Below are 72,089 nucleotides of genomic sequence, written 5' to 3'. Positions count from 1 at the left end.
ATGCCTTGCTGCCCATCAGTGAATGTCTACTTGGATCACACAGGGCCGGAAGCAGAGTGCTGCTGAACGGCAGACTGACAGCTGCTTTATTGTGTGAATACAAGGATGAAGTCCAGAACCAGCTGTTGCTCGTTGTTGCAGCATTTTATTTATTAGTTCGTATCTTTTGCACTATAATCTACCTGCATGATGATAATCATCTTAGATGTCTTTGTTACTTTTGATACTAATGGAATTTGTTGGCATTTTATTCATAATCATCACCCATACAATCATCAATGTACACTCTAAACAAAAATGGAGCTAAATAGCACCAAAAGTGGGTTATTGGCTTTTAATCATAGGAGAAACACTTTAAGTGTCTATCTTTAAAGGGGTGATGAATTGAGAAATCAACTTTCCCTTGAGCTTTTGATATATAAAAGGTCATGGTAATATAAGAATATCCTGTAAGTTTCAGAGCTGAAAACTTCCTTGATATTAAAAGAAACGCTTTTATTTACACCAGGCCCAGCAAACGATCGATTTCAGAATGTGCCCGGCTATTATGTGAGAGTGTAGTGAAGCACCGCCTCAACAGAAGACGAACAACGCCTGATTCTGTAACATGACAGCTAAGAGCAGCATAGAGCTAAACAGCATCGGATTTCTAAGCAGTAAACATACCACATAAGCTTTTTCGGATTCTGATTTTTAACAATTCGGATTTCCAATATTATGAATGCATGGATGAACTTTATTTTTAATGAATATCCAGCTCACGTGGGGAAGACATTGCACGTATGTTCATTTAACCACGGAGTCGTTTGTAAACAAGAGACTGGATTTGCAGAGAGGATGAGATTACGAACGAATGAAGCAAAACACTAATGTGAGTAAAATTTTTTTTTTTTTTTTAAATGTGATAGTATTGCATTGTTACAGATCGTTTGATATCTATGGATTATGTGTACGTGTCTAACAGAACATACCTTAGCACGCTGTCACAGGCTGGAGAATACTTTATTTGTGGTGTTCTTGGTTCATTACTTTCTTGATGTGCGTTGTTCACTGTCTTGACTCGATATTTGAAGGGCGTACGCGCGCGCGCACGTGTGTGTGTGTACGGTTCGCGGTTATATTCATCGATCGGGCGGGCCAAGTAACGTTAATAAAAAAATATCATTCCAATCAATCGCGGGTGGATGAGGGAGGAATCATTGTGTTTGTTTGATAAAGACATTTTTGCGAGCCCTGGCTGTGAGCTGGGTGATTCATACCAGTTGCCGTTTGCCACACACTGTCATTGACAGGGGGAGCAGAAGCTCATTAAACATGCAAATCTTACCCAATCCAAGCCGTGGGCGTTTACTTCCAAGTGTTCAGTGCGGCATGCCCATCAAAACTGAGCGTGTCTTGAGAGAGCCTCAAAACCAGGTCAGAAAATAGCCTATTACTTATGATGTTTTTGAATGTAAAAACCATGCGAACGCAATAAGTTGACCTCAGTCAACAGTATACATTTAAAAAAAAAAAAAAAGCCAGTTCATGATCCCTTTAAAGGTGTCATGAACTGGCTTTTTTTTTATTGTTTTATACTGTTGTCTGAGGTCAACTTATGACGTTTGTGTGTTTTTTACATTCAAAAACATCATAATGAATAAGTAATAGGCTATTTTCTGCCATGGTTTTGAGGCTCTCTGAAGAAACGATCGGTTTTGATGGGCGTGCCACACTGAACACTTGGAAGTAAACGCCCACGGCTAGGATTGGATAAGATTTGCATATTTAATGAGCTTCAGCTACCCTCAGTCCCAGGAATCGTCTGGGGGAAATGCTCAGAGGACTCGCAAAATTTCAACAAACACAATGATTAAATCACACACACACACACACACACACACACACACACTCGCGGACACACACTCACTCACTCACTTGCGCGGACACACACACACACACTCACTCACTCGCGTCGCGTGGACACAGCCTCACTCACTCACTCGCGTCGCGCGGACACACACACTCGCGCGGATGCAGAGACACACACACTCGCGCCTGGCCCATTACCTTACAAGTCCGATCACAAGTGAGCCAATTCAATAACACCTTCTCCACCCTGTGACATTGTGCTAAGGTATGTAATCAATATATTTGCAAAACTAACACATAAAAAAAACATGTTTTAGCCTACTCACATGTGTTCAAAAAGAAGCTTATGCAGGGACGATCCTTAGCTCACGAGTCGGTGGGCGGGGCTACAGGAGCATATTTATCTGCTTGGTCTTATTACGCATTGATCCGCTTATTCTGAGAGCTCTAGTTTTCTGGGCCTGGTGTCAATAAAAGCTTTTCTTTGACTAACAAGGACGTTTTCAGCTCTGAAACTTACAGAATATTCTTATATTACCATGACCTTTTATATATCAAAAGCTCAAGGGAAGGTTGATTTCTCAGTTCATCACCCATTTAAAGGTGCTATACAGCACCTGTCAAATGGCGCTATATATAACCATAAGAGGTGCCATAGCACTTTATTGCTTCAATAAAAATGGTGCTCAACAGTACCCAACAGTGGTTCTTTGGATCATAATCATAGGGGAACCTCTTTTGGTACCGTATGGCAGTACAATTATTAGTACATATTAGAATGCAGTGCTCAGCAGGAAGGCAGAGGCAAAAAGGTTGAGAACCATGTTATCTTCAGGAAATACACTGTATTTCAATGCTGTTTTTAATCCTTTCCCCAAATAAATGTTACTATCCAGGGTACTCTTCTTTAAAAGAATATTTTTTTATTGAATTGTTAAAAATGTAATTATAATTTGTTTTTAAAAAACAATATGTCATCTCTATTATCTCATCTAGATAGCTAGGTAAATGTGTGAGTAAATTAATCCAATTTGATCCTCCTTTACTTTTTATTTAATTCGCACTCTTCGCCGCTTCACACCTCTACATGTGTATATTGTATTGTATATTTTATAATAAATACTGTATGTATATAATATATTGTATGTAATGCTATATCAAGAATAATTGAATGATATGACATGATTTTTCTAATACAACCCACTGGGGTGGGTAAAACCCTTAACCATAAGTACTGAAAAGACTGATGACCTTTTGTAATTCCTGCTCCTCAAAGCGGTATAAAAATGCAACATATAATAGAATACTTGAAAAAAAAATGCTAATGATAATTTGCCTGATGAGGTAGCAAGTCTTTCTCGCAGTCATTAAATAAGCAAGTGATCGTAAAATGCTAAGTCATGCCGAAGCCCTCGTCAAGTCAATCAGCCAGGATCTCGTCATTAGCTTTACTGCTCTCATAAAAAAAAAACCTCATAACTACTGAAGTACTATCCTCCCACTGCTTTAAGCCCTCGGTGAGAGAGTAATCCATTCTAAGTACACTTACACACACACAAGGTGCTGATAACTCAATACATTCAACAAGAACAAGTCTTTCATCTGCATTTTGTGCACTGCCTTACGGGGGATTATTCACAGCCACCTCTGACATAATGTGACCCAGTATCTTCAGAGAAGAAGCCCAACTCCATAATGTGACATAACAGCAACTGAAGTGAACATCATCATGAACTAAAAAAAAAATCGGATTTTTCCCAGTAAAAATAAAAATGAACAAAATGTAAAAAGATGGCTCTTTAAAGATTTTTTACACATAGTTATAGCTATATTTAGAGCAATATTGCAGTGAAGAATCACACTGTTTTATGTCCCATTTTAGCTTTTTAACAGAACATGCAAGTGTGACTAGCTCTCAGTTAAGGATACTTCTTCGCTAAGCAAGAAAAGTGACAGGGAAATTAAATTTATGATCCATTTTTTTTTATAGTTTTCAATTATTACATTGTGAAGAGCTCACATATTCACCAAGGCTGCTTTTGACCTTCTTAAATAAAGGGAAGAGACACAATGTAACTGTAAACCTGTGTATTTCTATCCAGACAGATGATGTCACACCCCACTACCTCATCATCTGCAGACACTGCCACTCAATTACATCACAATACACTCATAATAATGGAAGTAAAGACATCAGAGGATTGTAAAGATATTTCAATACCTATAATAGACACGACTTGCTGTCATATTTTTTTTAAAACCCCAGTAGAGGCTGTGAGGTATTATAAAACCAGCCAGATAAGGTTAAAAAAAATATTAATAAATAATATAAAAAATAAATTGTACAAAAAAAAAGCTTCATAACACCATTAAGGTTCTGTATAGTACTTTCAAAGCATGGTTCTTCATCAAAAAAATTTTTTTTTTTTAAATAATAAAAAATGTATAAAGTCAGCATAAAACAGAAGTTGCAATAGTCTTTTCTTCTCTTTAGTGACATATCCAAGTGAAACGGCTTGAACAAGAAAAAAGTATGGTGGGATTTGATTTCCATCAGGATTTGACTGGATACACTGCAAAAAAAAAAAGCTTTTCTTCAGTGTTTTTGACTTGTTTCCAGTCCAAATATCTAAAAAATCTTAAATCAAGATGATTTTACTAGACAAGTAAAATGACATAAGATATATTTTCTTGTTTTCTTGAGGCAAATCCAAATGAAGTGAGTTTTTGCTAAAAACAAGCAAAATTATCGGCCAATGTGGCATGATACTGAAATATTTCATTAAACATAAGAATAGTCAATTCGATTTCATGGTGACTTAAACACATTTTTAGGAAACTGATATTAATTAACTAACTTGCGTAAAACATTTGTAAGGCTCATCTGTTGATCCTTTCATGTGAGATCTAGAGTATAGGACAGCGTGACAGTGTTTTCATCAGCCCAGCTCAGCATTACTGGAATAAGCCATTTCCTGATAAACTTCTTTTTTCATGGAAAGGTGAGTAGTGTATAGTGTATAGACATAACAGTGGTTTATTACTCTTTAGCAGCTTCAAGCTGCCAGCTGTCATTTTTTGTGCGATTCAAGTTGGTTCACTCACTTGGAAAATACATATGTCCATACACAAATTCAAGTTACCAATAGCATTGTCATTTATAATTATAAACTATGCTGGTGTAATTGATTGTCATCTTTCTCAATAAGAAAGAACAAGTTCGAATACTGTAAAAAGCTATTTGACTTCCAAAATATCGACCATTTTGAAACAAGGTCCATGTCAGAGCTTGGACATGTCACACGGTTGGTTGAATTGAATGATAAATGCAGGATCTAAACGCAAGCTGATTTATTTACACAGAACCCAGGAACGACACACAAGAACAGAATAACCACACTTAACACAAACAATACCAGATGCTGAAGTGAGCACTAAGAGGAACTTAGTGATGAGGAGTCAATGACAAACAGATGAGCTGTGAAATGAATAACCAGACAAACCGATAGAGTGGCAGGAAACTGAACAAAGGAACACATGTGACTGAAAATAACAAAATAAAAGTCCATGATAATGAACAGACAGAACATAAACGTGACTGGACACGCTCAGGACAAAAACTACTGGCTTACGGGGACCCGGATTCGAGTCTGACACCTCAGTCATATCCCAATGGGTCCTTTGGCCTCTTTCTCACCCTTACTTGCCACTTTTCTATAAAATAAAGCCACAAAGAAAAAAGAAAAAAATTCATAGGCTGAAGGGTTTTATGAGGTACAGTCAGTATAAGAGTTATGTAAGAGATATAAGAATTATGATATGTATGATAGCTCTTCTCTGCCAATTGCATTTGTCAGTGCAGACAATGAAATTATGTTTTCAATAGGAGACTGTGTAGGCCCCTGGAGAAGGAAATACACACTACTGGCAGAACATATAGTCAGTCCAGTTAGAATCATCTGATCATCTTGGGCTACCAAGTGAGTGTTAGACGTGAGAGACGTGCATGGTAAAGAGCTCAGCTTGGTTGAACAAATCTATCTATCTATCTATCTATCTATCTATCTATCTATCTATCTATCTATCTATCTATCTATCTATCTATCTATCTATCTATCTATCTATCTATCTATCTATCTATCTATCTATCTATCTATCATCTATTCACCTGTCTGTCTGTCTGTCTGTCTGTCTGTCTGTCTATCTGTCCGTCCGTCCGTCCGTCCGTCCGTCCGTCCGTCCGTCCGTCCGTCCGTCCATCCATCCATCCATCCATCCATCTATCTATCTATCTATCTATCTATCTATCTATCTATCTATCTATCTATCTATCTATCTATCTATCTATCTATCTATCTATCTATCTGTATGTCTATCTGTATGTCTATCTGTATGTCTATTTATTTATTTTGCATGGATTAAAAATCTTTTGCCTGTTGATTTCGCTCTTCCAGTCCATAAGTCATGTGCACCGAGCTAAAAAACTGGATTTGTCTGGCCTCCTGTCCACCTAAATCGACCGTATCTCCTCTTGCCAGCTCAATCTACATGACAGCTTTCTCCTTTAGGTCTGCCCTCGCCTGTCCGATCATCATCACTGTGTCAATCAACCTTTCTGATATACAATATCAGCCTGTGGGAACACAGCCGCATGATCTTCCCTCCTGCTCTTTCTGGAATCTTTTATTGTGTTGTCATGGGAAATAGTTGTCTCCGTTTTATCTTTTATTTAGTATATTTCTACATTTTTAAGTAATATACTTAATTTTTTATGTTCATTTATTTTTAAATTGTGTGATTACACTGCCTTATATTTATCAGCACAGCAGTTTTACTATTTTGAGGTATAAAACAGGCTACTGTTGCATTTGCTCTCCTATTGGTGTTTTAAAGTCACCACCTAGTGGACACTGCCTTGTATTGCAAGTTATTCATGAAATTATGTTATGTCCTCTGTTCTAAACAAGTAATTTTATTTACAGTTTTTCTCCATTGGTTTGGCTCATTTCTTGAAACAGAAATTACATTCTCAAAACTGTAAGATCATCAGGCAAAACAGCCTTACAGTTCAGCACAACACTAGCTCACTTGCAAAAGCTAATATCTCTCCCAAAACTGTTCACTCATGCTTCAGAACTAAATTCCTTTCCTATATAAATAGTCAGTGCCACGAAAATGGCAAAGATCCTTCTCAATTGTTTTGGCTCATTTCTTGAAACAGACTGGACGTTCTCAACACTCTTGGTGCTTTTGCCAAAGTAACGTGGATGGTTCGGCAGAACACCATGGTTCACCTGCAAAAGCTCATACCTCTCCCAAAACAGTTCACTCATGTGTCAAAACTAAATTTCCTTCTCATTTAAACATTCAGTGCCCCCAAAATGCTTCATCCCTTTGGCATTGTGTAAGCACTGCAAGTCAAAATGTTTAGATGTTTTGTCCCTATGGCAGAGGACCATTGAAATATCCCTCATGTCCACCTTTCAGTCTTAGCCCAGTCCTTCATTTTTGTCTAGCTAACAGAATACAATTGTGTATAAAACTGAAAGAAAAAAAAAAGAAATAGAATTTTAGGGTAAGAGTAGCCTCCAAGGTTTGACATCACACATTGCACTCATACTGCCAAGGAAATTGTAACCATTATCATTCACACACATAAAGTAACTTCCATACATCAGAGTTAAAAAAAAATGTATACAGCATAATATACTGTAATATAACACACAAACAAAAAAACAATGAAAATTACCATCCTCACCCTCCTGGCCATCCACACGCTGCTGTTCTCAATCTTACTGTAAACACTTGTAATATTGTCAAATTTCTACTTTTCTAATGATATAATCTGGGTTTGATTTTTTTCAGAGATATTGTTAAAGTGTATGAATATATTGACCAAACAGTACACACAAGACCAGTACTGCATATTGATGAAAATATTTATTTCTCTCCACATTTGTAAAATCATTCGATTGATCAACAAGATCTATTCACTTGGAAATTGTGCTAAATGTAGGCTACCTGTACTTAATCATTTGCAAAGATGTACTGAGACATTGAGACATGTACATAGACATTTGCAATTTGATGAAATGAATGAGAAATGCTATTCTGTTGTGAACAATTGCCAAGTGGTTTGGAGATTTGTCCATGTTGTTTTGAGAATGTAATTTCTGTTTCAAGAAATGAGCCAAACCAATGGAGAAAAACTGTAATTCCTCTGAAATACATCATGGATTTGATTAGGGTGTTTTAGTCTGTATGAAACCTCTTTTACAGGATCAAATATTATCAGATATTTCTATAAGTCCAGCAAAATGTGCCGTTTCTTTTCATGGTATTGCAATAATAGAATTTTGATAACTGTAAATTAACTGTGCTTTTTATTGTGATTTTTTTTAAATCTGGAGTAAAATGTAATGTTATGCATCATTATTCACTTGATACTGAAATGCAATGTTCTTTATAATCATACTATTTCGTATGATTATATACTGTGTATACAAGTGATTTCCACTTTCCATCTCTGTTACTGGGAACAGCTGTGCACCTTAATTGACATGCTGATTTTTTTTTTAATTGCAAGATTTTCAAAGGGGAAATTAGAATATGAGTAGGTATGTTAATCATTAGTGGATACCTTCTGGTATGTAAAGTAGGCCTATGTCTGTTTAAGCTTCCGTGCCGTATAAAGTTAGTTTAACATTTGACCTACATTAGCCCTATAAATCAATTAAACAATTTAACTATATGACATTATGATATCAAACTAATAGTATGTTCAGAAAAATATCCCTTTAATTGCACAAGGACCTGTTTTTAGAATTAGCATTCAATAGGGGTAAATTCAGTGTGAAAGGGACACTTTTTGCCATTGAGATGAAAGTGTCCCAATCACCCTGAATCCACCCCTATGTTTTATAATAATTTTGGAACTTTAAATGTGCAATACTGTAAATCCATTAAACACAGTTTGGCCTAAAGGTATCAAACCAACTGTAAATTACTCAGAATATTATTCCCTATAATGCACAAGTCTTGTTTTTCAGATTAATAATCTGTCTGAAAGTTGTGAACACTGGTTTCATGATTCCTGCATGACTTCTCCTGGCCCTGATGAGCAATCTCCATGGTGTTGTGTCCGGTGTACTGAGATATGAAATAAACCATAGAAAAGGAATAGGCAAGAAAGGATTCAAATGTGTTAAAATAACATACCTATACTGATCAAAGATTTTTTTAACAGTTGGTTTGATAACGTTAGGCCAAACTATGTTACATTTTTTTGATTTAAATGGGTTCAGGATTGTATGTTAAAAATACCAGATTATTAATCTGAAAAACAGGCTTTATAAAAAATATCAGATTAAATGGGTTCAGTACTGTATATAAAACATACCAGACTAATAATTTGAAAAATAAACTTTATAAAAAATATTAGATTAATAATCTGAAAAACAAGCCTTGTGCATTATAGGAAATAATATTCGGAGTAATTTACATTTGGTTTGATACCTTTAGGCCAAAAGGTGTTGTAGATGTAATGGATTTACAGTATTGCATATATTTTATTATAAAAACATATGAAATGCTAATTCCAAAAACAGATCATTGTGCAGATCATTTTTCTGAGCATTTTGCTATTAGTTTGATATCAAAATGTCATATAGTTAAATTGTTTAATTGATTTATAGGGCTAATTAACATATATTTTATTTTTTGAAATTAAGCCTTGTACTATGCAAAGTGCATTTGTTTCTGTATATATATGAGTTGGTTTGGGCTGAAAACATGACATGCACAGGGAGTTTAATGGGTATGAAACTGAATGTCTAATGAATGTCAAATGTTAAAATAACTTTTCTTTTGACTTTTGAATTCTCCAGTGCTTTCGTGAAAACTACTTCTGCATTCATGTATCCTGACCACGGACAGTCGGATCGACAGAGGGTTAAAACTGTGACACTGTGTTCGTGGTCATACTAACACTGAGGTTTTTCAGGTTGACTGTCACGGTGTTCTCTCCTTTTTTACGATTCTTTGCAGCTGCACTGGATCCTTCATTGGAAACTGAAAACCAACTCCTGCTAAACGTTTACTCTTTGAATTCTTGCACCCGGGAACAATACAAATTGACTTAAAGTTTGCTAAGAATTATTTACTACTAAAGCAAGGCAATATTTGACTCTGGCAAGCATATCCATACCAGACTGGTGGGAGTGGCCTTGGACCGCAACATGCCCAGTGCATTATGGGTGTTGTAGTTCCATTTTGAGGGAACTCCAAGCTGCGTCTGATGACAATGCTATGGGAAATTCCTCAGCGTGATTGCACATGTGAGCACATGTGCAACTAACAACGTCACCCCGTGACGTGACAGAATCTATAAAGGATACCTGGAACAAAGCAGCACTAGCTTCTGTGTCTTTAGCAAGCGCTCTGTGTTACTGTTCATCAAGGCCGTAACCATGTCTTGAACATTGGGGTGGACCAATTTTTTTTATTTTTATAAAGCATAAAGAAACAGAACAGTGAACGAAATTCTAGGTCTAATTCTAGTTGGGAAATAATAATTTTTTATTATAGACTATTTGCTAATAATATTTGCATTAATTTGCATCAAATGTATCGTTAGTCTCGAGATTCTTCCCGTTAGTGGATAAATACAATAGATCCGCTATTAACATTTGAATTCCTTAGTGGTCTGGTGGTAGAATTTTTGTAAACTGTGTCGAAGGTTACAGGTTCTAATCCGCCCTCATATAGTTTTTTTTTCTTCATTATAAGATGTTCAATGATTGTATATTAAGAGCATGGACCTGTTTGTGTGCAATTTGTTTTGTGATTTCACCGGAAATAATAAGAGTCCCCGCAATGGCATTAAGCGATAGATTGACTCGCTTGTCTGTGTGAAGACTGAACGAGCCAAAAGAGAACGTAAACCCCGCCTACTTTGATTTTGATTGGCCATCTCAATCATTTTGACATTGATGAGCGTCGTTAGACCGAAGGCAGACCAGACTTTTAAAACTTTTGTAATTTTTAAACCTTTTTGTCATCCTAACATACAGAGTGCTGCGTAATGGGAGTACAGGGGAGCAGTGCAAGAATTTCAAATTTCAAATTCTTGGGGGGGAGGCTGACTGTGCTCATTGTGAGCACCTCCCCCTTAGAAAGCTCTGCTCCCGCCTGGCCCTCTTTGATGAAAGTGGCCAGGTTTGCATCCTTCGTGGTTCAGGTAGTTCAGATCATGGGGGCCGCAGATGGCGCTTGCAAAGGAGTTTAAGACGTGCCTAGCTTTTTCTCAGCACTCATCTGCCAGTTCCAATGCTTTCACTTGGGATCCGGAAGCCCGCTCTACGGCTTCTTCTCCTCCGAGTGAGAGCCTGATGTTAACATCATCCAGGTATGAGGAGGTAGATATTGTGAGCATCGTCTAGCTTGCTTTTACAACGTGCCTCCTGTTTCTCGGCCGGCAAATTGAATATTCAACTTGGCGACGACACAAGTGACAACCACCACCAGTTCCTCAAACTCCTCTCGTATATCCAGCCCCCATATCTCCAACTACACTACAATCAGGTTGATGAAGGAGCATGGCTATGCCCTCACGGCCCGACCCTGTCCACCAAAACCTGTGGAACCACATCATCTTTGGCAAGGGATATATGGCAGCAGGTCATAGGGACCTGGATGAAGGTGAGTGCGTCGAGCCACCAAGGAGACTGCTCACGCCATCAGCCGCTCCCATGCCAGATCTGATGGCTACGGAGAGACATCTATAGTTGAACCTTTCAGGGATTAAATAAAAAGATAAATCTTTTCTCCTGGATGCCCTGCTGTCTCCTCCTGGCCTCTTCAGTGACGCTGTCAGTTCGGCCATCGAGGGGTTTCAGGAGGCTAATTTACAGGCAGCGACAATCCAAAGGTTCATCCCAGGGAGTAGCTGAGGACCGTCATTCTGTCGAGGAAGGCTTCAGGAAAGAGGTCCTCTGAGAGATCTCACACACACACCACGCACACATTTTTGTGTGCCCGCTCCTCAGGAAATCTGCTAACCCCACCACCATTGCCGCAACATTTGGAATAGTTTCCCACATGCTTTAGACGCAATCACACTGAGGCGTTCCCCATAGTGTCATCAGATGTATTCCATTCTCAGGGAACCATGCATGGTTACAGGCGTAACCTGAGACATTTTTCTACCTATTTGGCAAAAGAGAAAACAGCAGCCTTTTTTTCTAGCCAGGTAGCAATTATTTAAAGGGTAACTTCAGTGATTTAGCATTAGGCTTTTTTATCAGTAGAAACCCGGTAGTATATTCAAATTATGGTACTTTCCCCCCTCATATCCCCCTGAGACGAGAGAATTATGCATTTTATTTCTGGAATTTTTTTTTTGAAAAATATTTTTGGCCAGAGGCTAAAGACTACAGCCACTAGAGGGAGCTGTTCCGCATGTTATCAACCCGCTCATAGGGGAGAGATCTCACGCACAGAATGTAAGACACAGACGGCCGTGCGGACAATCATAACGCAGCGCGGTGCAGAGTAAAGTGAGTGTTTCAACTTTTCAATGAATTCCTGGTATAGTTTAGCTTCCATATGCGATCTGAAAACGTGCCAGACTGGCGCTTAACGTTACCTCAGCTCTTCGTGATGAATGAAATCTGACACTACTGCGTCTGTGCCGTGACTTTCGTTCGGCTCACTCACACTTTATTGAAAAGACACGTTCAGTTCAGTTTTTAATTGTAGTGTTTATTCTCTAACTGAACGAGATGATTGTATTACTATGAAGATCAAAACGACGGTGTACGGAGTGGCCTCGTAGGGCAGCGAAGCAAGTGCATTCTGGGAGTTGTTGTCTTTCAGCCACATGAGACAAAAATACATTTTCTGTCTTTTCTCAGTCTAGAAGGCACCAAATTCAAAAATAATTTCACATTTCTACTACATAAAGGACCCAGTTTAAATACAAAGCTTAATGCTAAATCACTGAAGTAACCCTTTAATTTTTTTCGCCTTTCTACTGTAGCAAAGTTTTATTGAAAGCCTGTTTTGCCAGCAGTGAAATAACCTTTTAATTTCCCCATATTACAACCTGCTAACAAGTGTAGAATAACTCAGAACTTAACTGACATATTCAGTTTCCTATTTGCCAAGACACAGAGATTCTTGTTAGGCTATTTATTATATAGAAGCTGGAGACAGGTATTTGTTATTGCTATTAAATGGTTTCCATCCCCTAGTGGAGCAAAGTTGAAAAAAATATGTTGTGGCTTCCCTCAAAGAGCCCACAATCAGCATAAGTGCTGTCACACACAAGAGTCTTGAATTAATTAATTATGAATTAAATGACTCAGTGTTTGAATGTTGACCAATAGCAGTCCTGTTGCTAATTTGTGGCTGTTATTCGTGGCTCAACATGGCGGCACAATGGCTCAGTCGGTAGCACTTGTGCCTCACAGCAAGAAGGTCCTGAGCCAGGAGTCTGCACGTTCTCCCTGTGTTAGCGTGGGTTTCCCCCACAATCCAAAGACTTGCAGGTTAGGTGGATTGGATATGTCAAATTGGCCTGTGCCAATCGGTGTAAAACCTGTGCCAAATCCAATGTGCGGATTTGTGCGGATAATTCTGATGAAGCGGACCCATGGCTCGCCAGCTCTTCTCTTCTCTGATTCTGTGTTTACTAGCGAGAGGGCGGGACAACCTGTCACTCACATGAGAGCAGCAATAGCAAACCACAACCATCTAATCAATTCCTGATGGACAAAATCAAGTCCCGCCCTAAATTTTTCTTGCTCAAGAAGCCATTTAATTTGGATATTTGTCCCAATAGGGAAGAAAAGACTACCGCAACTTTTGTTTAATGCCGAATTTAAAACCATAATTTAACAATCAAAAGTTCATATTCTCAGAACTCTCAATTGAGCACGATGAAGCTCTAGTCAATGAAGTTTCTATAAAAAGTGAAACTGTTTTCAGATCTTCTCTTTTACCCTTTTTATGTATTGGTTGTCTCGATAAAATGGAATTATACAAAAATCTTACCTTAACAATGAGCTGGCATTTCCCCCTGAGAGATGGTGATAAGATCACACAGTTTCCCCAGACTTTACTCAATTAGTGCTGTTAATGGGGCCCTACAGTGTTGCTTAGCAACACATGTAGCTGCTGAAGATTTGGTCCTTTAAGCTTTTTCCAAAATTTTCTCTGAACTGTTTCTCAATTCTATTTCATTCTGAAGTAAATACATATTTTCTTTGGACAGCAAGAGAGACTGTGGGGGAAGAAAAACCCAGACTTTAGCACTAGGTATAGTAGTTTGTACTTTCAATGTGGATTTCAATTGCAAACATACCTTTTGTTTTTCCAGCTCTTATATGCAGTAGAGACGAATGTCAATAGCTTGCTGCCCTTGTTAATAATGTCATAGCATGTCAATAGGAGATTGGAGACTCCCTGAAAAAATTATAAGTTACATGAACAATTCAGCATTTAATTTTTCACAGTTTACATTTATGGTGCTTTAGTCTTTTGACAATATCTGCCATTTATTCCTAATTTGTTCCTCACATACCTTCAAAACGTTGCTCTCTGAAGACCTGAAATCCTGCTTCTCTGATTGGCTAGAAATGTGCTGGTCAGGATGTGGTTGGATAGTTTGGATTTCTGTAGACACCTATTTTATATAACACTTTACAATAAAGTCCCATTAGTTAATGCATTAACCAACAATATACATACATTCACAATTTGTATTAATCTGTTGACGTTAGTTAACAAAATAAACATTTTCAGTATGTTCATGTTAGCTCAGGTTAGTTAAACAATATTAAGAGATACAACTTCTGATAATAATGCCTTAGTCAAAACTCTTCAACCTTGCTATGGAAGGCAGCAGCAGCAGGGGATCAATATTTATTAGCCCCTGCTGGTAGATGCCATAACTGCATGGTTAAATGGGCAAAAAGCCCATTTAAATGAGTATTATGACTATTTTTTGCAAGCCACATATAAATAGCAAAAAATCATTAGGCTATAGTAATGTCATTGGTGTTTAGTATCTGCATGCTTTCGTGTGCTAGTGTTTTGATACTCTTTGTTGAGTCATTCTTAGAAAATTGTCACATCCACGCCTGTCCCGGACTCCAGTTCCCATGATCCTCCCTGTCTCACACCTGAACTCACTTCCTCATCGTCTCTCCCGCTCTCCCTGGATCCCCTGCACCTGTGCGTCATCATCTAGCACTCCTTTATATTGTACTCACTCCCTGCACTCCTTGTCCGTTGTTAAATGCTATACTAGCGTGTGTGTGTGTTCTGTATTTGTAATAAATCCGTCTTTTGTGGAAGCCCTGGATCCTCGTCTCTGCTGCACCACACCACCCGTAACATCAATAGGATGCATTTGCAGGTTTTGTTTAAATTGATTGTAGGTAAATATTCACTTAATCCAGCACTATTCTTAAAGGGTTAATTCACCCAAAAATGACAATTCTGTCATTTAATTACTTACCCTCATGTCGTTCAACACCCGTAAGACCTCCGTTCATCTTCGGAACACAAATGAAGATATTTTAGTTGAAATCTGATGGCTCTGAAAGGCCTCCATTGGCACAATGCACTTTACACTCTCAAGACCCATAAAAGATACTAAAGACGTCGTTACAAAGTCCATCTCACTACAGTGGTTCTACAATAACTTTATGAAGCGACATGAATACAGTCCTTCCAGAAAAATGCGGCTTTTTTTTGTGATTGTTGCGGGCAAAAATCCTTGATTATGCGGCACGTTTTCTTAAAAAATGCGATGAAAAATGCGGGATATTTATGCAATTTTATGCGATAAAATTGCGGGAACTTGCAAAAACTGCGGTTTGATGAGAAAGAGAAAAAAAGCACTACATCACAGAAAGTGCTGGAATATTTAAGTTCTCATCTTGTTTTATTGAAGACCTTAATAATGGCTCAAATTTACAAAACATTTAGTCAATCAAGTTCTGTAGCTTTACAAAAGGAATATGCTACAACTTCTGAAAAAAATAATAAATAACTTCCTGTTTTACAGATGTCGCTATACAAAACAGACATTTGAGTGCTTCCAGAAAATTCTGTCATTAATGACTTCCCTTTATGTTGTTGGACACAAATTAAGATATTTTAGTTGAATTCCGATGGCTCAGAAAGGCCTCCATTGGCACAATGTACACTCTCAAGACCCATAAAAGGTAGCCTACTAAAGACGTCGTTACAAAGTCCATCTCACTACAGTGGTTCTACAATAACTTTATGAAGCGACGATAATAGTTATTTTGTGCAAAAAAAACGAAATAACGACTTATATAGTGATGACTGATTTCAAAACACAGCATCATGATGCTATGAATCATCGAGTCGATTCATGATTCGGATCGCGTGTCAAACTGCTGAAATACGTGACTTTGGCGATCCAACCCGCTGAATCGACTCATTGATTCATAACGCTTCAAACCGCTGAATCAACTCATTGATTCATAACGCTTCAAACCACTGAATCGACTCATTGATTCATAACGCTTCAAAGCTGTGTTTTGAAATCAGTCAGCACACAGGGAAACTGCTTTGCTCTTTTGCTGTTATTTTTGTTGGCCAATGGGAGTTTGTGCTTCATCATGGTTTCACCGGTATCTATGGTTTCTCCACGGGGTTTGAAGCTTTTCGATGACGTTCGCGTCGGGTAATCACGTCACTTCAAAACGTTCCCATGGCAATAGGCGGAAATGGCGGCTCTTGTGTGAAGTAAACGAAAATTTTTCAACTTTCTGCTAATATATATGACTTTTTTTGCAACGAAAATGCGGGGATTATGAAATCATGATAGCCCCGAATATTTTGCACGCGGAAATAGGCAATTTATGCGGCGAAAGTGCGGCGTATTTGAAAAAATGCGGCCCCCGCATGAATATGCAGACTTTGGCTGATTATGCGTTAAATCACGCGATCGCATAATCACGTTTTTCTGGAGGGACTGATGAATAGTTTTTGTGCGCAAAAAACCTAAATGATGACTTATATAGTGTTAGTTGACATAAGTACCCATTCACTGTAAATTGTCTTTACCTCTACAGCCGGTGGAAAAGAATACGACGGGACTCGGGCAGAAATCATATTAATAGATGAGCTAATGTATTAAAGATTTATTAACATTATGAAACAGGGTGGGGCTGAAAGCCGCTGGAGCGATTGCTAATGAGAGATAAGCGTGACACACAGCTTGAAGGTAGTGGAGCTTTTATTATGCCGCAGACGACCGCTTCCGCTTCTTCCAGTCATGCATATGTGGGGTAACGCAGCGCATCATGATAATTTTGCCATATTAGATACATTTGAGTGTGTTGAAAGTTATAATGCTACTCTGTGCGTTTGCTCAGCGGCTACTATGAGACCGTAAGCTAGATCGATATTAGGCCTGGTAAAACATGGTACTCAAGGTAAATCAAGAAAACGAGATTTAAAGAGCACCTATCATGGCATTTAAAATGTTCCAAATATTGTTTTAGAAGTCCCCAACAACAGTTTTGCATGCATGCAATGACAAAAAAGACTTTAGTTTTCTTATAATATGCATTTATTTTTACCTGTTTTGACAGTGATTCTCAAATGATTCCTTTAGTGATTCACTTTTCAAAACCCCGCCTTTACGTGACGCTAATCTGCGGTGATTGGTCCGATGACCCAGTCAGTTGTGATTGGTATAGTCTGTGCAGATATTTTCGGAAACGGAACGCCCATCAAAGTCTTATAGTGACAGTAATTTGTTAATATGTGTCAGGAGTTATGAATATGAAAACCGCGTCGGAACCGTTTGATTGTAATATGAGCCTCAGCTGATCTCATTCATAAAAAAACTCCTCTATTCTCCTCAGGAAGACTCTCGACAAATCAACATCCCTCAGGGCTTTTAGTTCAAAAGTGTGCAGATGAGGAGACATATTGATAGATTCTCATATGTCTGTGTCAAATTTCTAAACAGAGGAGTATTTTTTATTCAATACTTCCTCAAAATGCGCAGATATAGCCTAATCATGAGCGATGGAGTCTCTTATGTGTTGTTTTCAATTCATACTGGCAGCCGGAGGGCGCTCTGTGCACATGTAGTCCATATATGGTACAGACAGACGAAGAAGATACCATGTGCCATAATAAAAGTCCATAATAAAAGCTTCCTGAGATCGCGAAACCTGCAAATAGAGACATTTGACGATTAAATAAACACACAATCGCGACAATGTATGGTTTGTCTTCAAGCCACTTAGTCTTCAAATGCTCATCCTTAGGCAGATGAAAAAAGTTTGCTTTTGAGGTGCACTTCAGAACACCTCGTCTCGTGGCCATGATGTTTTCTAGTTTTCACTGGCGTCCTGGAGCACAATAAGTGGGCGTATCGTATTCAAATAACTTGACAAGTTGACGTCATCTAGTCAGAGAAAAAGCTTCGGTCTTCTAACGATTCTTAAAAATGACTCAGAGTCGACATAACTATATATACGGAGAAAATAACTATATATACGGTGTACTGTCATATTTCAAAACTTTGCAGGATGTTTTTGTTCACTTAGATCTATGTTACACACTACATGAAAGGTAAATTTCAAAATTCCATGATAGGTGCTCTTTAAACAATAAGAATAACTGTGTTGAGATAGCTATAACAATGATTCGCTTTCTGTCAATGAATGTATCCAAACAGTTGCTCACCAATAAAACACATAATATATTAAAGCGTCTTTGGTGTTTCCATGGTTTCTACAAATTAAAGCCAGGAATCGAGGGTAACGCGGGTATGATGTCATTGATAGGCGATGCACATCCTGGTTAAAGGGTTACTTCAGTAATTTAGCATTAAGCTTTGTATTTAAACTGGGTCATTTATGTAGAAGAAATGTGAAATTATTTTTGAATTTGGTGCCTTCTAGACTGAGAAAAGACAGAAAATTTATTTTTGTCTCATGTGGCTGAAAGACAACAACTCCCAGAATGCACTTGCTTCACTGGGGAGGCCACTCCGTATGTTTTGATCTTCATAGTAATACAATAATTTGGTTCAGTTAGAGAATAAACACTACAATTAAAAACTGAACGTGTCTTTTCACTAAAGTTTGAGTGAGCCAAACGAAAGTCACGTCACAGACGCAGCAGTTTCAGATTTCATTCATCACGAAGAGCTGAGCTGACTCAGCTGAGGTAACATTAAGCGCCAGTCTGGCACGTTTTCAGATCGCATATGGAAGCTAAACTATCATAGGAATTAATTGAAAAGTGGAAACACTCACTTTGCTCTGCATCGATCCGTTATGATTGTCCGTGCGGCTGTCTGTGTCTTACATTCTGTGTGTGAGATCTCTCCCCTATGGGCGGGTTGATAACATGCGGAACAGCTTCATCTAGTGGCTGTCTTTAGCCTCTGGCCAAAAAAATCCTTTTTTTTTTTTTGGCCAAAAAAATCCTCAGATGACGCAAAATGACAATATTTGCGTCATCGGAGGATTTTTTTTCCAGAAATAAAATGCATAATTATTAGCAGTGTCAACAATAATCGATTCAGCGATGCATCGCAATGCGGGGCATGCACGATTCAGCATCGATGCGGCAAAGTGCCATAATCGATTATGTCACCGTTTATTTTCTGGACTTGAGTTGGACAATAAAGTTGTGAAGTTTCAATTACTTCCAGGGTCATAACAACAACAATCAAGATAGCTGAGGCGGAGGGAGATGACCGCGATAGACGGGTAATTAAAAACGCACCCAAAGCTTGGAAAGCGGACATCTGGGCACATTTTGGATTCTGACGCCGGCTTCACACCGCACGCGGAGCGGTGGGTATGGAGAGCGGGAGCCCGCGCCCCCATTGTGGATTCACACTGGTAGCGTTTGTCTCGCGCAGATATTGCAAATACAGACAAATATTGTACATTATGTCACATTTTCCGGTCTTCTCCTCCGAGCCCCGTCTGTCTCGTGCTTTGATTTATGATGGGCAGCATATGCTGCAAATGCGACCGTGTTCCCCTCTGTCCCAAACACACATGCATATAACTTGTTGTATAAGTAGTTCACATGATAAATGTAAGTTAACATTAAAGTGAATAGGCCTATATGCTTCTAGTTTTAATCATTTAAACAGGCTTTTGAAGTTTGGGCAAAACCTTCTGGCAGTGTTGTGTTTTTAATTTTTTTAACAGCTCTGGATGTCATATGGTGATTGTGAAACACACGGGGCACTTCACTACATGATTTCATGGTGAAATTTGTTATTTTCCATGTTAAAGGTCCCGTTTTTCGTGTTTTTTTGAAGCTTTGATTGTGTTTACAGTGTGCAATATAACATGTGTTCATGTTTAGCGTGTAAAAAAACACAGTATTTTTCACACAATTTACTTATCTGTATACTGCTGTTTTCACTGTCCTCAAAACGGCTTGAAAGATTTCCCTGTTCTATGAAGTCCCTCCTTCAGAAATACGTAACGAGTTCTGATTGTGCCAGCGGTTCCCGTGTTGTGATTCGACAGCAGCTTAGCGCACGCAGAGCGCACGTTACCGGAAAGGTCACGCCTCTTACCATAACGGGGATGCATGCGCTCAATGATCTCTAAGTACAGCGTCCCTGGGAAAGCCAAACAAAGGTGACTTGACTCCGGGATGAAAATAACAGCGTCTCGACTACATGGCAACAAACAAACTATACGAACGCAAACGAACGCAACACTTCCTATTCTCCACGCGGGAGCAACAAGACCACGCCCCCTTTTTCGCGTGTTCTTGTGGGCGGAGGTTAGTCGACATACTGCTCTACTGACGTAATTAAAGCAGGAAATACCAGGATGTAGTCCTAACCAGCCGTTCGCTGTAGGCTTTGAAAGGGAACTTCTGTTAAATAAAATATCTCGCTTGGCATTGAACTTTGAGCTTTATAATTTTACAGGTATTATAAATGCTCTAACAGCAACATGTTAAAATATAATTTGAATATACTACCGGGTTTGTACTGATAGTGATACAATGCCTAATGCTAAATCACTGAAGTTACCCTTTAAATTTGCTTATTTCTCTGGATTTAAACATTCTTGGAAACATTTGGGATAATGTAGCCTAAGTCAAAAACATTTTGTGCCTTTAATTTGCACTATAAAGTAGCATATCCCGTTGGCGTTTCCCATAGGTGCTTCCTGAGAGAAACCGCTCAAAACGATTCAGTGCTTGAGTGAGTTGTTCGAATCTTTCAGACCCAAAAAGATTCATTGAAAAGAACCGATCCACAAGACAAGAGCGATCATTTGTAAAACGAGCATTGATCTAAATAGTGGATACAAATACGAGCACAGGGTGTAATTGCTGAAATAATAGCAGGATTTTTTTTTTCTTAAGTCGGTATATGATGATGTCACTCGTCAGACAAAGATTTATCAGATCAACTTAATTGGAGCTCGGGCGACGAAGAAGTTCGAAAAAAATATCGACTCATTCAGTGAAGGGTGTATTTTTTGGTAGCTCAAACCAATGACATTTTCTTTTAAAGCAGCTACTCAAATGCTTTTTGGTCGTGCTTCAGTCTGACACAAAACCAGACACAGTAGACAAAAATAAAAACGACTCCACTTTTTGTTTAAAATACCGATTCGTCTACAAACGAAACACCGCTTTATCGAGCAGCTGCCATTGAGATGAATATGAATTCGAACGGATAGCTCTAGGTTTATTATAGGTCCTTGATAAGGAGTTTGTCGTCTCCACCTCCTAGGAACCTCTCTGCCATGTCACGTGATCTCGCAGTAGAGCCTGCTGCTGGTCTGTGGAAGATTGAACCGCGTTGGCTTCATCCAGTCGAGTGTTGAGCGTCAGGGGAGTGAAGCGCGTGAGAGCTCAATACCGGAATCATGGCAACCACAACAGGAGGTGAGATTGAGAATATTCTGCTTTCATTTTTCCAAACACTTCTAAACCACAATGTCACGTTTTACTTTACTTATTCACATTTAATAATTAACTGTATTCCGTTCTTTCTTTCCTAGAAGCCGAAACCCGTCAGAAATTGCTGCGAAACGTGAAGAAGGAGGTGAGTGATAGTAAAAACAAATAAAGCCAAGTGAACATAAAGCTGAAACGCCCATTTAAAATGTGACTCATGTTTCAGACATGTCTATATAATGTGAGATGCATGTTAACCAAACACTGGTGCTATATCTAAAAGAAATATACCAAAGCAAAATAGGCATATCTTTATTCGATTTAATTGTTTGTATAGTTGTTGTACTGTGCAAAACCGGCGCTCCCAGTCTAGAGTACCTATATGATGAATTATTTATTTAAAATGTATTGTTTTTTTTACATGTCTATTTTTTTTCATGAAACATGCTACAGCTGTTTATCTTTCCCCCCCCATCCAGCACCTGTCAAACTTAATACCAGCTTTTATCTCACTATTTATTTCTTAGCAAAGCATACTCATGTCTGTATTAATAAAATAGAGAGTGTGAGTAGATTCGCAGGTTTATGTTATATTATTATAATAACACATTTCTTAATGGCTTCATGTGCATTTAATATACAGACATACGTTGTGTTCAGATGTACTATTTATTATCATCCACAGCTCCATTTAACAAACCAGAAGCATTCTATAAGCACTTTGTACATGTAAAAACTGCCCATCTCACTCCTCAGACTGACTGCTAGTCTTTAAAATACCTTTGTTTGTTCATAGATTCTCTTCTTTTGGCAATGTTAAATACATCTTAAGGCTCACAGCGTCTTTTGATTGATTTGTGCTATTGATTTGAGGCCAGTCATCATTTGGCACCACAAATTGTATTGTCTTTACCTTTCAGTCCTTTCATTTGATTAATAGGTTTCAATAATCCTTTTGGGTTAAGCAAGCAGCGCTCTCTCTGTGTGTATGTGTGTATGTTTAAGCATTTGCTTAATGGATGAGGTTTCGTATGAATTTGGGTGTGAATTTGTAGATGATTTACTAGTATTCGCACGTGCCCTATACTGATTCTAGTTTGATTTATGGTTCACTATTATGATTTGTGATTGCAGTCACTGATGTGCTTATTATCATTCCTGTGTGGCAGCGATTTACTCACTGGTACTGTGGTATATTACTATTTTTAAATGTAAAACTCACAGCTTTGTGCCAAATGACAGATTATGGTCCATGCACCAGCCTCGTTGGACCCTCTCTTGTCACAGTCATGTAATGCCCAAATTATGAGAAATTATAGTGCAGCAGTTATGTGAAAAAAATTGCTGTTACAAGAATGAGCATTTGCTGTTGCTCTATCAAAATGAATTTTACATCTGTAGTAGCTTTTTTTGCGAAGGTTGGGCATCTCAACTTGAGGTTCTTGGCACTCGGTGTATCCCAGTAGATGCATAAAAATGACATTTTGGCACTTGAAACACATTATTATGATGACTGAAACAGCTAATCAAGAAGAGTGGAGGGAGGTGAACTCTCACCTTGCGCTGTATGGTGCTCGTAATGACAATGTATTTTTGATCCACTCTGTGTTTACGGCATGGCTGCCTGGAACCTGTCACTTCTTGAGTCGTTTGGCATTTGCAGTGCATGTTTACCCTTTTGCAGCTGTTACCTAAAATTACGGCAGATCATTATTACGTATATTATATTGCTGTTATGATGTGCATAGACAAAGCAACAAAAAGGCTCATTCTGTGTCTTGTCGATTTCTAACTGTGATCTGTCTGTGATCTCTCTCTCTCTCTCTCTCTCTCTCTCTCTCTCTCTCTCTCTCTCTCTCTCGTCCACACCTGTGTTGACACAAGGAGAGGGTCATGCGCAGAAAACCTTTCCACGCTCTACCCAGCAGCCCACAATTTGTTTACCTTTCTCTCCCAGCTTCCTATAACGCAGCCAGTTTAATACATTGCTTATCAGTATGCTCAAAGAACCTCTTTATCCACCTTAAACTGAATTATGGCTATTTGTTCTACTTTAATATGTGCAAAGTTATTTTATTGCTATGATGACATTGCTATATTTTTTTTTAATAGAAACATTACATTGGTCAATTAGACTTAAAGCGTTAGTTCACCCAAAAAATAATTTGATCATTAATTACTCACCCTCATGTTGTTCCAAACCTGTAAGACCTTCGTTCATCTTCGGAACACAAATGATGATATTTCTGATGGAATCCGAGAGGTTTCCGTCCCTGTCCACCCATAGACTGCAAAGTTATTACCACTTTCAATGCCCAGAAAGTTAGTAAAGACATAATTCAAATAGTCCATGTGACTACAGTGATTCAATCGTAATGTTATAAAGCGACGAGAATATTTTTTTTGTGCAAAAAACAAAACAAAAATAAGGACTTTATCCGACAATCTTCTGTGTCAGTCTCCTATGCTGTTCAAGTTGTAAACACAGTGCAGCATGTCCGCGTTCTATGTCAGAAAATGAATTGTCACATGGACTATTTTAACAATGTCTTTACTACCTTTCTGGGCCTTGAAAGTGGTGATTACATTGCTGCCTATGGAGGGGTCAGAGAGCTCTCGGATTTCATCAAAATATCTTCATTTGTGCTCCAAAGATGAACGAAGGTCTTACGGTTTTGGAATGACATGAAGAGGAGTAATTAATGACAGGAAATTGTGAGAAGTTTTGATAGACCACGTTATTCTTTTCCTAGCAGACATAAAGACATGATATCTGCATTTTTTTGTGGCATTTTATGCACTGTTTTAGGAATTCTGTGGGATGTATGTACACATGGTAAATGTGTTGCTGAAAACTACTGGTTCCACTACAGTAAAGTAAAGATTTTGTATGTGTGATTAGCATTTCTAAGGCTTTCTCAATGTTCATGGCAGCACTGAAATGCTACACCGCGTCAATATTGTTTTTGTGCTTAATTAGCATTTATTAAACAATAGATTGAATAGCCCCAGAGTCTAAGTAATATTTTACTTTAACCATTTCCAATGTTTGAACAGAGAGTCTCAATTTTAAGGGGTTACAAAAGATTCATAATTAAATCAGGTAATGTGCCTCATTGTTTTTAGGAACCAAAACAGACAGTATCTCAGTTAAAACATAGTAAAGAAGATCAAATCATATTGCTTTTTCCCCCTGGTTATATATTTCTTCGGGGAAAAAAAAACATCTGTTAGAGTCAGCCAATTAATCACTGTTCTCGGAGCAGAGAGAGACCAGTCTGTGAATGTGTTGTTACAAAACAAGTCCGCAAGATGTTATTACAGTATGCGCAAGAAACACTTAAACCTCATGCCAAACTAAAAAAAAGCTTGTTAAAGCGTCGAGCCATTGAGAATCATTTATTCCTAATGAATTTGTAGGTGATTAAACAAAAGACATATTATGCTTATGTGGTTAAGAAGAACTATTTATCAATGTGCTGTATGTGGACTGTTTGTATTAAATCTTCCAGGTCTATCTTGGTATCTTTGTATACCAACTCCAGTTGAGTCAAACATCAGTTTACATATAGCCATATGCAATATTTTGTTTAAATTTTTTTTATTTTTTTTTATTTTATATGATAATAACTTAATAAGATTTTACCTTTTCTTTAGATTTAGAGACTCCCTTATTTATTATAGTTTATAATGCACTGTTGAAAAGGGCATACATGTTTATTGCTGATGGATCAGGCACAGGTGATGGCATAGAATTCAGGTCACCTGGTAAACATGAACTTCAGGAGATTAAATGTTTCTTCCAGATTCTCACTAATGAGTCATATGTCTGCAATGGGATCAGATCTGCCGTACATTCATTGCTTTTGAGATAATTTCAAGATAATATATATCATTCAGTGATGTTCAGAGCCATTATCGTGTGTGTGTGTGTGTGTGTTTTAACTAAAAGGAATTCCTTAGTAATTAGTTAGTCCCCATGAAATCAAAATCAAAGTTTTTTTTTTTTTTTTGCTTTTAGTATGAACATGTTAGCCTTAAAGGGTTAGTTCACCCAAAAATGAAAATTATGTCATTAATTACTTACCCTCATGTCGTTCGACACCCGTAAGACCTCCGTTCATCTTCGGAACACAAATGAAGATATTTTAGTTGAAATCCGATCGCTCAGAAAGGCCTCCATTGGCACAATGCACTTTACACTCTCAAGACCCATAAAAGGTACTAAAGACGTCGTTACAAAGTCCATCTCATTACAATGGTTCTACAATAACTTTATGAAGTGACGAGAATAGTTTTTGTGCACAAAAAAAACCCTAAATAACAACTTATATCATGATGACCGATTTCAAAACAAGGCATCATGAAGCTTCGAAGCGTTATGAATCAGTGAGTCGATTCAGCGGTTTGAATCGCCAAAGTCACGTGATTTCAGCAGTTTGGCGGTTTGACACGCGATCCGAATCATGATTCGACTCGCTGATTCATAACGCTTTGAAGCTTCATGATGCATTATTTTGAAATCGGTCATCACTATATAAGTCGTTATTTAGGTTTTTTTTTGCGCACAAAAACTATTCTCGTCGCTTCATAAAGTTATTGTAGAACCACTGTAGTGAGATGGACTTTGTAACGACGTCTTTAGTATCTTTTATGGGTCTTGAGAGTGTACCGTGCATTGTGCCAATGGAGGCCTTTTTGAGCGATCGGATTTCAACTAAAATATCTTCCTTTGTGTTCCGAAGATGAACAGAGGTCTTACGGGTGTCGAACAACATGAGGGTAAGTAATCTCTTTAATGACAGAATTTTCATTTTTGGGTGAACTAACCCTTTAAGGTTATCTATAAGATAGTGTGCTCCAAAACAATGACAGAATTCACATTTAAAAGATATAACCGTTCAAAACTTACAGCCAATATGAATCAATGATTTTGATGACATCACACTGCACTTCAGCTTCTCATCAGATTTTCAAATGACTCTGAAGCTGGGGCTGAAACCGGCCATTTTCTTTAACACAATTACTATTGTTTTTTATATGGTGAATGGCACATAATGCACTATATTGGGGATAGGGGAAGATTTTGACCGTGTAAATATGCTTTCCATTGGGGCGAATGAAGTCTGGTTTCACGTTAGTGTCACAGCAGCGCGCATACACAGTCTGCTCCGGTCCAGAGCCATGATAGCACAGATCCGATCATATGCACGAGTCGGCGAAAACCACATATCAAACTCAGACCCTTTTGAATTCTACTGAGAATGCTATATTTTAAAGCGACATGGAGGAGAAACGGTTGGACAGACTGATGAATAGAAGAGATAACACCGGTGCCATGCATTCATGCCCTAACATACACACTTTTCAAACTACACATCCTCAGCATGATTACGTTCACTGTTTTGCTTTAGTAATAAAGCACATGTGAAACACTATTGGATATTTTAAAAAGGGGGAGGAGCTGCTCGATATGTCCCGCCCTGTCTTCCTGTTTCAGTGGAAATTACGTCAACACAATGAATAATGCTGCATGTTTCAAGGCACTTCAGTGGACCTTTTAAATGAAAGCGGTTTATTATTTAAACATTACAAAATATATGTTATGCTATATTATTTTAGCATTATTATATTAATTTAGTATTTTTTTATTATTATTATTATTATTATTATAGTATTTTATATTATCAGAAAAACATTAAAGCCATAATGTAGAAAAGAATGCTTTTCTTTTTGGGTTGTTTGGGTATCATAAGAATGGCACTTACAGCATAGCTCTATTTTACCCCCACATGGAATAATATTTGCTGTGTCCGAAATCACATACTATATAGTAGGTACTACTTTGCGATTGTTAAAAAAGTATGTTCTATAGTATAGTGTATACTATGTATGTACTAGTATGAATGAAATTCGCATGTACTATATCCGCAATGTTGTCTTTGTCATGTGAATCTTCAGCATCAGTTGCGTCACTTCACTTCCATTCACAAATTCTCTCTCATGGAAAAGTGTCCATTGTATACACTCTTCAGAATCTCGCCAGAAGCAGTAGGTCATCCAGGTACTTTTCGCCCACTGTTTTATGAGTACTGTGAATTCGGACATACTACTCGGCTCGCATACTTTTTTTCGCCTACACGAAAATAATCATAGGGGAACAACTTTAAGTACTATATAGCACCTATTTTTAAAGGTGCTATACAGCACTTTTGTCAAATGGTGCTATGTAGAACCATAGAACCACCCCATTCTCCTCCTTAGATTTTAGATCTGTTACTCCACTCTCATATATGTTTGCTATGAATGGGAATTTACTACAATGGCAAAAGCTGTTTTGAATCACTTTTATGCTTTTTTGAGGTTAAAATGTCTTGTGTGGGGGCCCTGGAATATTTCCTTATAGGGGAGCCTTGAGGGCAAAATGTTAAGAAACCATGTTATCTTCAGGAAATACACGGTATTTTAATGTCGTTTTTTAATAATAATAATAATAATAATTTGTTACATTTAGCGCTTTTCTGGGTACTCACAGCGCTTTACATATAGAAGGTGGGAATCTCCTCAACCACCACCAAAGTGCAGCATCCACCTGGATGATGCGACGGCAGCCATATTGCGCAAGAAACGCCAACCACACACCAGCTGATTGGTGGAGAGGAGACAGAGTGATGAAGCCAATCAGGATAAGGGGATGATTATGAGGCCATAATGATGGACAGAGGCCAATGATCAAATTTGGCCAGGATGCCGTGGTTACACCCCTACTCTTTTTCCGAAGGACATCCTGGGATTTTTAATGACCACAGAGAGTCATTTTTAAACAAAACAAAGGGTATTTTACTAAACAAAGGGACTAAGAGAGAGTTAAAAACGTTAAAGAAATATATTGGGGATTATCAGGCATATATTATATTATATTAAATAGCACCTCAACCACCCCAAAGAACTGCTGAAGAACCAGATTTTTTTGGTGTGTATGAAAGTGGGCATATTTAAATGCAGCAATCGACTTGCTTCTTTTTCTTATAAACACAGGTGGCAATAAAGGAAGATTCTGAGCAGCTCTGCACCTGATCAGCGGCTCATTAGGGGTGAAGTCTAACTGAGCTCAGTGTGTCAGATAAGAAAAACATACAAGATGTTCAGTGCTGAGAAGTCCATTCAGGGCCAGGATCGAAAACAATTTTATGTGTGTGTGTGTGTATGGAGGAAGGAAAGGAGGGAATTTTGGTAAGGGGTAACTGATTTTTTTCTTAATAAACCCAGAAATATAACGACTGGCTGCGTTGAATTGATTTGTAAGAAGAAAGGAACCGCAGAATGCAACAGAGAAATGATACTAGCACAGCTTCATAGGAAATCAGGTTGCCTTGGACAACAGTCAATTATACAGGTTTGTGGTCATTATATATTTGGCTGCAGAATGTCTAAAATGACCTATCAGAGCTATATAAAAAGACATATTTACATAAAAGGGCATAGCTGTTTTTAGTGTAGCAGATAAAATGAATAAATCAGTGAAAATCATTTAATGTGTAGTGATGGAACTGTTCCATCAATAATCGTGTAGATCCGCTCTGACGGTCGAACAAAGTAGAGATAGCCCTGGTGTTCCTGTCCAGGAAGATTTGTCTGTAAGGGTAATGTTTATATGCACAGTTACCTGACAAATATTTTTTGAGTACTCCCTCCGGTGCGAGGAAGACCCGTTTAGATCTGCTCTGGCGGGTAAAACATCTAGAGAACGCCCTCAAGTTAGGCCAAGAAGATTTGTCTGTAAGGGTACTGTCTGAAAACACAGTTACCTGACAAATATTTTTAAAGTAAACCTGACTCTCCATTTTCTTCCACCCCAGATAGGGGATTTCATCTTTATTTTAATTTCCTTTTAATTTCCTTTTAATTCCTATTATAACTGTAATACTATATACATTTTTATTTTATTCAATTATAACTATTTTAACTTCATTTCTGTGTAAAGCACTTTGAATTGCCACTGTGTATGAAATGTGCTATACAAATAAACTTGCCTTGCCTTGCCTTGCCTTGCCAATAATCAGATTAGTCTCTAAAAGATGTACATAGATCCCCTTTTAGTAAAGTAGTCAGATTTTAGACCGTTGCTTCAAGATATGTGATGCTCCTGCTGTGCATCAACACCATGCATGTATGTGTCATGGGAAATGGGTTGCCCTAAGAAACATGAAACCTATTCTTGTAGAGCCATATGGACTGCACTGATTTCGATCAACACCACCCACAGAGCATCGCTATTGGTGTGAAACTATCTTCTATGTATAACATGCTAATGCAAACCTTTCATAATGCATTTCTTTTTTCAAAAGCTCACTTTGGTGTCATTTAAATGTTTTTTTTTTTCTCTCCTTTGTATACTATCAGCATAACTAATTAATTAGCAGCTATGTGATACGGTATAATGCATTTTGCTATGTATACAACATTTGCATGCTTAATATGATTTAATAACACCGCATATGGCAGTATTTTTTTAATGATGTTTTATTGCTCCCAAGAGGTTGTGGTGTTACAGCATCTAGACCTAGATAGCACATGATAATGAGCATGAATAAAAAAGGAAGTTTGGGTACTGGCACCAGGCGGGATGCTTTCCAAAGCGCTGGGACTCTTTCTAGGTCAGACTGAGGTTGAAATAGCAGTTTGTAGCATCAAGCACATTTACGTTGTAAGTCTAAATTGATGTTCGCACCAAGGACGATAATCATAATGATAAAAGATACAGTTCTAAGAATCAGCAGAACTGCAGCGTGTGCTTAGAATAAATGGAATTATTATCGTCTGCTGGTCTTGACTCTAATATAGTTATCGTTATATTTATTGTTCTTGGTGTGAGCAGGCCTTAATGGATTGCCCCTGATTTTAAAGTATTGCAATTTTGTGTTTTATAAACTGTGGCAGCAATGAATGTCAGATAATGCTAATATTAAGTAACACCAACTGAGAGTCCTGTGGATTTGTTTGGTTGTCTGTTGACCAGTATGAGTGTAACTGTAATTGCTTTCATTGTGTGAATTTGCCTGTTCTTTCTGAGTAGTGTAATAATCCACTCAACCTCTTAGCCTTTCAATTCACACGTTCGCTCTCTCGGTGCGATGAAGCGTGGTAATATGTGGCAAATCATTTTGGTGTGGGTAGCATAAATGGTGGCAAATGCCACTCCTATTCATAGTCGGAATTGTTCATCGGGGTATGCTCAGAGTTTAAGCAACAGTTCAATGTGGTGCTAACACATTTGGGAAGTAACTTGGCAACCCAAGCTGTGAGACTTTCCATGCTATCTCCATGGAAACCTTTGTCATGCTGCTGAGACATCAGGGACAGCTGAGCTCCAAATAGACCCCTACAGTCTCTGTCTCTCTCTCTCTCTCTCTCTCTCTCTCTCTCTCTCTCTCTCTCTCTCTCTCTCTCTCTCTCTCATACACACGCACACAGAGAGAGCATGACAGAATCTCTACAATGTACACTACACCCTAAATGAGGCTGATCAATAAGAGTTTAGAGACTATTAGTAAACATTTATTGATGAGTTTATTGGCTCTTATCGCATCAGTGATCTTTAATTCAGCCATGGCAGTGCACTCACAGTTATATATCTTTTTGTTTTCATGTGGTCTTTTTTGATATCCCTAAAATATTATCTCTGTTGAAGTAATTATCAAAAAGCTCCAGCCTCCAGAGAGAAGGGATGCTCCAAACAATAATTTATTTTCTTATACTGATTGCGGTAGCAGAAGTCTGAGTATTAGTCTAGTCTAGTCGAGGATCAGACCAATCTGATATCAGAACAGTTTTTTTTCTTGATTAATTTAGAATATTTATAGATCAGTTAGTTTACGTTTATAGCTATAGTTTGGGATTAGTAAGATTTATTGTTTTTAAAATAAGTTTCTTATACTCATTAAGACTGCATTTATTTGACTAAAATTCAGTAAATAAACATTAGTATTGTTATATATATATATATATATATATATATATATATATATATATATATATATATATATATATATATATATATATATATATATATATATATATGAAAATTGTATTTATTCCTGTGATGGAAAAGCAGAATGTTCTGCAGCCATCTATTATGATCCTTCAGAAATCATTCTAATATGCTGATTTGTTGGTGAATTTTTTTTTTTATTATTTGTTTATCATCATTATTATTATTATTAATGTTGAAAACAGATGTGCTGCTTAATATTCTGTGGAAACCATTATATTTTTTTCAGGATTCTTTGATTTAATAAAAAAAAAAAAACAGCACAAAAAAACTTGTGCACTATTCCTTTAAGAAAATGTAGAATAGTGTGCAAGTTGTATCTACTAATTTAATAATGTTTTTATGACTAACACACTATTTTGAATTGGTTACATTTGACTGATACTATCCATTTAAAAAGGTCAGTATCAGTGCCCATATCAGTTCAACTATCTGATTTGTGCATCCCTGTAATAGAGAGCTAAACATCTCATTTGTTTATCTGTGTATTGAGTCATCCACAAAGAGCTTTCATGAACTTCTAACCTCCTGAAAGATGCACTGAAGGGTTCATCAACAAGGCTGTCTGGTATGCTGTCCTTCAGCTCAACTCATCATCATAAAAATAAAATAAAAAACTCCTCTCTTTTTTGTGTATCCAGACTCCAATTGGCTGTATTGATTGAATATGCATGAAGCATGACCCTGTAGCATTCTTCCACCTCTACTGAAGCTGTACATTTTGTATTCAGGTCAATAGCACGTGGCAAGCACCACTATTGTTGAACGACTGAAATTTCTCTTTCAGATCGCTTTACAGTATTTTCGTCTTATAAGGGAGAGACAAATTCTATAGCCTAGTGCCCGGGACACTGAAGAGATGTTAGAGATGTTAAAATGTCAAACCAGCCTTAATAAACCGTTCAGTAAAATCTGTGCTTTGGCAGCATCATAATCTTCTTGATGTCACAAAACTAAAAATTATTCTAAAAATAACAGGCTTTTGTTTTGTAGAATTTCCTTTCTCCCTCTCTGGAGGTATGGATAGATGTGATTTTATAGTATGGAAGAGGAGAAACATTTACCTCTGGTGTTATTTATTCATTCAGGTGAGTCATTCATGGTGTTAAACTCTTGAGGTTAAGTTGATTGGAACTGAGTTAAGCTGCTATGTTTTGAATATGAAAAAAATCCATACACTGGATTAGATTTCTAATCTGTGTCAAGCAGAGTAGATGTAGAAAGTCTTTTTTTTTTTAATAAGGAAAGCACTTTAATAAATCTTAATCAGCATAGTCGACAGTAATCTCTTGGTTAGACAGGTGGTTTGAGATTAAGTGTTTTATTAAAATATATATTTTTACGTTTTTTAGTTTGATCTGGGATTTTTAAATGCCAGATTCTGGGAAATAAAAAGCCATACAGACCTTGACTCTTTCTCAGGGCAGTGGGGTCACACCAAATCAACAGGTTTTGCTCTGAAGAGCTTGTGTTGTCCTGCTGCATTAGTTATGAGAAAATGGAAGAGAAGGTCAGGGAGTAAATATCCGAATCAGAGTACACCCACAGACTGAATGCTAAAGCAGGATGCTATGAACGCAGTAATGGGCTTTTCATGCTCATTTTAACACTGTTCATGTATTACTTTACAATAGTAATTGATTCTGGGTCATCAGGTTTTAAGATTTCAAACTGCACATTTGTAAACCTTGAGCTATTGTTCTGATTTGCATACTTACGAGCTGAATTACTTTAATTTCACAAGCATAACATGTGATGAACAAAATTTGATCAATTTTAATAGCTGTTCCATAGAAAAATTGGATCTCTTTTATGTCTAGATTAGACCGCAATGCAAATGCCGACTTTTGCTTTATTCTCAGATTTATTTGCTTTGTTTTGAGATTAAAAATACAGGAAGAACATTAATACTCTGAAATATTATTACACTGTAAAGTAACATATAATAATATCATATTTTTTATTTAATTTATTCATGTGATGGCAATGCTGAATTTCTTTGTCACATTGTGCTTCAGAAATCATTATAATATGCTGATTTGCTGTTTAATATTTTTTTGTGAAAAATGTTTTTTCATGAACAGAAAGTTCAAAAGAACAGCATTTATTTCAAATATATTCTTTATATATCAATTTAATGAGTCTTTGTTGAATGAAATAATGAATTTCTTCTAAAAAGAATCAATCTGACCCCAATCCTTTGAATGGTAGTGAGAATATGCATGGGATTTCAGAAGAAACATCAGAGAAAAAGCTGAAAGTTAAATGAAATGTAACTGAGAAATCAATTGAAGTCTCCTGAGCTTAGAAAGGGCATCCTTTGAGCAATACATTTTTCCTTAGGGATTGAAATGTCACCACGTAAAGCAACCCTGGTTGTTAAAAACATAGAGGAGTATTTGTTTGGCACTTTTGACTCTTTCTTTTAGATGTTAACAGAGAGAAGTACATAAATATTTCATGAGGCAAGCCTTGAGGCGAAACAGGAGGGAACTAAACCCCTTTCAATATTACAAGTGTAAAACATTGTTTAACCCAGGGTTACTTTCACATCTCCTGCCCGCACTTTCATGTCATGTGCAATGTATCAACAGAGGAAACACACAACAGGAAATTTCCATTAGCCACTTCCTCAAGCCAATCAGCGGGCTAATTCTTTCTGCCAGACCCTTCCATACTTGAGATTAAAAAGCCTTTATATCGCTCATTGAAACCAGGCTAATATTACATTCTGAACACACAATTGCAGTTTACCTTCACTTAAAGTTACTTAAACACCCACAAAATCTGATGTGACCATCTGTTGAATGTGTATTTCTTTGTATATACACGCAGTCTAGTCAGGACATTATAAAAATAGTGACATTTTATTTGAATGGTTTCTACTGTAAATTCACCATCCACAGTCAGGATGCGAAAGTGCTTTATACATAAATCACACATGCCAACTCTCAATTTCTCCTTTTCCTCTTTATAGTCAGAGGAGATGAGTCATGGTCTGCATTCTTCCTACTCACCACGCAAACACACTCTCTTCTTCCTGTTATTTATTGCAGTTTTTTTTCTAGCTTTGAGTGTTTGATGGCACTAATGAGAGTACTTGTGAGCAAATATATTCATAAAAACTGCACCGTTCGACAGATTCACCAATCATGGGAACATCCACAATATGTAAAACAAGCTGTAGAATGTTTGCTATAATTCATCATGCTGTATCCATTCAGCCGACTCAATCAGCCTATGCTGTGTCTCCATGTCCAACACAGGTCAAGCAGATCATGGAGGAAGCAGTCACAAGGAAGTTTGTTCATGAAGACAGCAGCCATATTGTCTCATTCTGTGGTAAGTCAAAGAACATAGAAGCATTTAGCTGACACGTGTTAGTAGAAAGAATTTTCTTTCTTTCTTTCAAACCCCAAATACCAACTCGTGTATTTTGGTGTTCAAATTGCAGCCCAAAGAAAAATAAGTGTTGACAATGAAGTTTGCTTTTTCATTTTACAAACAATTACCTGGTGCAGATATTCTCGTTTAGAAAGAGTTGCTATCCACTGCCTTTTGTACACAGAATAAAAAGGTCTGAACAATACACAAAAGATTTAATCAAAAATAGCATTTGACAAGCTCTAAAATATATATATATTTTTTAATAAACCTATGTTTAAATGTAATTGGATAAAAAAAAGTAGTTTTCAAAGTAACATAGGGTTGACAGTGCTAAGTGTAAGTATAAACTAGGCTTTATTTATTGGTTCTTGGTTATTAGAAAACATAATGTCCATCTTTAGTTATGTTTAATATGACAACTTGGTATCTAATTAAATCTAAAAATAGAAATATATATTCTTTACCACCATTAAGAGTATAGAGCTATAATATTAATGTGGATAGCATAAGATAATTTGGTCCTTGAAGAAACTTTATGAGAAAGTTCATTGAAATGCATACACTACGGTTCAAATTTTGTTTTATGTTTTTGAAAGAAGTCTCTTATGCTCACCAAGGCTGCATTTATTTGAAATTCAAAAATACAGTAAAGACATTAATATTGTGAAAGATTATTACAATGTCAAGTAACTGTTTTCTACTTTAAAATATAATTTATGGTGCTTAAGAAACATTTATTATTGTCTTGAAAGTTTAAAAGAAAAGCATTTATTAGAAATATGTTTTTTGTTACATTATAAATGTTTTACTGTCACTTTTGATCAATTTCATGTTTGCTGAATGAAAGATTTTCTTTCAAAAAAAAAAAAAATCTTACTGGCCCCAAACTCTTGAATGGTAGTTATTTGCATTTTATTTAATTTTGTATAGTTCCATCCCCCACCCCCCTGCTATCTGTGAACCTGTGAAATATCTGTTTTTCTGTGTGTTTGCACTTTGCAAATATGAGCACAGTTTGTAACATTGTTGAGATGTTTTATGAGACTGAGATACATGTTAGATTACTGAGGTTTTTCTCCAAAAATGTCTATCCATTTGCTCTCTATTTAATCTTGCGTGTTTAAGCATTTCAAGGAGAAACAGTTCAAATCTTTTCAATCTTTTGACATGTAAGAGGTCATTGTACTATAAAAAAAACATCCTGTAAGTTTCAGGACTCAAACTCACCCTTGTTAGTCCGAAAGTGACTCGTATCGGATTGTCACATATCGTGATAGTGTGAAGAAAGACCGCCTTTGCAGAATCAGATCAACACCTACTTCTACATCATCATATATTTGGCCCCGCCCACTGGCACATGAGTGAGAGATGAGGAGAAAAAAAAGATACAGGATCGCAATTTCATGTATATAACCACGTTAATTCTAATGCATAATCTGTGATCAGTGATTTCTGATATGTCATGATTCATGTACACTGTACAGTCAGACATTCTTTGTCTCAAAATCGTTTATTGCTGATTATGCATCAGTAAATTAAGCCAGTGACTAAACAGCCAACTTCACATCGTTTCTCCTATGCCGAGTTCAGACTGCACAATTTTAGCCCCGATTTTGACTGACAGGTTCTGACAGGTTTTTCAAAATCGCCGACAAATGCCAGAAATCATAGGCAAATCGGTGCTCGTGCACGTGAGTGACAATCACGCAGTGTGAATTATCAAAGACGCAATCAGAGAGACTCGCCGATGAGTCGCCGACGCCCGTGAGATATTTGGTATGCTAAATATCTGGACCTGTCGGCGATTCAAACTCCTGCTGTGTGAAATGTGTTCTGACGGAAATTTACATCTGCGATGACCTACAGCCAATTAGAGAGCAAGATACAGGGCAGCGGGAGGTTCGGGGAGGAGTTATAGACCAGCATATCAGTATTTTAATAGATATATTTATAATTATATCAAACAGAAACAAAGCACATACATTTGCTTGACCAGCCGCAACAGCAGCACGGTGCAGAAGTATTTATTTACCTCAAACTCTCTTTGCAGAATACAACCCTTGCTCCCTGTGTCCCCCCAACCATTTCCTCCGCCATAATCTTTTTCTTTTTCTCCTTTTTGCTGCAAATCAGCGCACAGACGATTTGGATCGCAAGTTTCTGCACTGCAGTCTATATTTTTAATAACAATTCAAAGTCTCACGCCAGAACTCCAGTCTCACGCACCTGTGCTTCTCACTTCTCGTGTGTGTTTGGTTGTAGTTAAATGTAGTTTGCGGATGGGACAGAGCTGTCGGCGATTCTTCATCTTGTACAGTCATGCAGTGTGAAACCTCCTATCGCCGATCCATCGTGCAGCGTGAAAACAGCAGCGACTGAATGCTGGCCCATATAGTCATGCAGTGTGAATAGAGCAGTGATCCGTCGAGTTTGAAAATCGTGCAGTCTGACCTCGGCATTAGTAGCATGAAAATAATCTGTTATTTAAATTTTGATTAAATTATATACAGAAAGCGATCAAAGAACGTTCCCTTTATAATTGCTGGAGCTGTCAATCACACAGTGGGAGTTTATCAGTGACTGAGATCTGGACTCTCGCCAAAACTCCTGTTATGAATCTTTTATTTACATAAGTGTTTGCACTGTTATGATGAAAGTATTCAAGAGAGTGCAGAAATCGAGTTGCAATGATGAGATCACTGCATTCATGTGCTGTATTGGCTACAATGCTCATCTCTGATTTCATGCAACGGGAGTATCTAAATATATAATGCTGTAATCAACACTTTTCACAATTAGTTAATCTCGACAGCTGTAATTTAATAGTAAAAATGTAGTAAAAGATTTCGAGTGAGTTCCACATGTAATACTTATTTCATATGATGTTAGCCAATCATAGCAGTGGGCGTTTACATTGAAGTCTCACAGCAGACACGGCCCTTCCATCAAAGCATTCAAATCAGAGGGATAAAATCAGGGTAGAAAATGGCCTTTTATTTACTAAATTATGAACATTTTTGATGTGAAAATCATACTAACATTATAAGTGCACCTCATAACCAGTTCATGACCACTTTAAAGAGATCTCATTTTTCTTCTCCATGGGAGACTCTGGGGACCAGCTGTGTTTCAGTACCTGCCAAATGTTGGGTAGCATGATGGTTCGGCTAATTCCCAGGTAGAGCGAGGAGTAAAAGGAGAAGTGTCATGTTTATTCAGTGTAGATTAACATAGAGTGATAATTTTAACATATAGACCAGTAAGTGAATGTGTAATCGATCATGCTGCAGTAAGTGCTACCCACTGTTTGTCAGTAGTAAATCTGTCCACATAATAAAGTTATCGTTCTTCCACACACACCGACACACACTTTCTCCGTTGCTGTGCAAATTCACATCAAGGTACCATAACATGATGTTTAATGATCGAGCGGAGCGTAAACAGAATAAATGAGTATTCATTAATAATGCAGTTTCTGCCAGATCATATTCACCCTGTTGTGTGAAGGCTTTATTGTCCTGTCCAGCTTTATTCACATTTGCATTTTACAATTTCTAAACAGATTTTATTACTCAGGATGCTGGCAACCAGGGACGTGCACAGGGAGGTGGCTGCAGGGACCAAGCCACTGCCCTTTTTTTTCTCAAGCTTGAGGTGCCCCTCTTGCAGGCAGATGTATGAACGTAGAGGGGAGTCTGTGCTGAAGCATTCTGTAATCATTCTGCTGCACTAGATCCACCCCGGGGTTTCCATTTCTTACTCTCTCACCAGGCATCTAGTTAATCCGGGCTCTGAGTTGCCATAGTTCTAGCGTGTCAACATTCATTTTACATTCCAGTAAACTCCTCGGATTTTGTTTTGTTGGTAGTGTTTTAATCCTTTTCTGATTATTGAACTTATTGTCTGTGTCACAGAATTGACTAGCAGAGTGACCAGTGCTGGATAAATAATATTAATGCAGTCACAAGTCGCGATTTCTTCAGTTAAAGGAGTAGTTAACTTTAAAATGAAAATTACCCCATGATTTACTCACCCTCAAGCCATCCTAGGTGTATAAGACTTTCTTCTTTCTGATGAAAACAATCTGAGTTATATTAATAAATATCCTAATGCTTCCAAGCTTTATAATGGCAGTGACGGGGTCCATTGAGTTTAAAGCTCAAATAAGTGCATCCATCATAAACGTACCCCACACGGCACACAGGGGGGTTAATAAAGGCCTTTACAAAAATCAATGTTTTTTTTAAAGAAAAATATCCATATTTAAAAGTTTATAAAGTAAAATATCTGGAATTCAGTGAAGAACACAAATGTCTCTGTGATTTAAACTGATTTAAAGCCAGATGAAACAGTGCTGACAAACAGGAGGGTTAACCCTAACCCTAACACTGTGCGCAACAATACAGTTAGAAGGCTTTTCAATCTACAAATCACCATCATTTACCATGTAACTGCACCATGGAATTTTGGCTGATATGTGGGATATCGAATTTTATTATATTTTTTATGTAGATATGTATTAATGGAATATAATTACAATATTTTTTGTTATTAAGCTACAGCATTTTTGCATATGTATTTGTACTAAATGTGTTTAAGCTGCTGTTTTTCATACAAATACCATGGAAACCATATAGTTACATTTAACCACGGTAGTGAGGTGCTATATGCGTGGTTTTACCCATGGTTATTGTGATCCAAATATATAATACTATGGATGGATGGAAGGTTAATTTTAATAAAAGTTACACAAAGTTAATTTGGTTTTACAATTTTTATAGATTGTTACCGTTTTTGTTTTTGAACATACATAATCGCAACTCAAGCTACTGCTACTGTTAAATCAAGCTATTGTCAAATGTGCATTTCTAAGAGACAAAACATGTAATATATATTATTAATACTGCAGCCTGCTCTGCAAACTGTGCTGAAGATACATGCCATCAAAGTCAGGCAGCACAAACCTGTTTCATGATTTGAAACAATATCACCCCTTAGAATGTACAAACTAAAAAAAATATATATATATTTTTTTAGTGCTGGGAATCGATTGAAAAAATTAACTAATTAATCGCAGTTTTTTCTGTAATTAAAGCTACACTATGTAACTTTTCCGTCCACTAGAGGTCGCCTGTTCAAAACAAAGGCGTAGTTTGATGACGCCACGTTTGAGCGCAGAATCTCGGGACATGTGGTCTTCACCTCACAGCCGGTGGGAAACAGTCAGGATAGGACTCGGGCAGAAATCATATTCATGGATGCGATTATTAACATTACTGTAGTCTGAAGCAGAGCAGAAGCGAGTGTTGTGGAGCTGAGCAAGGCCGCAGGAGCGATTCAAGAGCGGGACTGTTATTATGGCATAGTCGCTGGCGGGACTTTTATTATGACACGGTTGCCGGCGGCACTTCCTCTTCTCCAGTGCTGAGTGTGAGGTAACCCAACTCTGTTTATCGTATTAGATATATCTGAGTGTGTTGAAAAGGAAGTTATGACGTTCGCTCGGTGGCTGCTATGACACTTGTTCACACTGCAGTGAAAGTAAAGTGTTTCACTGAATAAAACCGGAGACCGAGGGTGACGCAGATATGACGCAATCGACAGGCGACTCCCCCACACGCATAGCTCACACGTCCCGGCTCCTTGGTTAAAATAGCAATTTTCTCACGATTTACGAATAGTTGAAAACATTTGGGATATTCTAAGTACTCAACTGAACAAAATATATAACACTGGCCTAGTGGTTTCTGGATGTTTTACTGCAAAAATCCTACATAGTTCACCTTTAATCGCGATTAATCGCAAGTTTTTAATATTTTACGTTTTTAATATTTTCATATTGTAATAATTTCAGTTACTCTCCAAATTAATGTAGAAACAATTTAAAGACAGTGTATTTTACATATGTGTTGTAATGGCATCTTTTTATGAATGAAGGCCAGTATCACTGATGCCTCTATGAAACATTAATGACGTTACATTACAGTATAACTGAAAGCTCCCAATTTCAACATTTATTATTAGGCTTTAAAAAACAACTTTTAATTTAAGTGAACTTAAAACAATCTTTACATAAATCCAAAATAATAAATGTTATTTTTACCTGTGGTCTTCCCTGTTAGAAATGTAATAGTTATCAAACACCTTTCTTAACTGCATAAATAATAAATGAAATATAGATTAATCCTCATTAAAGCTACAATTTTCTCTGTTCCCGTTGCTCCTTGGTGAACATTAATGACAGGCATCACCAGTGCTCCTGTCACTTTAAAGGGTAACTAAACCCCTGCTCAGAGGCCACAGCCGAACATGACGCGGATCTCACGCGCTGTCCCACGCATCTCATTTTCTCACAACTCTTTAAGTTCATTTAAGACGTTATTTAACTAATTTAAAACTCCTAATATGAGAATACTCAAAATTCTCTGTTGTTGTTGTTATTGTTTGTTCAAGAGCAAAAGAGAACTCGATGTGAGCAGGAGACTGACGTCTGTCTGTGCGTCGAGTGTGTGTGTGTGTGTGTCAGAGTGTCCCTCGATTAGCTGACATGAGACGCAGCCACACAGACAGGACATTGACATACAGCGCATTCTCTTGTGTCTTGTCGCGCTTGGAAGCATTTACATGAATAGGAGCGTGATCATATAATGTAACACTAGGCAAAAATGAATATAAAAATGGACGCTGCGTTATTTGCGTTAAATATTTTTTATTAGTTTATTAAGACATTTATTTAGTGTAAAAAAGTGTAAAGAATTCAATGTTCTACGAAACAGTTTTTTCGAAATGTTCACCTGTTCTGATGATAAAACCACAATTAACAGTCTGGTTTCTACAACTTTCACTCAGGAGCAATGAACCTGCCTTTAAGTGAAATAAAGATTTGACATTTATCATAATAATTATTGATATTGACTGATATGAAAAAATTTATAATGATAATTTTTTGGCCATATTGGCCAGCCCTACTTGACACCCTCAATATGTAGCAAAGAATTATAGAATGTGTATGTGTACAGTTATGATGTATTGTGATTGGTGCCCTTTTTCTTGGTTTGTGCCACTGCCCCTCAAAATGTCTGTGCACGGCCCTGCCAGCCATACCACCTTCTCTGGAATTTAATCAGCACAATTCTGTGAGGGGTCAAATGCTGTTGTTTTGAAACGCTTATAAATTAGCCAGTTTTTCCTCTCACTGTATCCAGGCAATTATTGTTCTCAAAAGTGTCTTGTTGGGGTAGAAATACAACAACAAAACCTTGCAGTTAAAGCTAACAGAAACAGCTTGTGGAGCCACTTTCTTTAGCCACACTATGGTGTTTCTGAATAACACCAATCAAAGTAGCTTGAAAAATGCCTTTTGATTAATGGCCTTGTGAACTCGTTTTATTACGCGCCTGTAGCGGCAGTGGGTATGGGTAGATGACTGTAGGGCATGTGTGCATTGCTGGTTTCAGGTTTCAGCTGGTTGTTCCTGTAATTCACTGAGTTCTGATTCATCGTGACTCTTTTCTGCCCTGCTCTGTTTCCATCTCAAGTCCACTCAACTGTCTCCTGCCACATCACTGAACCTCTGCTGAACCTCATAGAAGAGGCAAGAATAGGAAAAACATCGGAAATGAGATCTTTTTAATATTACAACAGCTATTAGATTAAATGGATAGTCATTTGATGACTCCAAAAGACTCAAGTAGAAAGATTTCAAAATAAACTCAAACCTTTCTCATTAAAAAACAAACAAAAAAAACTTTCGGTGGGTCAACAATTGGCTAATTTATGTATTTTTATTTCTTCTAAGGAATCTGAGAGAAAATGTAATCATCTTTCACTTCTCATGTCCTTCCTGTATGCACCCCCCCCCCCCCTTTTTTTGTGAATTTTGTCCATACAATGAAAGTAAGTGGGGTCCAATGTTGTTTTGGATTCTGTTGGCTTTGATTGTATGGACAAAAAAACTGTTAAAATGTTCTTGAAAATATATATATTTTTTTTCTTCAAAAATTGTATTCCGCAGAAGAAAGCAAGCTTTGCAACAACATGAGGGTGAGTAAATGATGAAAGAACCATTATGAACTCCATTAAATCCCCTGAACTAAGAAAGAGCGACATCTGAGCAAATTTTCCTCTGGGCACTTTTAAACAAAATCAGAACAAAAGCAGGAATACTTGAAAAGAAAGAATGTCCAATCATTATGCCATAATGGATGAATTACATTACGAGTGTGTATGCTAATATTGGAATGATATAATAATACTGCTGCTTCTAGTGTGGCACTGGCAGATAATAGGAGATGAATGGAGGGTAGCCAGATTTTGCCGGCTGCCTATGGGGGAGTAATTAGCCACCGTGATTATAGTGATGTTTACACACTACAGATGGAAATGTCAACACTGACATTTCTCATCATCACAGATATAGGATACAATTATCAACTGTGCACAGTTCTGTGGGATTTTAAGACACCTCTTAATTTTATCTCTAGTCTACGTGTGGCTTTAAAAGCATGCTGTTTGTCACTCAGACGCTTTTACATCATTATGTTGCAGTGTAAATTGCTGGTCAGTGAGAGTGGAGGGGATCATATATATCCAGGTTTTACTCGGTTCACAATGTGACAGTGTGATTAGAAACCATTAGCGCAGGCGGTACGATTACATTTTTAATGAGCATTTGAGATCAGGGTCGGAGGTGGCCGCCTGCACCCTGTGTCATTTCCTATGACAGAATGAGTCTTGCTGCTTGATTGTTGCTGTGAATATTGCTTTGGAAACTTATTTGACTGGAAAATATTTTTCTTCCTCATCCAATCTCTCTCTGCATGTTCCCTTTCATTTTACTTTGGGATAAAGCTGCTTTCATTTCCCTTGCATACAGATTTGTCATTTCACTCTCACTGTAAAATGACTGAATTGAGAATCAGTCGGAAAAAAAAATTATTTAGGCCTACTTTGCATCCAGGCCATCATGCATCTAGAGTGAGCTTTAGTCTCAAATCATTCTGTAAAAGGCCAAACTAAATCCAACAAAGAAGAACGTAAATGAAAACGAGCTGAAGGAATGGTTCAGCTAAAAATTAAAATACTGTCATTTACTCATGTCACTCATGTCTTTCCAAACCCATTGGATTTTCTTTCATTGGGAACAAAAACCAAAAAACTCTTTTTTATAATTAGCTTGTACAACTTTTCTGAAGCTGTACAATAGCTTTATGAGAGGAATTGACTGAAATTTAAGTTATTTACTGAAAGTTTACACTTCATTTTGTAATATCATTTACACTTATGTTTGCATTGGGCTCAGTAAGATTATTAATATTATTATTATTTGGAAAATTCATACTTTTATTCAGCAAGGATGCATTAAATTCACCAAAAGTGACAGTTAAAGATTTTTACAATAAAGATTGTTACAAACAAATACAGGTTCAAATCAATTCTGTTCTTTTTAACTTTCTATTAATCAGAGAGTCCTAAAAAAAATGGTATCATGATTTCCACATAAAAAGAAGCATCACATCTGATGATAATAAGATACATTTCTTGAGCCAAAAAATCAGCATGATTTCTGAAGGATCATGTGACCCAAGACTGGATGAAATAAATACATTTTAAAATTGAAAACTGTAGTAAAATTGTAGTAATATTGTATAGGATTACTCTTTTACTGTGTTTTTGATCAAGTAAATGCAGCTTTGGTGAGCTTAAGACTTATTTCAAAAACATTAAAAACTTTAACCCACCCTAAACTTCCGAAGGACTAATTTTTTATGCTGTCAGTCACAAGACATATGAGATTTGAGGGGACGATTTTCAGTGATTACTTTATATTTTAGTTTGTTCCATAAACAAACCTATTGTATTGAGGCTTTAATGGAGCCTTTTTGGTAAATTGAGGATTCTGTAAACAACTTCTTTTAGTAGAAACAGTCATATATTTCTGAATGGCATGATGGTAAGTAAACCGAATATTCAGCTATTGTGATTTAACTAAAGATCCTGTCATTAGATAATGTGTCTGTAGCAGCAATATGAGACCTTTGAACCTGTTTGAAGGTCCCTGCGTCCACTGCGCTTTCATTTTACCTGCTCATTTTTATCTGTCTTCTCTCTTCGCCATGAATCCATTTAGTGTGGTCAAAGAGAAGCAAGTAATACAGCATCAGATGAAAGCAGCTACTGTGTTTGTATGGATGTGCGTCTTTCTGAATTAAGAGATTTTAACCCAATCTTTAGACTGGTTTTTATCATGTTTATCTCTCATGCATTTCAGTCTGCCACACCAGAGATTAGGACACGAATAATGGGCAAGAGGAGGAGATAAACAAGTGGCACTCTGATGCAAGCAGAGAAGGAGATTGCAGAGATTATAAACAGAGCAGAGGAGAAGAGTGTAATTCAGTGCCGGAGTCAGATGAGAAAGACTAAATATCGAGACTGTCACAAAGAACAGCTATAAAAGAGAACAAAAAGTGACACATTGAAGACAGGAGAAGATAGAAAAGGACAGGATGGGGAAAGAGGCAAAGAGATGAAACAGCTGATGTTGTTTCAGAGCCCTGCCCAGCTCTAACTGAGCACAAGTGCTCCATCAGTGAGGGTTTCCATGGCTACGCAGGCTTTCCCCCGACCCCATCCGAGCAGATCCACAAGATTAGTCCTGTGAGAGCCTCAGTATCAGCTCTGCAGGCACTGCCACGTAGTGCATTGTGTCTCAGTCTGTGCATCTCTGTCCACATATTTGTATTCCATCTCATTGTCCCTCTCTGTCTGGGTGTTATATATGTATATGTGAATGCTTTGTTATAACAAAAGTTTCTGTTTTTCCTGTATTGATTGGTCAGAATCATTCTGTGGTATAAATTTTCTTACATACTGAAATAATAACTGCTCAAATTAATATTTTATGTATTTTTATTTATTTATTTGGAAGTAGACGTATAAGAGTTATAATGTACAGTCAGCCAGCCATTATCGCAAAATAAACCCGTTTAGGGTGCTACAGAATCCCTTCATTTTACATCTGGATCTCTGGGATTGTTTTGTGATAATGACCAGCTGACTACATTGTCCATTACTTATACAGTGTTCCTTAATACAGTATGTACACTACCATTCAAAGGTTTGGGGTCGGTAAGATCTACAATGAAAAAATGTCTTTGAAAGTCTCCTATGCTCACCAAAGCTGATAAAAATGCAGTCATTATTTGAAAAAATGCAGTCATATTTTGAAATATTACAAATTAGAATAACTTTTCTAATTTAATATATTTTAAAATGTAATTTATTCCTGTGATGGCAAGGCTGAATTTTTTCACCATCGTTATACCAGTCTTCAGTGTCACATGATCCTTCAGAAATCATCCTAATATGATGATTTGGTGCTCAAGAAGCATTTCTTCTTGGAAAAAAAGTACTGCTTAATATTCATGCTCAAATCATGCTTAACTTTTTCAGGACTCTTTAATGAATAGAAAATTCAAAAGAACAGAATTAGTTTGAAATGGTAATCTTTTTGTAGCATTATAAATGTCTTTACTGTCGCTTTTGACTAATTTTATTTATTGCTGAATAAAAGTATTAATTTCTTTCAAAAAAAAATCACAGCATGCTTACTTTTTTCAAGATTTTGCAATCATATCCCTATTTTCTTGTGGCTCAGATACACAAAAAGCCCTTCATGGATTGGGGTAACATACTCTTTCTTCTTCATGAAAGATGATCCATTAATGTGCATTTTCTCTCTGTGTAAATGTGTGTGTGTGTGTGTGTGTGTGAGTAGCTGCTGTTGAAGCCTGTGTGCTTCATGGGTTGAAGCGGAGAGCTGCCGGTTTCCTACGAAGCAACAAAATAGCTGCACTATTCACCAAAGTGGGCAAAAACTTCCCTCCAGCTGAAGAGCTGTGCAGAAAAGCCCAGGAGCTGGAGCTAGTCTTTGAGAGCAAGTGAGAAAAGACTTTGATCTTCCCCAATACAACACACTACTGAGGCTCTCTCAAAATACAATACACACTGTATGTTGTGTAAGCAACCTAAAAACCTGCAATGTATATGCTTTCTGAAGCATGTTTTTAGATTTCTGCATCTCATAGATGTCACCAAAATATGTCCACTACAGGCAAAGTACCAGTAAATACCATTCTTGGAAAGAGTATATGATATGCTTAAGTTACCACCTCGTTGACAGAAACTCCTTTCAAAGCATAAGTATCTACATAGGAATTGATTTTGACATTTTTGACAAAACTTTTGACTTTTGCTGACATTGACTGTTCTTCCCTTCAGACGAAGTCAGTCTCTCTCATACAGCGAGAGCTCCCGTAAGATGCCCAAGATCCCAAACTTCTCGCCTCAGGCCGTCAGACACGTGTGGATCCACACCGCACTCATTGACAAAGTGCTGGACAAGATTGTACTGTACCTGGTGGAAAACAGCAGGTGAGAGAAGGGGGATAGTGATATTAAGAGAAGGCAAGCTTGACCAGTTTTGTTTTTCCAGGTACATTCAAACTTTCCCTATTGCATTGTTAAATTAAAGTTGCTTTTAATGTTGTTTCAGTAAGTTTTATGAGAAAGAAGCTATCCTAATGGACCCGGTGGACGGCCCTATCCTCGCCTCTTTGTTAGGTAAATCTTTCTTATTCTTAAAGTGCCCCTATTATGCTATTTTAAAGGTTCCTAATTTTGTTTTGGAGGTCTTCTACAATAGGTTTACATCAGGGGTGTCCAAAGTCGGTCCTGGAGGGCCACTGTCCTGCGGAGTTTAGCTCCAACTTGCCTCAACACCTGTCTGGAAGTTTCTAGTATGCCTAATAAGACCTTGATTAGCTGGTTCAGGTGTGTTTAACTGGGGTTGGAGCTGAACTCTGCAGGACAGTGGCCCTCCAGGAGCAGGATTGGACACCCCTGGTTTACATGCATCCTCGATAAAAAAACACCTTCATTTTCTCATAATATACATTGCAGCACCATCTCTTTTCTCATAGGGTCATAAACAGTTCGATTAAGTATTCAGTCTCTCTAAACCCCTCTTTTCCAAGACCCTACTCTGCTCCTATTGGTCAGAGGGCCTAGTCTGTGGTGATTGGCCTATCATTTATAGCACGTTTCGGAAACAAAACTTACATTAGCATATCATTATGCAAATTTGTTACAAGGTTCATGCAGGAAGTAACACTGGAATTACTGACGACTCGTTTCAGGCAGTTCAGAATCGGTTCTTTCTTTTGGGAGACAATAACATTTATTGTGCACTTTGAAACTTTTACATTCACAAACTAGTACACACTACATGAAATGCAATATCTGCAGGGTGCCTAAAGTGCTTGAAGTACACTATATTGCCAAAAGTATGGGGGCACCCCTCCAAATCATTGAATTCAGGTGTTCCAATCACTTCCATTGCCACAGGTGTACAAAACTGCACAAACTGCTTCTACAAACAATTGAGAAAGAATGGATCGCTCTCAGGAGCTTAGTGAATTCAAGTGCAGTACCGTGATAGGTTGACACCTGTGCAATAAGTCCATTTGTGAAATTTCCTCACTACTAAATATTCCAGGCAACTGTTAGTGGAATTATAACAAAGTGGAAGCAATTGGAAAAACAGCAACTCAGCCACGAAGTAGTAGGTCATATAAAATCACAGAGCTGGGTCAGCGAATGCTGAGGCACACAGTGCGCAGAAGTGGGCAACATTCTGCAGAGTCAATAGTTACAGAACTCCAAACTTCGTGTGGTCTTTAGATTAGCTCAAGAGCAGTGCGTAGAGAGCTTCATGGAATGGGTTTCTATTAGAGGTCGACGGATAGTGTATTTTACTGATACCGATAACTAGGTTGGGCCGCACTTACCGATAGTTTTTTAAATAGATACGGGATAAAAAAAATATAAGTAAAACAGTGCTGAACTTTATAACAAGAAATAAATAAAAAACAGTACTGATCCATGAAACTGTGCTAAATTAAAAACATATAAATATGAATATTAAAATGAGAATTTCTAAAAGAACATATTCTTCAGAAAATAATTTAAACATTAAAATATTACAGGTCAAATTTGTTTCTTTACCTATAACCTAGAAACATGCATCCACATTTCATGCACGTACAAGTCCCTGTGCAACAAGGATGTATCAGCTTACATGAACTATATGCATCATGCATACATTTTTACAGCATGTATTAATATGAGCAATACCTTGCAGTACCTTGACCATTCATGTTAGTTCATAGTGCATTAACCAAGATTAACAGATAAAAATAAAAATTCAAACTCAATTTCATGTTGAAATTAACATACTAACAATGAACAATACTTCCACAGCATTTATTAACCTTAGTTAATGTTACAAATGGAATCTTATTGTAGTGTTACCATTTTATACAAATCCAAACAGTCAAATCCAAAAATTACTTTATAATGATTTGGAAACAAGTACTCTAGTGTTCTGTATTCATACCGTTTCGCTGTTGTGTTTTAAACGCGCATCTGATGTGTCCGCACTCTCCGCTCAGCGCCGCGTGCAGCTTCACGTGTGAATGTAAACACAAAGCGTCAGTGAGTTTTTATTTGGCCTCTAGAGGCCGCTCTCGTGCTATATAATGCCAGCAGAGCAGACCCTTCTCATAGCTCTTGTACTGTGTGATGACAGTGCACCCGTCTCAGCCGCTCCAGCAACGGACGCAACACGGAAAAACTATCGGTGTGGATTTTTGTAGATAACCGATTGTTCCACAAATCAACTATCGGTGCCGATTAATCTGCAAAACCGATGAATCGGTCGACCTCTAGTTTCTATGGCTGAGCAGCTGCATCCAAGCCTTACATCACCAAGTGCAATGCAAAGCGTCGGATGCAGTGGTGTAAAGCACGCCGCCACTGGACTCTAGAGCAGTGGAGACGTGTTCTCTGGAGGGACGAATCACGCTTCTCTGTCTGCCAATTCAATGGATGAGTCTAGGTTTTTGCGTTTGCCAGGAGAACGGTACTTGCCTGACTTCATTGTGCCAAGTGTAAAGTTTGGTGGGGGGGGGGATTATGGTGTGGGGTTGTTTTTCAGGGGTTGGGCTTAGTTCCAGCGAAAAGAACTCTTAATGCTTCAGCATACCAAGACATTTTGGACAATTTCATGCTCCCAACTTTGTGGGAACAGTTTGGGGATGGCCCTTTCCTGTTCCAACATGACTGCACACCAGTGCACAAAGCAAGGTCAATAAAGACATGGATGAGCGAGTTTGGTGTGGAGTAACTTGACTGGCCTGCACAGAGTCCTGATCTCAACCCGATAGAACACTTTTGGGATGAATTAGAGCGGAGACTTAGAGTCAGGCCTTCTCGTTCAACAGCAGTGCCTGACCTCACAAACACACTCCTAAACCTTGTGGAAAGCCTTCCCAGAAGAGTTGAAGCTGTTATGGCTGCAAAGGGTGGGCCAACTCCATATTAAACCCTATGGATTAAGAATGGGATGTTATTAAAGTTCATGTGCATGTAAAGGCAGTTGTCCCAATACTTTTGGCAATATAGTGTACTTTTGACTTTTTAAAATTACCCTTCAAACCGTTGAAAACAGTCATATTTATGAAAAGGTACTTGTAAAGTGCTTGAATTATTGGAAGATAATGTATGTGAAATTTGTGTTTAATTTTATCAATAAAACAGTCTTTTCATGCTAAATTAATGCTGCAGCCCTGATATTGATATAGTCATTTCGCATGGCTATGGACATGATATTGCTCATATAAATATCCAAGTATATGAGACAGCTTTCATTCTTTAGGTCAATCATATATTCATGGGGGAATATATACCGTATATATATATTAGGGTTATATTATTTATTTATTTATTTATTTATTTTTCATCGGTTTGAATAAGGAATCTTTGAATCTTTGTCATAGTATCCTTTCAATGGTTAAAGTTTCCATATTGCATGTGCTGCACTTTATTGGTACAATTTTTGTTTTATTATTTTATTTTATTTATCTATTTACCTTTTTTAGATTTGAAAGATACTAAAGATATTGTTTGATAAGTGAGATCTCTGATTTGTAGTCCTTGAAGACCAAAAAAGTAGAGCCTGAAAAGTCCTTGAAAGTTTTGGAATGTATCTGTACAAACCCTGTATCCGAAAAAGCATAATGGGGCACTTTAAGGCTACAGGTCATCTGGAGACATAATGTCATTTACTCTGTTTTAAATCCTAGTGAGGTCAGTGATCAGCTTATTTCACAAGCTCAATGGAAAACATGAGTCCAAGAAGCTGGTGAATGAGAGAAATATTTCATACTGAAAAGTTTAGTATTGATAAAAAAGTTATCTAATTTAAATGTATTAAACACAAGTGAAATTTATTGTTTTACCAAATATTTGTGTGAGCTATATAATTTATGCTTATTAGAGTATCAAGCCATTAGCTTAGCAACAGGATAACATTAAATTCTATTGAAGTCAGTTTTGAGTTTCCCATGCAGAGCGCTAATTGAGTAAAACATAGAGTTGTTGCCTATGTGGATCATTCATCATGATGGTTAGGATGCTGTCTTAGAATGCAGCTGCCTATTTAGGGAGGCACTTCACTAAGTTTTGGAACAGAGATATTTTGTCTTTTTGTTTCCTTTATATTGTTGGCATTGTGCAGATAATCTGTTTTCAACTTTTTCTTCTTTAGTGGGCCCATGTGCATTAGAGTACACTAAAATGAAGACTGCAGATCATTTCTGGACAGATCCTTCAGCTGATGAGTTGGTGCAAAGGCATCGTATTCACAGTGGCCATTGTCGACAAGACTCGCCTACAAAGAGACCTGCCCTCTGCGTGAGTAACCTGTGACTAAATGAGTTGTGTGGAATTTTTAATGTACAAAAACTTTAACGAGACGACTGTTAGTAAATGTGCAGTTCTGTTTCATGCTGTCAATGATGACACATAAAATGATTATGTGCAGGATGGTAAATTGATCTTAGCGTTCTAGGTTATGGTGCTGTACACCATAACTCAATTCGTAATTGCTGCAATATTTAAAATGGTACATTCTTAAAAAGGAGTCAAGAATAATAGCTAATCTTATAACTTATAAAAAAAACCTTGATATTTTATGTAAGTTAAAGCTCTTGTTTATTTGAACAAGATGGAAGTGCCGTTCAGGCCATTTAAAATTCACTTGACGTTTCAAACCTTGCCTCAAGAAAATGTCAGGGGTCAAAAGCAGTCAGTCAATTGCATGTCACATTAAAGTCATAATACTTAGTGACAACCAATAAGGCCTGTTTTTCAGCAGTATGCTGCAGTACTTTCCACACTGTGTATGTTGGTTAGCAGTTTTGAATGCTCAACAATTGAGCTTCTATAGGATGTTGGACTCATAAGATCAATTTAATATTAATGATCTTTTGTTTAATTGTTTAGAATTGTTTGCCAGTGTTGGTAAGGATAATTTCTACATCTAAGCTCATTTTGTATGATAAAGCAAAGTCAAAATAAACTAAATCTAAGTTTAGTTTGTGGATTTGCTGGTGTTCAGTGATGTTTTAGACCTGTGAAGAGGGTTGTGGTCCATAAGAGTCATGCTGCGGTCAGTGTATTTGAGTGTGGCTGCTGTTTCTGAGGAGAATATGAACCTCCACTCAAGAGACATGCTTCACATCATTACCCAGCTCCATTACCAAACGCAGCCGTCAGATTCCTGACTGATCACCCTCTCTGGCCATCGCCAACACCCACACATCATCAGGACACAGCGCTTGTTTTTCGTCTCCGATAGATCTGACTACACTGCACCTCAGGCTTGTTTTCTGATGTATTACAAATATCTGTTTGAGAGCAGTAAAAGCCTGCTGAGTGGCTTTTTTAAAATATATATATATATATATATATATATATATATATATATATATATATATATATATATATATATATATATTAGTGCTGTCAAACGATTAAAATATTTAATCGCGATTAATCGCATTAATGTCATAGTTAACTCACAATTAATCACAATTAATCGCACATTTTTATTTATTCTAAATGTCCCTTGATTTCTTTTTGTCCCATTATTTTTTCTTATTTTAATGCTCTTATCAACATAGAAAAGTGGATCGGCTTGCTTTGTTCAAATGTTTGTTTTATTGAAAACAACATTGGCATACTTTAGTGTTCGATTTCACACCAACATTCTCACTTGGAGCAAATAATCTCACACAATGTAACACTGCCCATCAATAAAAGGGTGAAACAAATACTTTGTTGCACAAACAGCCCCTTCAACAGCCCTTTCTAAGGGATCAAAACAGGGTGATACAAAATAAAATTACAAAGTGCACATGCAAGGTAAACTAGGACTCCGCCTATAGTGCAGTTAAACCAGGGGTCGCCAACTAGCGGACTCCGGACCGAATCCGGACCGCGAGATGCGTCCATCCGGACCGCGAAGCCTTTTGACATAATGAAACAGTTAACGTTGCAATGCTCTCTGTTACTACGTTCAGACCCAGACGCGCGGTCAAGCATGCAGTGAAGAAGAGACTGATGGTGCGCTCACACCGGACGCGAATGACGCGACATGCACGCCGCTTAATCCGCGCCGCAGAATGTCTATTTGCGTCTTTGCATTGACTTAAATCACTCGCGCAAAACGCTTCATTCGCGTCTGGTGTGTAGGCTACGCACCATCAGAGCAGAAAGCAGCGCTCAAGACAAGCACTTTTAGTTGAAGACCCCTGAGTTAAACCATGGCTTAATACGTTTCTCATTTCGGCGTCTCACGCTTGCCATCCACGTCTACTCTTTTAATGGCCCAAACGAGACGGGCAGCCGCAGCGTGCCTGATGTTTTGTTTCCGGTCTAGCTACATCCGGAGTGGTGTTGTAGTTTTTCTAACGTTACTAGTTGTTGCAACAGCATGTGAAAAAACTACAAAGTTTGTTAGACCAAAAAGAACGTTAATCTCGCGATAAAAAAATTGACGCCGTTAAAATAGGTTTGCGTTAACGCCGTTAATAACGCGTTTAACTGACAGCACTAATATATATATATATATATATATATATATATATGTATATATATATATATATATATATATATATATATATATATATATATATATATATATGTATACATCATCATGATATATATATATATATATATATATATATATATATATATATATATATATATATATATATATATATATATATATATATATATATATATATATATATATATATATATATATATATATATATATATATATATATATATATATATATATATATATATATATATATATATATATATATATATATATATCGAACATTTTTCCACCTTGGACCCGAAAGATGTGGTGGCATAATATTAGGAAAACTAGATAAAATAGTTACTATAACACTTTGTTTGCTAGGGTTTATCACTTATATTGTCTGGTGACATTATTTGCTGATGTAATATTTTGATAGAAACATATTTGTGTGTGTGTGTGTTCAGATTCAGAAAAGACACTCCAGTAGTAGTATGGATGAAAGGCCATCTCCCTCCCCCTCTGCCAGAGACTACGTAGAGTCTCTTCATCAGAATTCCAGAGCGACCCTCCTGTTCGGGAAGAACAACGTACTGGTTCAGCCGGTAAATAATACATGAAACCGCTGTCAATTATCACAGATCTTTAGGGGGTTCTTTCCGAATGCATATTCTATCTAAACATTTAAATTACTTTTTTTATTGTGATTTAAATAGAAAAGCTACAATAAAGTGCAAAAAAAATCTGGTCACTGAAAAACAGTATGAGCAGGATTTATTATTAATTAAAGGTTTGCTTTGTAACGTGGGCTTCTGTTGTGGTACTTTCAGAGGGATGATATGGAAGCAATCCCAGGATACCTCTCTCTGCACCAGACGGCTGACTGCATGACTCTGAAATGGACGCCAAATCAGCTAATGAACGGCTCTGTGGGAGATCTCGACTATGAGAAGAGGTGGGACTCTGTTCAGTTTATAAGATAAACAGAATAAACCCTTTTTAAAAGAGAAAGAAGGTTGGTTTGTCATTGGTTTTATCATCTTTTTTAATAAAATATAATGTATATGATTGAATTTTGAATTATATATGTAGTATTTTGAATGATCTCTTTGAATTGGAGTATCACAGGATATGATAAGATGTAATATTACAGGATTGTTCATTCCACCATTTTAAATCTTCCTTCATTTCGAATGATAAATCTGAGAAGCTTTAAGGTCTCGCTGCAGTTAAATTTTTTCTTTTCTTAGTAAAATGTTAAATAACTTTTATATATTGGTTTAAATTATTCAGTTATGTTGGTCATAAGCCACTTAGGGCCAGATTTACTACACAGGGCAAATTAGCGTGAGTGTAATTCCAAAAAAAGCGCCGATGGGAGTGGAAAGTTCTGCGTGTGATCTACTGGCGGATCATCTCCATAAGGACCAACGTAATCTACCAAGAGCAACACAAATTAGCGTTAAATTGCTAAAATACCAATGGAAGCTTGTTTCCGCCACAGAATAAAACATTTTAAAAGATAATTTTTATCTCACAATTGTGAGTTTACATCTCGCAATCCTGACTAATCAGAATTGCAAGATATAAATGTGCAGTTGCGAGTTATGTTAAGTCAAAATTCCGTGATGATAAAGATATAAACTCGCAATTCAGATTTTTTTTCTCTCGCAATTGCAAGTTTTTATCTCGCAATTCTGACTTTATAACTCAAAATTCTGACTTCATTTCTCAGAATTGTGATATATAAACTCGCAATTGCGAGTTATAAAGTCCAATTCTGAGGGGGAAAAAAGACTGATTTTGCAAGACAGAATTGTTTTATCTCACAATTCTGACTTTATAACATGCAATTGCTGGATATAGTCAGAATTGATTCATTTATATACTCTCCCATAAATTTTGCGTCTGAAAAGGAAACTCCTACAAATGCATATGCAATAAGGTCAGTCGCAAAAAATAACCCTGTCCACGCCTTTTCAGCGCTATTTTTTCACTGCATGTCTTTAGTAAATCTGGACAGTAGTTTTTTAACGCCAAAAGAGGGTTTGCGCTGTTGGAAGCTGTTAGTAAATCTGGCCCTTAAATTCGAACCTGTTTTCCTGCAGTGTTTACTGGGACTACGCCATGACAATCCGCCTGGAGGAGATTGTGTACTTGCACTGTCATCAGCAGGGTAGGTGACATTGTGCCAGTTTAAGTAAATTGGGAGCCAAATGATACACATCCTGCAATTTCTTATTTGTCCATAATTCTGACCGATCAGTTTAAATTAGTCATACACATATAATGTCTTTAATGGAAGTAGTACATTCTACAGAGTTGCTAAATGTTAAAAGCATATCAAACATTAGCAATAATCAGTATCTAGTCTCTTTTGGTGAAGTAAATCCACTTGGGTATGCTCAAATATTCAGTCAATATCCTCACTTGTACTTGCCCTTTTCATATTCATCCATGCACAAGCTCAGCGGACTGAATAGAGAGACCAGAATTAATCAGGACATAATTGCTTCTGGAGAGAGATGAGAATTTAAAGTGAGGCTGTACTCAGATTATGAAGCAATGTAATTCAGCTAATAATGACAATGAATAATTCCTGCTTGTACAGGCTGTGTCATGGCTTTAATATTAAGAATATCAAAATGATTTAGATATTGGGTACAGTTAAAAGAGTATTGAGAGTATTATGTTTTGAGGAGTTCACTATGTACAAAACATTAAGTGTTTACCTAGTAATATGTGATGGCAAGAAACTTTAAATGTCAATGAACATATAAGGATCATATTATTTAATAATAATAATAATAATTCCATTGTGTATGTATTTTTGTCTGCAGTGGACTGTGGGGGAACAGTGGTTCTGGTTAGTCAGGATGGGATTCAAAGGCCTCCGATTCGTTTTCCCCGCGGTGGTCACCTCCTTCAGTTCCTTTCCTGTCTGGAAAATGGCCTCCTGCCTCACGGACAGTTAGACCCACCACTTTGGTCCCAGAGAGGAAAGGTTTGAAATTGATCTATAAATTATAGACCAGGGGTGTCCAATCCTACTCCCAGAGGGCCACACTCCTACAGAGTTTAGCACCAACACACCTTCCTGGAAGTTTCTAGGGATCCTAGGGCTAATGCTAAACTCTGCTGGATAGTGGCCTTCCAAAAGCAGGATTGAAAATCCCTGCTATATTCATAGTTTTCAGTCACTTGACTGTCGCGGAGCCCTGGAGGGCAAAATAGCCATAGAACTGCAGCACAAGCCTGTCAACCTTTTTAAAATATGTGAACAAGATGCAAGTTTTGGCCACTTGTGATCCATATACAGCACCTGCTGCAGTATTGCAGTATTTCAATCACTGAAAAATGTGGGATGTTTTTTAAATGCTTAAAGTGAAAAACACTCATAGAGTGAGTTGCACCAATAAGGATTAAATTAAGCAAAGTTTAACGCTAACCAAGGATTTGCTGATATGGGTTTTATTTTAAATTGAGTTGTGTTGCACCACTTCATTTTAAACACAGATTAAACAACACAGAATTACTGATCGGGATGAACTGACGCCAGGCTTAATAATCCTTATAAGTACAGCCCACCCTTAATGTACTATAACAGTGATATTAAAAGATTAAATTCAGTTTACACCTTTTTGATGATGCATATTACATACAGACGAGTAGATGAGCCAAGAATATGAACTCAACGCGTTTTCTTTATAATGGTTTTCGATGGGAAAAACACTTAACGTGTTGCATTAATATTCTGCGTTCATTTGCTTGCCTGTACAAAGTATGCAACATCAAAAAGGTGTATATTAAATTTGGTCTTTTAATATCACTGTCTTACTACATTATACGTACTACAAACCTGGTAAAAATGACTGGCAGGCAGTGGAGGAAAGCCTTGTTTTGCCCTCCAGCTGGGTGTTCCTATTATGGTGTGACATCACGCGAAAACTATGAATAGACCTTGCTCAAATACACTAAGCCAGACAGTAATACACAAAACAAATAAATGTAGCCAGTGAGCATAAGAGACTTCACTGTTTGAGCTACAGATTCAAGATGCTATGCCAAATTCTTGCTGTATTATTTAGATCATACAGAGATCTCTCACTGTGCTGTAATTTGTATGTCTTGATTGATTAATCTGTCAATTATAATTTATTTTGTAAATTATGAACGGGGTAAATAATTGGCAATTTCTTGCGCCTAATTAAGTTCTAGACTGTGCTTTGTTTGTCTGCTGCAGTCATTGTATCCTGAAATGATGCTTCACTTTACTTTTTTCAAGGGTAAAGTGTTTCCCAAGCTAAAAAAGAGGTGTCCACAGGGATCTTCAGAATCTGTCTCAGACAAAGAAGAGGAAGAAGCAACCGATTATGTCTTCCGCATTATTTTCCCAAACAGCCAATCTGAGTTTGGTAAGAGGCTGAATAATAGTATCAGACAAGCTTTTGAGTCAATAAATGTTTCCCCATCATGAGACCGCTGTTATAGAGGTCAGCTTTTAGAAAGGGATAGTAGAAAAAAGGCCCTCTCGTTTCCATCAAGGTATTTATTGTAATTTCCTTTTTTTTTCTCCATTTATGTGTACCATCCATCATAAACATTCTTTTGGTTTTACTGAGCTGTTTTGACTTATTACAGTGACTGTTACCCACACCTCCCATCTCTCCCTGGGTACTGTCCTCCTGGCCCGATCTCTCTCCCTAAACTCCAGGGGGCTATGGCCTCCTAAACGCCAGACCCTGGTGATGCCAATGCACCAATGCAGCTGCCCAGGCGAGCCCCCATCCTTCCCTGAGACCAGCTGTAATGCTCCCTGTCACGTCTCATTTATGTGTTCACGTATCTGTCTGATGCGCCAACTTGCTGGTTTATGCTTGCTTTTATGGCCTCTACGTCTGCAAGCAATCACATAGTCGCCAGTGTGAGTTTTCTGTTTTGTTCAGGAGTCGTCCTCCTGTGAAATTTAGTGACCCTTGGTTAATTGTGGGCTAATGGTTAAGTGTTTTCAGGGAGCCTTGAAATTTATATATACCATATAATGATCATATTTGTGTGTAATCATAATAGTGGCTTTCAAATCTGACCCGGAATATGATCCTGTTAATTTTAAGTGTCACAGCAGCCATTATTACTTTATTAAATCCATGCAGACTGGTATTGCTTTTTTTTTTTTTAGGTTGGGTGTAATTGTGGGTTCTTGTTGCACTGCTTGTGGCTACATAAGCTCTTTTTTGTAACCAGATGTTCAATGCGTAATCAGATTTCTGTGTGTATGTGTGTGTTTGTGTGGTAGTGGCACCCGAATTGATAGATCAGGGAGCAAACATGTGGCACCCAACACCAAGGAAATCATCTTGCTCTTCCTGCTCACAGAGTAGTTTCTCTGATGGAGCACCGCCTAATGGATGCAATCATGAAAGGTACAATGTCAGAATATAATATTACTTCTATAAGTTATAGAAGTAAATAGAAAAATATAATTGATATATTTAATCAGAATGGAAAAACCTACAGATAAACAAGATAGTGGTCAAAGGCAATCAAATTAGAATTGAAATTAAATTTGAGTACATATGTAAATGGTAATATTATTATTATGTTGGCTTGAGAAACTCCTAGAGATTTAAAGCTACATCCATCACCAAATGTAAAATTTAAATCCTACTTTGACTACCTTGGACTGCTATTTCAGCATTCAGTTGAACATCCCTTACCCAAAAAAGCACCAATAGGTATTTTTATACCCAAGTACCACTCTTTGCATACCTTGTTTATATGTAAAACCTATAAATATTCTGTACTAAAGTATAAATGTATACCTTTAAAATAAATCAAATAATAAATGTTAATAAATATATTTTTAACATTAATTATTTACATTTATTATTAAGGAAATACCATAATCTCATCCGCAGGGCCCCTCTGAAGTTGCTATGTGACAATATGAAGAACCAAATCATCTCCCGGGCTTTCTACGGATGTTCGTATTCATTACTCATCCATTTTATTGTCTCACAACACCATCTTTTTTCATCAAAGGTGACCTTTACATACTTAAATGTCTCTCTTATTCATTCAACCACACATATTTTGCTCTCTCAGGGTTGGCGTACTGCCGTCACCTGTCTACAGTACGCACTCACCTGTCTGGCCTTGTTAATCACACTATTGTGGAACCAGATGTGCCTGGTGATGCATATCGTGGCCTCACGATAGAAGTGTGGCAGAAGTTTCTTCAAGACTGCAGCGTAAGTGCACACATACACAACTCTGCCGGGAGTCCAAAGCAGCCACATTTAAATGAGTGTATTTGCCAGACACTCATTAATATTCATTTGTCCCTAATCGCAGTTCTCTTATTCTCATCACATAAACAATATGTTTGGATGACTAATGCTGAGAGCCTAAGTGCCAGAGTGGTGGCACTAAAGACTGAAAATCAATGTCAAATCCATACAGAAGTACCCTTATGGCTGTGATCGTTAGTGTGCTTATACTGGCAGACTATTTTATGCTCTAAACAGGCAAACCAATGTATATGGGTTATTGATTTGACTGGTTAACATATTAAAATAATGGAAAAATGTAATCGATGAATTCAAATACCAATTTTTTTTCTTGGAAGTCCTGCTTTCAGAGTGTGCATGCTCTCTTGCAGGCCTATGAAGAAAAGGAGTTATTGCGGCTAGTTTATTACGGTGGAGTTGAGCCTTCTTTGCGCAAGGAGGTCTGGCCCTTCCTGCTGGGCCATTACCAATTTGGGATGTCTGAGGCTGAGAGAAAAGAGGTTAGTGTCTTTTTTTTCCTTTTCTTTTTTTTTACCCAGCAAGCAATAGCCGTCATTTCACCATTCCGGTTAATTATAGAACCGATATAGTCGGCTATAAGTAACCCACTTCTAGCCAAAATAACCTTGAATTTGGTTACCTTGAATGTTGTTTCTGCCTAAATAACTTGCGAGATGTATGATATTTCATTATGTAAGCAAAGTCATCAGGGATTACAAGGTGTTTGGTTTCATTTCTTTGAAAATGAGGACTAGACTACTCTTGGGCTATGGTTAGATGGCTATAAAATTTGACAGCCCAAATTTTGCCTTGTTTTAGCCTAGATGTCAGGGCTGTGTTTGGACAGCTATTAAACATCTTTTAAAGGCAAAATTGTTTGCTGGGAACTGTTCTCCCAAACAGTTTTAAAGGGTTAGTTCACCTAAAAATAAAAATTCTGTCATTGATTACACGCCTTCATGTCGTTCCACACCCGCAAGACCTTTGTTTGTCTTCGGAACACAAATGAAGATCTTTTTGATGATTTGAAGAGATGGGAGCAACCCAATTTACAAATTCAAAGTAAAAAATGTAAAAAAAAAAAGTAATCCATGTTACTTCAGTGGCAGTGGCGTGCACAGGGTGGGGGTGTATGAGTCCCTGCCCCTTTAATCACAAATGCTTGTCACTTCTGTCAGAGCTAAGGAAACCCAACTAGGGCCTAGTAGGTTTTTGAATCAAAGCACTTATTCCATTTTTAGCGAGGGACTTTTCGTTTTAAGATAATCTCATCTTTGCCATCTCTGAAACTCTGAACTCTGCAGGTGGATGAGCAGATGCGAGCGTGCTACGAACAAAACATGAGCGAATGGCTGGGGTGTGAGGCAATTGTTAGGCAGAGAGAGAAAGAACAGCACGCAGTGGCATTAGCCAAGTGTTCGTCTGGGACGAGTATGGACAGCACCATGCATAGAATTATACACCGTGACTCCACCATTAGCAATGAGGTGAGTGCAGATCCATAAAGCCTAAATGCATCTTTGGCAGGCATTGAAGGCTTTTTTACCACACTGAAAGGTTTGTTTTTGATTTGATGTGATATTTACTTAAGGATGTGATGTGTTTGTCATTCAGTCCTCGCAGAGCTGTAGTTCAGGCAGGCAAAGAGATTCCAGGCTGCAGAGTGACTCCAGCAGCAGCACTCAGGTAAACCTCTGACTAATGTTGCTGCCAGTACATGAAAAGTTTGTCTTCAAAAAACCATGTGAGTACAAATGGTGCCCCCCTTGACTGATCTTCCTCACCCTCACACTCTTTCCTGGTAGTTCTTCACTTCCCAAAACCCCTTCCCCAGGAGTAGCCTACTTCCCTTTGGTTTGTTTTTCCAGGTGTTTGAATCCATTGAAGAGGTCGACCAGATTGAATCTGAGCTCAAGAGTGATGACGTCAAACATCTTTCCAAAATCTCAAATGGGACACCCCAAATTGGCACCAGTTCTCCTGACTCTGGTCACCCCTCTTCCAGAAATTTCTCCGTTACTTCTGGTCAGTCGGACTCCTTGAGTACAGAGGACAGTGGGATACATGAGCCGAACCTCAAAGCCCAACCACAGCCAGTAGTATCAAAGGAAAGAGTTACGAATTCATCTGGAGAGGAAGGAAAGCTGACTGAGGAAGGTGAGACCAAAAAGGTTGAGAAACGGGGTGAAGATAACAAAATTGAAGTTAAAGTATCTTTGGATGCAGTGGTGGCAATATCAGAGGGAAGCAAGAAGGCCACGGAGAGCTCTGATGAAAGGGCAGAGGTTGAGACGGAGGGGTTAAAAACAGCTCGAGATGCCTTTGAAACTCCTGCAGCAGCTCACAGCCACATGACCAAAATGGAAGTGGGTGAATCTCCAGAGAAAACTTTGACATCAGAAAATGAAGCACTGACACCGCAAACTGAGCCAAATATTCCCAAAGCAACAGAGGTCGTGGAATCGACTCCTCCAGAGCCAAAGATGAATGAGAATCAGGTAAGAGTGGACATTGAAACATCCCAAGTGGGAATTAAAGATATTAGAGCAATCCGAAAGGAACCTTTGGTAACAAAAGATCATAAGGTATCAGATGCATTTGAGCAGAAGGTTGTAGCTGACACGCTGGTGTCTGATTCAAAGGACGATGATACAGAGAAAGAAACAGCGAAAACCAATGGAACAAGCATGGATAAAGACTCTGAGATATGGATGGGTGATGCCAAAAATTTAAGTGGCACACAAAGAGTGTTAAGATCTGATAATGATAAAGAAAAGAAGACTATGAAGACCAATGATTTACCCAATGATGATGAAAGAACAGGAAAGAGGAAAGCAGTTTCAGATCTCCCAATAACCTTTGGTGCAGAGCAAACAGAAGGGAAGGTTGTCACAAAGAAGACCACTCATAAAGAAATGCAGAGGAATGCTCCAGTAGTTGAAGAGATGGTGGTGCCGTTGGTGCATGAAGCTTTTAGCACAAGAAAGATGAGCGAGGCCCAAGATGAAACGGAGTCGGACGAGTCTCCCTCTGCCATTGAAATGGAAGAGATTCCTACAGCTAAAGTGTCATTGGTTTGGGAAAGCAAGAGTTCAACCAAAAGGAAGATAAAAAGTGAGCAGGCATCAGTACCTGTATTGGAGCTCAGGCTGGAGGAAGCTCATGGAAAGCCCAGCTCTGAAGAAAAAGACTCTGAGGAGCCAGAGATGGAAAGTCTCTGCCCACAGCTTGATTCCCTGGCTGTGAACACTGAGAAGAATGAAGCTGCCTCTCCAGTGTCCTCTATAGGGACCACTTATTCTGTAAGCACGTTTCAGAGATGTATTTTGTTATTAATATAGTTTGTATTTCTTATAAGGTGAATTCAGATACTCGTGATCTAAAGCTGTTCACCTTTGTAATTGCAGCAAGAGCTTTTGGACATGTACACTCTAAATCTGCATCGCATAGATAAAGACGTGCAGCGCTGTGACCGAAATTACTGGTACTTCACACCTGCTAACTTGGAGAAACTGCGCAACATCATGTGCAGGTAACAAAATCATTCATTCATTGGCCTTCACTGCCTGTGCTCTGGACATGAATGATGCCTCAAATCATGTGCCTTGTTGAGGAGAGGTCTATTATTACTTTTCTAAGAAGGGATGCACAATATATCGGTACAGTAATTGATATTGGCCAATATTAAAGGTTTTTTTAGTTAATCAATATCATTCAATATAGAATATGCTACCGTTCAAAAGTTTGGGATCAGTAAGAGCTTTTAATCCCCAATAACAACCGGTAAAACTGACAACACAAGCTCATCCGGGTAACTGAAGTCGGTGCTTTACGCTTGCTAGGAATGTTTTTTGTAGAAGTTTTGCGTTTGGACAGCTAATAAAATATTAAAACTCAAATCAATACTTTGTGTACAGTTATTTGATTATGCCATCTGGTATTGTGGACTCGCGCTCTCTTGTTCCATACAAATGCCGCTGCTGCCTTTTTGCAACAATTGTTTTGTACACTGTAATGGATATCAATATAAGATAACAAACCGGTAAGATTTTAAAACAAATTCATCTCAAATCAATATCTTATCCCCATAATTATTAATGTGGTCAAATGCCGTGTAATAAGTGGTATGACTGTACCGTATCCCTTAAATGTCTAGTTTGAACTTGCCGCTTGCTAGCAACTGCTTTCTTCGCAGAAGCTTTACACTTATAGATCTAATAAAATATTTTAACTTAAGGCAATATTTAATGTCTAATTATTTACTTATTTGCAAGTAGATGTGTAATAAGCAGGATAATGCACATCCAGCCAGTTGTTATTGCAGAATAAACCCCTTCAGAGTGATGCAAGGCCCCTCACCTGATCACTGTTTCTGGGTTTATTCTGCAACAACAACCGGCTGGATGTACATTACCCCTTACTTAACATACCACTGGATTGCGCGATTGACCAGAATCAAGTATTCCACAGAGCCATGTCATAATGTTTTTGAAAGAAGTCTCTTCTTGCTCACCAAGGATTTGATCAAAAATACAATAATATTGTGAAATATTACAATTGAATACAATTTTAAACATATTTTAATATATTTCAAGATGTAATTTATTCCTGTGATTCTTGCCAGACTGCATCTGTGTGCAGTGTGAATGCTCTAACCTGTTAAAAAATATGTATCGCATACTGACTGCATATGTACTACAAACGGATCATGTGATACAGGCATAATATGCTTATTTGCTGATAATTTCTTTCATGATTCTTTTATTAATAGAAAGTTCAAAATAACAAAATGAAAATCTTTTATAAATGTTTTACTGTCATGTTTGATCAATTTACTGAATAAAAGTATTAAATAAGTATTCAATTCTTTCAAAAACCAAAAATGGTACTGACCTCAATCTGGAAGGGTAGTGTACATCTTGGCCTATAGTGGATATTTAATTGTACATGATAATTGCTACTATTTTTAAATGTTAGATAACCTTTGCAATCACCTAATGTTCAATTTAAGTTCATCTTTAATAACATTAATCATTTAATAAGTGATTAAATGTAATTCTTAGCAATTTCTTAAAATGAATACCATTTTCATTAATTTCATGTACATAAAAAAATGTGTCAACTTAGGAATCACAATATTATACTGTAGATTAAATAGGAATTCTGAAAATAATTCAATTTGAGTTTATCGTATTGGCTAGATTTTTAATATCAGCGCTTCTTTATTTTATCAGACTCACGATTTTCACGTGGCAGATGGTAAAACATGCAAAAACACAGACAGGCTTAGGGGCCAGAATATTATTTACACTTGAAGATGGGCTGTTTGACTTTGGCCATTGAGCAACCACCCAGAAGACCCTACACTCTAAAACAAATAGTGCTATATGGCACTAAAAGTGGTTCTTGGCTCGTAATCATAGGGGAACCACTTTTGGTGCTATATAGCACCATATATTAACAGGTTCTGTATACGAGTGCTATATAGCACCTCAGTCAACCCAAAGAACCGCTGAAGAACCACTGAAGCAAGATTTGGTGCTATACAGCACTTAAAGTGGTTCCCCTATGATTACGAGCCAAAGAACCACTTTTAGTGCTATATAGCACAATTTTTTTTTAGAGTGCAGAAACCATCTAAGAACATCCTAGCACCACCCAAAAGACCTCAGCAACTGCATGGCAAAGCACTCAGAACATCTGGTGTTGTGATGTAACTCAAATATCCCTGTATTGACTGTTTCTGCAGTTATATCTGGCAGCACCTTGAAATCGGATATGTCCAGGGCATGTGTGACCTGCTTGCTCCCTTGCTAGTTATTCTAGATGATGGTGAGTCTGTCTTTGTGAAACCTGTTTTTCTTCATCTGTGTATTTTTGAGTTTTTGAGAAAAAAGATAGAATGATTACAAGTATGTTTAGCTTTTCTCATATCTGTTCTCATATAATCTTTCAGAGGCCATGGCTTTCAGTTGTTTCACCGAACTTATGAAAAGGATGAATCAAAATTTTCCTCATGGAGGTGCGATGGACACCCACTTTGCCAACATGAGATCTCTGATCCAGGTCAAACATCTGCTATAGACCCGTTTGTTCAAAAACATGCCTTTTAAATGTAAAATGTGGATGTGAATTTTTTGCTCTTTTCCTCCGTGTGTAATTAGATTCTAGACGCAGAGCTGTTTGAGCTAATGCATCAGAATGGAGATTACACCCACTTCTACTTCTGCTATCGCTGGTTTCTTCTTGACTTCAAAAGAGGTAATGATGTCCTACACATAAAAGAGAAAAAAAACCTGCATACAATGAATATAAAAGTAAAACTCAAAACCTCTGCAATGAGATGAAGCCATATTTTGCTTAAAATGAATCTAATTAGCAATTGCAATACCATCTTGTTGATTGTGACTCAGTAATTTAAAACATATTGCATTAATATTAGGCTACGCACAAGGCTCTACTCACATTACCATGTGATTTATGTAAGATACGTTTAATTTTATTAAAGCCCAGCCCCAGTTAAATTAAAAACCAGAATATGAGATTCTGCCCAGGGCAATGCTTTCAAACCAATTCAGAAATGACAGCTCCCCCTGCTGTCCATGGAGACCGTTTAAGTTATACTGAAACAGGAACAATAGGCCTATTAAATACTACAGGTACTACATAACATATGTATTTTAAATCCTCAGAGTTGGTGTATGATGACGTGTTTGCTGTTTGGGAGGCCATCTGGGCTGCTAAGTGTGTCTCCTCCAGCCATTTTGTGCTCTTCATTGCTCTTGCATTGGTGGAGATCTACAGAGACATCATCCTGGAGAACAATATGGACTTCACAGACATCATCAAGTTTTTCAATGGTAAATATTTATTCATTATATACCCTGGTACAGTAATATCTCATTGTCAAGAACCTCTTTTTAAGAAAAGAGGACCATTTAACCTAATGTAACCTACAAGGGTTTATATATATATCTCTTAAACTGACAAGTAAAGTGACATTTAAATAAATGTATTCATGTTAAATTCATGTTAAATAAATGTAGAAATTATATATTAAATTTATCAACAATTTTAAGTGCCACATTTAAATAGCATTTTTATAAAAATGTACAAATTGTTTTTTATTTCTAGTTGTATTTAACATGATGTATGAATGTACTGTTACATGCAACTACATTTTTAAACATTAACAAATTGAATGTTTTAAATATATATTTATTTCTCTATTTAAAAAGTAGTTAATTTACATTTAGTTTTATTTTGTGCTACTCTTGGATGTACCCACAATTGTAATCGATATATGGAGAAATTGCATTATGGTTATTTGTTTTATTATTTTATAACATCTATATTATTCATATTATAGAAGTTATAAAATTATTTGAATAATTGCACCCTGATATCCCTTAATGTTGTCTCTCTTTTCTTTTTTCTTCAGAAATGGCTGAGCACCACAATATCAAGCAGATTCTGACTCTAGCTAGAGACCTGGTGTGCAAAGTGCAGACACTTATAGAGAACAAGTAATTCTGAAACCTCTCACTTCTCTTGTTACACATGTTCACAATGTATCCCATCAACTCTTGCTACTAAACAACAGGGAGCATTCGGCCAAAGCTTAATTAGCTTCATGTGTTTAGGGAGCATAACATTTCTAATGCCAAACATCTTGATCTACCTGAAATCAGTCAGTGTGCAATTTTTTTCATGGAGTCATTTGGCTTCTTAATCAGGTTTTACTAAAACCTCATAGTACATAACATTTCATAAGTAGATGCTGCTAATGAGTGGTCATTCACTGTATGACATGGAATTTTTTCCTATAGAGACAGAGCACATTTAAGCCACGCCCACACCGGGGACAATCCAACGCTCTCCATTGACTTTGTATTGCGTGAAGCGGCCTACTTGTCATTTCTGACTTAACAAATAACAAAAAACAGAACAATGTCTAAAAGCTGCTGTGTGACAAGGTGTACAGCAAACAAGCTAAAAAACACAGAAGTACGTTTTTATAAGCTGTCGACCCAAAAAAACGAGCATTTAAGGAGATAAAAGTGGATACAGGCAATAAGACGTGAAGCATCAGCAGGAAGAATGGGTACATTTTGAGATCCTGACACTCAGTATGCCTACGTGTGCGGTAAACATTTTGTCACTGTTAAGTCAAATATCCAAATGTCACTTTTATATATTATATTTCCTGTCGCTGATTACGTTCCCCTCCATTGGGTGTAGTTCTCAGCGTAATATAACATGTCATGCTCTGTCTCAATAGCCTGTATCCGCTTTTGTGTCCTTAAACGCTCGTTTTCTGGGTCAACATCTTATAAAAACGTCTGTGTTTTTGGTTCTGGGTTTTGTTTAGCTTGTTTGCTATACACTTTGTCGCATATTAGATTTTATACATTGTTCTGTTTTTTGTTATAAGTGTCAGAAATGACAAGGAGGCCGCTTCACGCAATACAAAGTCAATGGAGATGGTTTGATTGTTTTCTCCCACGGTGGGCGTGGTCTTCAGATTATGACGCGTGTCGCTCTGTCTCTATGTCTACAATGCAGACAGGATTGCAGTCACTAATGACTTGTAAGCTCTATTCCACAACCTAGTGTGCTGTCTTGCTGTCTACTGCCTACATAAACTTAAATTGAATCTCATGAGTGAATGATTTGTTTCCATCTTGATTTCAATAGAATTTGGTTGTATGTTACTAAGCTAACAACACATAGCACACAAAAATACTGGGTAAAGTAGTGTTTTGATCTGATTTAACTTTTTATTAATACTTTCAAGTGAACATAAGTCTTTATAAATATTATGTACACTGTTTTATTTTTGTATCATGTTGCAATGCATTCTGGGATTGCCTTCTCCATGCATGAGATGCTGCCTTAGAATTTGACCAAAAGAACGTATCTTAGAAGGCAGCATAATGTTGCAGAGATGTGCCTATGATGCCTTAAAATGCTGCCTATGTAGGCAGCTCACTAGGTTTTGAAACAGAGCAATAGAGTTCAGGTCAGGTGCATTTTACTGCTAAGAGGCGGTCACACTAGATGTCATGGTCCATTCACTTCCTTTTTTGCGCATACAAAAGACAGAGAAGATGCACACATATCATCGTTCAAAGGTTTGAAAACGTATGCTCTGCAAGGCGTCAATTATTTGATCAAAAAATACAGTAAAAACTGTAATATTGTGAAATATTATTACAATTTAAAATAATTGTTTTCTATTTAAATATATTTTAAAAATGTAATTTAATCCTGTGATGGCAAAACTGAATTTTCAGGAGCCATGATTCCAATATTTAGTGTCACATGATCCTTTAGAAATCATTCTACTATGCTGAGTTTGCTTAACATTTTTGTGTAAAATATGATTTTTTGATGAACCGTAAGTTCAAAAGAATAACACTTATTTAAAATAAAAATCTTTTGTAATGTTATAAATGTCTTTACTGTCACGTTTGATCAATTTAATGCATCCTTGCTGAATAAAAATATTTATTTATTTCTTATAAAAAAAATCTTACCTGCCCCAAAATTTGAATGGTAGTGTACATTCATAGAAATTCAATCTTGCACTGAAATGAAAAAGATAAGCTGCTTTGTTTGTAATGCCGTGGGAAACTGTAATAGATATTTATAGAGTAGATAGTATATTTAATTTGTATTTATTATTTGTTAAAAACAGAAGCCCTAGAGCATTATATATTCAGATATTTGTTGTGGCGTCTGAAATAATACAGGATCATTTTGCATGCTTAAAATCCAGTGTGACCGCCCTCTTAAAGGGATAGTTCACCCCATAATGAAAATTACCCCATGATTTACTCACTTTCAAGCCATCCTAGGCGTATATGGCATTCTTCTTTCAGACAAATACAATCAGAGGTCTATTAAAAAATGTCCTGGCTAATCCAAGCTTTATAATAGCCAAAAATAGCTTCAAATTACCAAAATGTGAAGCTCAAAAAAGTGCATCCATCCATCATAAATTCCACACAGCTCAGGGGGGTTAATAAAGGCCTTCTGAAGTGAATCGGTGGGGTTTTTGTGAGAAAAATATCCATATTTGAAACTTTATAAAGTAAAATATCTAGCTTCCGCCATACCGTCTTCCGGAAGCTAGATATTTTACTTTATAAAGTTTTAAATATGGATGTTTTTCTTTCACAAACCCATCGATTCACTTCAGAAGGCCTTTATTAACCCCCCTGAGCCGTGTGGAGTACGTTTATGATGGATGGATGCACTTTTTTGGTCTTCATATTTTGGGCTGCCATTCACTGCCATTATAATGCTTGGATTAGCCAGGATATTTTTTTTATATAACTCAGATTGTATTCATCTAAAAGAAGAAAGTCATATACACCCAGGATGGCTTGAGGGTGAGTAAATCATGGGATAATTCATTTTTGGGTGAACTATCCCTTTAATGATCCTGTGTGACCTGCACACTTTATTTGTGTTCTCTATTCTGATGTGCCATTTTTAATAGGTTATCCAGATTTTCCTGTGTACAACTGTAGCAGCGCTGTGCTTTCAGTCAGCTGACCTTTGGCATGTGTTTTTGTAACCTGCTTATTTCCAAGTCAGTGTCTTTACTGTGAGTTGTTTCACTAAATCAGATCAGGTTATTGTATCACAAAGTATATTATTGGAAAATACCAAGGAATGCCTCTAGGTATTAGATTTAGTACAGAAAAAAACGTGTCCGTTAATAGTTACAGTGTATTCCTTCTCTTTGTGTTATGGAACTGATTAATGATTTGTGTTTTTCATCCGGTTTATGTCATGTTTGAGTCAGTACTGTGTTTCACTGCTTTGGTGTCAGTCACCTTATGAAAATCTGACATTGGGATTTATTTGATGTTTGTCTGTGGAAGCCCATTTCTGCTACCTAAGAAAAAAAACATGCTTTGGTAAATCATACTTAAGACATTAAACGGCATAGTTATGACATGCGTAAAAAAAAATCATAGTTAAGTCATAATTATGGTGAAGGTGACTTTCAACATCATAATTATGACTTTATACTCAATTATTAATCTCATTAATATGACTGTCATAATTTTTTACTTTTTATGTCATAATTATGAGTTACAAAAGCATTATTTTTTTTCTTATGTGACAGAAATGGGAAAGTGTGTGTGTCTGAGTGTGTGTGGACCAGGACAATTCACAATCACTACCGCAAGGCCTTGTCTGCTTGATGTATTCTTGCTGTTTGTTGACTGTACAGAAAAATACATGCTATATTTATTATATAGAGAGAATCTATATTATTAACTTTGGTGTCGTTGGCTACATGGTTTTCAGAATGGACACTAATATCCACACAAAGAAATTAACATCATCAGTGCTCTTATTTATTTTTTCATTAATGAATTGATTGTTGTATAAAATTGCACATTGTTGCTTCTTCATCCTTCAAACACACACTATCCTCTGTTGTAGCTCTTATATCTCAGTACCTTATAAAATCTTGAAATCACAAAAGTATTGATCCTGTGATCAAACCAGGACAGCTACGGGT

General features: G+C 37.3%; 1 protein-coding gene across 3 annotated transcripts; it reads left to right on the top strand.

The window, feature by feature from the left end:
- Window positions 1-21,703: 21,703 nt before the first annotated feature.
- sgsm1a (small G protein signaling modulator 1a) lies at window positions 21,704-69,203 on the top strand. 3 transcript variants are annotated; one of them, XM_079814867.1, is made up of 25 exons: window positions 21,704-21,792; window positions 21,909-21,952; window positions 35,122-35,197; window positions 47,022-47,184; window positions 47,525-47,677; window positions 47,799-47,866; window positions 51,912-52,057; window positions 54,722-54,859; window positions 55,085-55,209; window positions 56,363-56,430; window positions 57,095-57,258; window positions 58,540-58,669; window positions 59,551-59,677; window positions 60,173-60,237; window positions 60,360-60,505; window positions 60,916-61,044; window positions 61,849-62,031; window positions 62,159-62,230; window positions 62,350-63,846; window positions 63,952-64,076; window positions 66,294-66,376; window positions 66,501-66,610; window positions 66,709-66,805; window positions 67,237-67,404; window positions 67,986-69,203. In XM_079814867.1, exons 1-25 carry the CDS (start codon window positions 21,774-21,776, stop codon window positions 68,072-68,074), a joined length of 4,185 nt encoding a protein of 1,394 aa, XP_079670993.1. In that variant the 5' UTR covers window positions 21,704-21,773; the 3' UTR covers window positions 68,075-69,203. The 3 variants fall into 3 exon arrangements, with proteins under 3 accessions (XP_079670993.1, XP_079670994.1, XP_079670995.1); XM_079814868.1 differs by having other exon boundaries at window positions 21,719-21,792; window positions 62,413-63,846; XM_079814869.1 differs by lacking the exons at window positions 21,704-21,792; window positions 21,909-21,952; window positions 35,122-35,197 and adding an exon at window positions 40,634-40,677.
- Window positions 69,204-72,089: the final 2,886 nt, after the last annotated feature.

This window comes from Gobio gobio (assembly GCF_949357685.1).
Source record: "Gobio gobio genome assembly, chromosome: 4".
Lineage (NCBI taxonomy): Eukaryota > Metazoa > Chordata > Actinopteri > Cypriniformes > Gobionidae > Gobio > Gobio gobio.
The sequence above is the reverse complement of the archived record's forward strand: the minus strand, read 5'-3'. Positions and strand labels throughout refer to the sequence as shown.

Coding starts and splice junctions, on each gene's coding strand:
- sgsm1a (XM_079814867.1), top strand. Junction 47,185..47,524: donor GAGCTAGTCTTTGAGAGCAA/GTGAGAAAAGAC, acceptor TCTTCCCTTCAG/ACGAAGTCAGTCTCTCTCAT. Junction 66,377..66,500: donor GCTAGTTATTCTAGATGATG/GTGAGTCTGTCT, acceptor ATAATCTTTCAG/AGGCCATGGCTTTCAGTTGT.